Genomic DNA, 72,089 nt, shown 5'->3' with positions numbered 1-72,089 from the left:
TTGTTGTAGCTTTCGAATAAGTGCCCACACTTCTTCATCATTCTTCCATTCCTCCCTTGCTTCGTTTATCCAATCTGGTTGGATAATAGAAATGGCGCACAACAATGCTTCCACATCCTCATCCTTTCTTGAGAGTGCATCTGCCACCACATTTTGCTTCCCTTTTTTGTAGATGATTTCAAAGTCATAACCCAACATCTTTGTGACCCACTTTTGTTGCTCTTCAGAGGATAATCTTTGTTCTAAAAAGTATTTAAGGCTATCATGATCCATTTTTACCTTGAAGTGTCTTCCCATTAGGTAGGGTCGCCATTTCTTAAGTGCATGGAGTATTGCCAACATTTCCTTCTCATAAATAGCTTTGCTTAAAAACTTTCCCTTGATTGGACGACTTTCAAAAGCAATGGGTCTTTCATCTTGCATTAGAACAGCACCAATTCCATTTCCTGAAGCATCACATTCCACAATAAAGGTTTTTGTGAAGTCTGGTGTAGCTAAGACCGGTGCTTGGCACATTGCCTCTTTAAGATGTTCAAAGGCCTTTGTTGCTTCCTGAGTCCATGAAAATGCATCTTTCTTCAATAATGTTGTTAGAGGTGCTGCTATTCTCCCATAATTCTTAACAAACTTGCGATAATACCCTGTCAACCCAAGAAATCCTCGCAGATGCTTTATGGATGTGGGGATTTTCCATTCCTTAATGGCTTTAATTTTGCTAGGGTCTACCTTAACTCCTTCATGAGATACAATATGACCCAAATATTCCACCTCCTGGACTCCAAAGAAACATTTGGATCTTTTTGCATATAATTGTTTCTCCTCCAATAGTTGTAGCACCTTGTCAACATGTTCAACATGATCCTTCCAAGACTTGCTGTAGATTAGTATATCATCAAAAAATACTAACACAAATTTTCTAAGGAATGGTTTGAAAATTGAATTCATCAAACCTTGAAATGTTGAAGGTGCATTGGTAAGGCCAAAAGGCATGACCAAAAATTCATAATGACCCTCATGAGTTCTAAATGTCATTTTCGGAATGTCTTCAATCTTCATTCTGATTTGATGATATCCTGAACGAAGATCCAACTTGGTGAAGTAAATTGATCCATGCAATTCATCCAGTAATTCATCAATGACAGGAATGGGGAACTTATCTTTAATAGTGAGCTTGTTGAGCTCCCTATAATCCGGACACATGCGCCATGATCCATCCTTCTTGTGCACCAATACTACTGGAGCAGAGAAAGAACTTTGACTTGGTTGAATTATACCAGCCTCTAGCATTTCTGCAACCATACGTTCAATTTCACTTTTTTGGACATAGGGATATCTGTACGGCCTGATGTTTGGAGGAACACTTCCTGGAATCAGATGAATAGCATGATCATGATCACGCATAGGTGGGAGACCTTTGGGAGTCTCAAATACCTTGGAATGATTGTCCAGGACTTTTTGGAGATCTGGAGAAATAGATGATTCCGATGTGGAAACATCTAGCGAACATAATTGTGCAATTACACCTCTTTGCTCCTTTTTTAGAAGCTTTGTCATACCATTAGAGCTGATTATCTTTCCTGGTTTCCCTGCAATACCCCTTAATTCAACTTCCTTTCCTTCCGTAGAAAATTTGATGAAAAGTTCTTGAAAATTAAAAGCTATTGTACCCAAGGATTGTAGCCATTGGACTCCTAGTACAACATCAGCACCTCCCATTGGAATGGAAAGCATTGGGCTAGTCAATACATATTCTCCCATGGATAGCTTGATATTATGGCACCTTCCAGAGCAATTTATTGTTCCTCCATTTGCAATCATCACTTGACACTCTGGTGCTGGATATAGGAAGCAATTCAATTCTTTTGCTACCCTACAATGAATAAAATTGTGGGTGCTTCCTGAATCAATCAACACTATTACCTTTTTCTTCTTGATTTGTCCTTCTATCTTGATGGTTTGAGGAGTGGTAATTCCCGCCAATGCATTACAAGATATGGTCGGATTTATTTGTTCTTCATCTAGGCTTTGTTCCTGGAGTATATCTTCTTCTTTTGACCTTTCTTGCTCCTTTTCTTCTTCCTCTTCACAATCTATGTAGAATAATTTCTTCTCAGCACACTTATGACCTTTAGTGTATTTGCTATCACAACTGTAACAAAGCCCTTTTGCTTTTTTTTCTTCCAATTTTTGTGGTGTCAACCTTATAGGTTGTGGAAGACTAGGGGCAACAACACTTCCGTCTTTATAGTTGTGAGTGGTATGCTTCCTGGTTGCCATAATTTTGCTTTCCATTTTTCTTGCTAACCTGAATGCCTTCTCTAATGAATCAGGTTCCCAAAGGCGAACATCATGTTGGATATTATCCTTTAAAGACCCTATGAACACATCAATCCTATGCTCCTCTGGAATATCTTTTACCCTTATGTTCAATTTTTGGAACTCCTCAATGTGCTCCATTACTGAACCCTTTTGTTTGAGACTTATCAATTGGCTAAAAAAAGTGTTGCTTTTTGTATCTTCATAATGTGCTATCAATTCTTCTGTAAAAATTGCCCAAGTGATAAATTGTTTACGAAAGCAAAGCCATTGATACCATACAAACTGATTTGGTTCCAAATATACAGTTGCCATACGTACCTTTTGTGTGTTTTGCACATTATTGAGATCGAAGAACTGCTCCATCTGTAATATCCATGTGGCGGGATCCTTGCCATCAAACTTCCTCATATCGATTTTTGGAATATGGTGAGTCTTCAATCCAACATTAGCATCTATGGAATCATGATTAACATTTCTTTTGTTCTCATCATGAGTTTCCTTTAGTACCCTTTCACCCTTAGGGACCATTTCTTGTAGCAACTTATTCATATTTATCTTCAATTTGTCCATGTCTGTCTTCAAATCTATCTTCAAATCATCCATCTTAGCTTCCACGTCAATCATCTTAGCTTCTATGTCTTTCTTTAAACAGTCCATCTTAGCTTCTACACCTTTCTTTAAACCATCCATCTTAGCTTATACATCTTTCTTTAAACCATCCATCTTAGATTTTGTTCCTTTTTGTGCAAGGGACAATTGTTGCACTTGGTCTTGTAATTTTGATATATCATGTTGCATTTCTTCCTCTTCTTCATGAGTCATGCTAGAGCTTTTAGGTTCCTTACTAGGTGTTTGCATTTTCTTTCCTCGGGGCATCAGTTACCAATAATATTCTTTACTATGCCCTTTGAATTCCTTCAAAATAAATTTTCAAACCAAGCTTAAGCAAAAATTTAAGAAAATCTACACACCTTTTTTCACTTTGTAGGAGCTCGATATTGCCTCTGATGTATCTATGTACTTTCCAATCATCTACTTCTGAAGTTGTGAGTTGTAGTAGCCCTCTGTGTCCTCTTTCCAATGCCACAAGTCTGACCCAAATTGGATTCTCCAAGGAAGAGTTATGTGAAATCTCCCACAGTGACTTGCTTATAGACTAGTTCAGTAGAGTGAACTTGTACGACATACCATGAGTCACTATTTCGACCTTTGGATCTGAAACATGCATACAAGAAACTAAAATCCATCCTCTTTCTGTACCTTCTTACGAAATTTCAATCCGATCCCCAGAGAGAAAGTTATGATGATTTTCCCCAGGTCACCTGTTTTTAATGTAATTCAGGAGTCTGCAAAAAGACCAACTTCCTTAGATCATATCTCCGCAAATATCACGCGAAAAGCTCTAAAATTCGCACCCAAGGTTCAGCGTGATTTCCTTTCAAATGGGTGTTTTTTTGCGACTTCTGAAACGTCACAGAAAAAAGTTATAGCGAAAATGCCATGATGACCTGTTTGGAGCAGCGAAACCCTAGAATCCAAAGCTCTGATACCAAATGTTATGAAACAAGCTCAAGAAAAGATAGAAAAGATAGATCAATGCCTTAGAATTCAGCCTCTTCGAGGGGGCAACCTCCTTTACATTACATAAATGAACAATTCTTCAATAATTCAAATGACAAAACCTCCTTTCTATATATAGGAGTCTAAGGAGTCACAATATAATCCAGCCGACCTAACAATAATAATATAAAGCCACAAAAATAACAATAGAGGAATTCCATGGGGCACAGAAATAACAACATGGGGGTAATAGGGGCACAACAATATAAATAAGGGGTATAACTACAATAGTAATGGGGTAATCACTAGTATTATAGGGACCCAACAGTTTCCTTCACTAATGTAAATTCAAATAGATGTACCTTTCAATGGAGGTCGGCTCTCTGCTTTGCATAGGCTCAAACTGTGTATTTTTATATGCCAATATCGTCACAAAATATACATAAATATTCTTTTCTTCTTATGCCACTTACACAGGTCAATAAATTCTATCTTGATCAATGGTGACTATAACTTTGAAGATAAGTCGAATGTGCCTTTAAGAGATTCGATCTAGGTCTCTTTTGCTCAGAATTAGAATAGGAGGCTTAACTCCCTTTTCAAGATGAATGATGCTTGAATTTATGTCCTTTTGAAGTGTGTTTATACCCATAACAAGAGGAGATCTAGACTTGTTTCTTTATAAGACTGAAATTACTCCTTCTAGATTTCCAATTAGGCCATTATCCCAACTTTGATTTGAGACCAATGAGAGAATTGATCTGCACTTGCAATATGACAATATAAACAAGAAACATGCTCAAAATTTTGAAGTCTTGATGCATAGGTGTATATTATGGTTTTTGGAGTTCTTTCAACAAGACATAAGCTTAGAATGAGGTCATCAATACCATCGATCTTGGATCTCTTTTATGCATAAGTGTATCCTCTTTCAATAACGCTTTTGATTTCCTTTGAAAAGGAAAAAATGGAAAACCTTTTAGGGCTTCCAAAAGAGACTCATGCACAAGCCTTTCAACTTGAGACCATGATCACTCAAAAGTTGTCCAGAATGAAGGCTTGACAGAAAAATTTAGGATCTTTTCATATGTAGGTGAAATTTATATGTCTCGATCCGCTTGTAACAATATTAATGCTCAGAATGAAACTTAGTCTTGAATTTATTTGCATAGGTATAGAGAAAGGATCTTGATCCTCTTGAAATAAGAAAGGGTGACTTTCTTCTAGAATTTACAATAAAGGTTTATGCTCAGAATATTTTAATAATACTCATAACTTTTTGAGGAATATTTGACATATTTCCAAGATGATACATAATAAGCAGACATTATGATGTCTTTCCTTGACTACAGTAGCATGCAATTTTGAATACTTTAGATCTTGTAAAATTACCTTATACCTTTGCTTTTTTGGTTAAGATGCTTGGAATTTCTTGAACTCATCAAATAGCCTTTCGGTCCATCAAGATCAGAGTCCTTAAGCTCTTGGTCCTCTTGAGTAAGTATGAGGTTATTTCATAGAGATGAGGGCTAGTAGAATGATCCCAGAACTTCGCTTTCTTGTTTGATAGGTTCGATTCAAGGAGAGAAGGTATTCTCGTTGTTCATTCGTTAAGGAAAGTGCTTATATCCCTCCAAAAGTCCTTGTTCATTTCTTTGCATGCTATCGACCTTATCTTTGCAATTAGGGCTAGTAATTAAGCCCAGATTTTTGTTCTTCTTGCCTTCACAAATTCGGACTAGGGAATTCACTCTTCTTGAGATGAGATGGTGCCAATTTGATCTTATTTTTTGACCTCACCTAAAAACCTAGCTCTGCTATCATGTTGAGAAATCTAGGGTAGAGAGTTAGGCTAAATATTAACTTTATTTCTCTTTAATCTTTGGCACTTTCTTGAGATTTAGATCCTTCCATGCCTTTTGTTATAGATCAATGTGATGGGTCATCCATATATTTATATCCTAATACACTCATCGCAGATTCATAGGTTGATCCATCTTGGCTAGCATAGATAGGCCGATAGATCATCACTTTGGTCCATACAGATAGAGAGGTAGGTAGGGTGAGGCTATACACCAGGGAAATGCTATCCCACCTAGAATTGATAATCCTTGTTCACTAACCTAAAAAATAAGGAGGGTGTAGAATACCATATATTTGATAAATTAGTGAGATAAGTCAATTAACTCTGTTAGGAAAACCAAGATCCTATAATCAGATTCTTGTGTTAAACTAAGCCTTTACAAAATATGTTCTACTACTTTGTATACCTATCCCACTCCATCATACACTACCACATTCCTAATTTAGGTGTTAGCTACTCTTGCTTCAATTCCTAATCAAAACAATTTGTGATTATGATGACAATTTAAGTACATATGTGTGTAATGTCCATGGTCAGACATATAAATTTTCCTTCCCACATTTCCCGTCAATGATTATAACCTTGAATGGGCTAGCACTAGTCTATCTCATCATCTCAAAATGACTCGACAGATGAAAATTTACAATTTTTTTCATCATCACTTCACACTATCTCATAGATGACCCTTTCTACATAGTATATGCATGAATTTATGGAAGGCCATCCCCTCTACCTATCCTATGATTGATTGTGACAACAAGTGAATAAAGGAAAATTGACGAATATTTGTTGACAAGATCCCCTACTTATAAATTGTTATTTATTCACTTGTTCTCACAATCAATCATAGGCTATGTAGAGGGGATGACTTGCCAAAAATTCATGCATATAATCTGTAGAAGGGGTCATCTATGAGACAATGTGAAATGATGATGATAGATATGGTAAATTTTCATTTACAGGGTCATTTTTATATGATGATGACAACCCAGTGCTAGCCCATTCAAGGTTATAATCATTGATGGGTAATTTGGTGAGTACAATTGATACATCCGACCATGGAAATTACACTCATATGTACTTAAATTGTCATCACAATCACAAACTATTGTGAATTGAAAAATAATATATGTTAGAGTTTTGTTAAACTAATATAGATTAGAAAATGCAACCAATATATAGATTAGTTACAATAAATATAGTAGAAAATATTGGATGTGTGAGCATTGAACCTTCCCATTGCACTAACCAGTGCATATCCAGTTATGTTCTTAAGCCTGTTCAACTTAAAAAAAGACTAGAACAATTGTCTTCAAAACATTTTTAACAACTTCCTTGGTGATGATATCACCACACACCATTGATTTTCCATGCCCTTCAATCTAGTTCAAAGCTATGGTTTCTTGTTTGCATAGAAATTGCTAGAAACACTCATTAACATCCATGTCATGAAACTCATTTTTAAACTTATAATTTAATGATAATGTTAGTTTTAATATTAATATTGTTAATAGTTTTTTATGTATATGTTGTGAGATGTTTTTGGGTTATGGTTAATGTTTATGTGATGTTGCAAACTATCTTAACACAACCTTATAAGTTGTTTTTGAGTTATGGCCAATGTTTATGTGATGTTGCAAATTATATTATCACAACATGTGCCTAACCATTTGGTGATATTAAATATTCATGATTTACATATTGAGATTTGTTTTGAGATAGTGAAGCATACACAAAAAGGTTTGTTAATTTTAAATTGACCTTCTGGGTGTTGGGATTGTTTCCACGTTAATAATTCTTACATTGCAAATTAATAATTTCCCCTCTCCTAACTCTTTGATGGTATGAATCCATAAAGCATACATCAAAAATTTTGTTCAATTGAAGTTCATTATAGACTGTAGGTTTGTTTTAGCACATATGTATGTGATTTATGTGATATTATCCTCTCTCATTTTAATATTAGCATTGCAACACTTACACTTCTACTCACATTTATTAGGAACCTATGTGCTAATTATTGAAAGGTTAAAACAAGTCACTTTCCAAACTTTTAATTACAAAATGAAGAAAGTATTAGTGTGGTATATCATCTCTACACCTACCAACCATTAAAAAAAACTCTAAACATCCTATTTTACATAGAAAACTTCTCCTCATGGTATATTAATTAATGCATTCGTTAGGAAAACTATGAGTAATAGTACAAGAGAACATTATGCATGTAGACATAATGAACATTATATATATATATATATATATATATATTTTAAATTGCAGACATCCATTGGATATTCAACAAAATTTATAAGGCGTTGCATATTTGACGCTTATCGGTTGAATCAATCGTCAGATATTCAATGAATAACCAATAGATGGAAGCATTAGACATATGACACTCCCATCAGAGAAAATTACATTCATCGGATATTCGATGCCAAACCGCCGAAATGAAGCACTAGACATATGGAACTTCCGTCGGAAAAATATGATATCCTTCGAATATCTGATGCTTCATCGTTGGACATATGACACTCCATATCAATAGAAAGACACAAATTATGTAAAACTCCCGTCAATTATATGACACCACAATGTCGTTCCTTCCTGTTAATGTAAATAACATGTGTTAAATATTCGATGGAAAACTATCGCAATTTCTCATGTCTAGGTGACAGAACGAATCATAGATCCCATCGGATATTCAATGCATCTGTGGCTCTCTACAAATGTTTCTTGCATCGGATATCTGACGCATGTCATTGTCGCAAAGCTGAATTCAAAGTGTCAGATTTTTAGTGACGATTTCGACCACTTTTTATGTCGAATAATTGACGTATGTACTATCTAATATCTGATGTTTACTGAAGTGTCAACTAATCGACACAATGCCAACAATGAATTTCTCAGCTCCAATATGGCAGATAGCTGATGCCAATAAGTCGCATATCCGACAAATGGCCCCATTGGTACTAGTGCAAGAAATGGAAGAAGACATGTCAGAAAGATGTAACAACCCATAATTTAAATATACAACTAATTAGATCAATTATGCAATTTATAATCAACACACAACTATTCAACTAATTAGCATAGAATTTTGAAAGGCATGAGCAAAGACAACCTACCTGTAGCGATGATATTCCTTGTGATTTCAAAGTTGAATGTTATTTAATCCCACTAACTACAACAAAGTTTCGAGGAAGACTCTCCACCCAACCATAGGTTCAACTGCACATAATCTTTCTACAGATGGTCACCCGCGAGCCCTCAATCAATGTACTACTGCCAAGGAATCCTTTGTCTCAGAAAAATTTTCTCCCAAGAGAATGAATGAAGGATTGGATGAATCTCATCCTCCTCATCATCTATTAAATAGACCAAAAAATGGACAGGGTCCCGCATGCACACATTCCATGTGTCAACATGCCAACTTTTATTTCTTTATTTTAGGTTTTACTTAATTTAATTTTTCTCTTTCTTATTTTGTTCATTTTTACTTTTTGTTAACTTTACTTATTCTTACTATTTTATAGTTTACTTTTATATATATTTATTTAGAATTCTAGAATGAATGAAGGATTGGATGAATCTCATCCTCCTCATCGTCTATTAAATAGACCAAAAAATGGACAGGGTCCCGCATGCACACATTCCATGTGTCAACATGCCAACTTTTATTTCTTTATTTTAGGTTTTACTTAATTTAATTTTTCTCTTTCTTATTTTGTTCATTTTTACTTTTTGTTAACTTTACTTATTCTTACTATTTTATAGTTTACTTATATATATATTTATTTAGAACTCTAGTTTATTATTTATTATTTTATTTATTTATTATTATTATATTCTCTTCATTATTTATTATTTATTTACTTTTATTATCTTTTCTTTACTATTTACTATTTATTTACTATCATTATAATTTATTTATTGTTTATTATTTATTCACTTATATTTCAATATTATATTATGTTATATTATATTATTATTATTATTATTATTATTATTATTATTATTAGGGGGTATTACATACTCCCCCTCTTTAAGAAACTTCATCTCGAAGTTACGTTGAATCATTTAACATTTTATTTTATTTAGTTATTTAATACTTCATGTTTACCCCACTCTCTCTGCTGAACTAGTACAACCAACATGCATCAAAAGTTTCCACAACACCTGGGAAATCCCTAGGAATCTATGTCCTTTTTCCCAGTTTTAGAACCATGTAGAAGCCTCATTGGTCTATACCATAGCCTATGGCTGGCCCTAAGGCTCGTGCCAAGGTTTATACCTCATCTGCCCCAAGGCAGAGATCCGGTCCTAGTACTCAATGACTCCTAGCATCTCACAAGGTTGACCCACTCCCTCCACACTCACTAAGGTGCATAACCCCAAGAATCGAAGTCCTTACACCCCCACCAGAGTTTGATCCAAATCTAATATCAGGCGCTTGGCCTACAATATCAGGCAATTGGCCTCCTCAAGATGGTCCCATAGCCCCTCAAAAGCTATATAAGACAAAAGAACCACTGGCATTTGTAGTGTTGATTAAGTATGTCCCCAACCCATATGGTGTTTCATATTCTCCATCACAGGTATGGGTTCCCAGGAGATCATCAAATAATTAGCCATCTCAGCCCATTTGTGGATTTCTTGTCAAGCACCACAACTAGACATGCAACCAATGCATTAGTTATAGCATCATAATATCATAACAAATAATCCAATGGCCAAGTCTTGCATGTCTCCATGAGAACATAAAATCATTGTTAATCACAACATTTTGAATAATAACGAATTGCATGCTCATGCTTGTCATAAAATTTGCATACGATTAACACATAAATTACCCCCATAAGTTATAACATCAACATCAGTATATCAAAGATATATCATGACATCACATAATAAATGAACCACATGTTTATATACCTCATACCATAACATCATAATCCCTACGCATATCATATCCATCATGAGAATACAACATAATTATCATAACAAAATAAATAAATAAGAACCACATGTGCATCATTATTCTCTCATTGGAATTGTGTCCAATTACCACATGCCATCACACCATGAAACATCCTCACAACATTATACTTCAACATTTCCATGTTGACATAACAAATATTTGAAACCATAATCTCATACATAGTACCATAGTGTATGAATAAAATTTAAGTAATAAGACATGATTTAGTTGTTTCATAATTCAGATGGTACCATATGCATTCTCTTACCATTATCCCTTCTCCTTTATTGTTAATCATTCTTGATGCTAAGAGATTAAAGGAATATTCATAAGAAAATTCATCACTATTATGAATCATTTAGCAAAGATTCCAAACCATATTCTAACCAATTAAATCAATATCCCCATAAAATTATTTTTTGTTTATCTAGACCATCTTTACTCTATATTTACTATTTATCTTAAGAATATGTTTACTATTTATTATCCTCAAAACTAATCATCACTAATAACCCTTATAAGAATGTGTTCAAACTCAACAACTATATGTACTATTACACATACCCTTATAAAAAATCTAATTCCTTATTAATTTATATAATTTGATTTCTTTTCAACTTAATCAATAAATATATCAAAAATTTAATTATATCAAAAATTTATATATATATATATATATATATCTCCAAACAAATTCAATTTTATTAAAAATTTTCTATCGCTCTAATATAATATTTAGGATTAATGCAACCAATATTCTAAAACTTAATGTAATTTCTCTTTATTATTTTAATATCTATATATATATATATATTCAAACAAATTCAATTTTATTAAAAATTCTCTATCCCTATAATATAATATTTAGGATTAATGCAACCAATATTCTAAAACCTAACGTAATTTCTCTTTATTCTTTTAAAATTTTATTCTTATACTTTAACGAATTATATTAACATTAATAAAACATTAAAATACATTTATTTATTTATGTTGAATAATAACTTTATAACTCTAATTTCAATATTTGAAAATAATAATATTTTATAGTTTTTAAATAATTATGTAATATATTGTAAAAAATTTATTTTATTTAGTATTATATATTTTTCTTACTTCAATTCATACTATTTAAAATATACTCAATCAAAAATACTTATATTATATTCATATCATAAAATTATTAAATTATTAAATATTTTAAAACTATTTTTTTTGGAAATCGATACATCTTCTAACATTGTAATATTGAACCCTAAAGTTATATATTGCAATATCAATCCCTATATTGTAACATTAAAACCTGTAGCTTAACCCTCTTTTAATTGGAGTGATTTGTATACTAGACATCAATGATCTATAAAGCATTTGATCTTGGAATATTCGAGTGAATAAAAGGAAAGGTCTATTTATCTAACTCTTTTAAATATATCATAATGATATTTATGTAGCTTTCATACATATTTCATTATTTTTTTTAAGGGCACTCGAGGACGAGAAGAGGGACTGTGAAACATCATGGAAAAATATGGAAAGCAAGTTAATAAAATTTATTGTTTATCTTCTCGAAACATTTTATTTTAAGTTTAGAAATTTTTATTTATTATATTAATTGTATTTTTTTAAGGTGGGAAAATTTATTATAGTTTAGTTGTCAAACTAGTAATGAAGACAATTATTTCTGGCTGCAATTTGTGAATGTAGTTGATTCATCATTTTTATTCAAGGAAAACCACGCCACCTCAAATAACTTGTTGGTGGTCTATAAACGGGCATGATTTCACTCTTGCTAGATGCTTCGATGCTTTTGGTCTTGGGCTGTTAACCTGTTTCCTTACGTTAGAGGAAAATGAGCTCTTAGCCAAATAAACATAGTTTTAGGGCATGGTTTAGACCCACTTACACTAATTGTATTATAAAAAATATTCCTTTGATATTTATATTATAAAAGATATTCTTTTAATAATGGATGAAAAGTAAAAGGAAAATCGTTTTTCCATATTATATAACCACTTTAATGTATTAAAAATTTCTCCACTAAGAACGGCAGGTTGATTATTAATTATTTTTATTAATCTATTTTATATCTCTTATGATAACTACCTTCTAAGCATTCATTATATATATATATAACAACAACATGGTGAATCAGTAACTACCAGACCTAATCTAAGGAAGACCCAGGATCAATTCTCGTAGTTGCCACTATAACATCAAGAGTATATCCAACAACCTGCAAGCAAATATACTAATTTCTTATGATTTTGGCAAGAGCTGAGACTCCAGCTAGTGGGGAGTCTATTCCTTGAGCCGCACACCATAATAGGACTATACTCAATGTGATTTGAACCCTGACCTCGTGGGTTTCACCTCACGAACCCATCCATCTCACCAAACATCACTGTATAGCATTCGTTATATTATTAACATCCCAATTAAAAAAAAAACTATTAAGGGTTGAGCACTTCCCTTTAAGCGGAAACAAAACAAATGGGGCATTGCCGAGAATGGAATTACGGATGTCTCCTTCCTGAAGCAATACTTTTTTTAATATATATATATATATATATATATGTGGGAACCTAATCAAGTTTTTTTTGGTTATGAAAATAAGATTATAAATAACATAACTAATAATGTTATTGTCATGGATGAGTAGTTGTCAAAATTCGAAATTAGGTTGATTTTAATTTCAAAAAAACAAAATTATGGAAAAATCTAATTAAATAATTTTTCTCAGATTTTTACCAAGAGGTCACACAGAGTGGAAACCCACTCTGATACCATATGTAACAACTCACAATTTAAATATACAACTAATCAAATCAATTATCCTATTTATAATCAACACATAACTATTCAACTAATTGGCATAGAATTTTGAAAAGCATGAGCAAAGACAACTTACCTGTAGCGATGATATTCCTTACTTGTGGTTTCGAAGTTGAATGCTATTTGAATCCAGCTAACTGCAACAAAGTTTTGGGGATGACTCTCCACCCAATTGTAGGCTCAGCTGCACATAATATTTATACCACTGGCCACCCCCAAACCCTCAATCAACATACTACTGCGAGAGAATACTTTGTCTCATAACACTTTTCTCCCATGAGAATGGATAAAGAAATGGATGAATCTCATCCTCCTCATCATCCATTAAATAGACCAAAAAATGGAAAGAGATATGCATGCACACATTCCATGTGTTAACATGCCAACTTTTATTTCTTTATTTTAGGTTTTTCTTAATTTAATATTTCTCTTAATTTAACTCTTTCTTATTTTATTCATTTTTACTTTTTGTTAACTTATTCTTACTATTTTTATAGCTTATTTTTATATATATTTATTTAGAAATCCAGTTTATTATTTTTTATTTTATTTTATTTATTATCATTATATTCTCTTTATTATTTATTATTTATTTACTAATTTTTTTTAAAGAACGGGTAGCATTTTTCATTAATAAAGACAGAAATGAACCAGGCCTCTTACAATCATAGAGAATTCTGTCTCAGATTTGTGCAGCTACATAACCAAAGAGACTCTATTTCTACCTTTCTTATTCATATATATATACACACTTTACATCTTTCGGACTATATACTTTCCAAAAAACTCCACAGTACTTTACTCTCTGTCAAAACATAAAACTATAATTTTGTAAAACAACAACTAGTCACGACTTCCAAGCTCAAATTCCACCTGAGCCGCCTCAGATGGCATGCCCAATTATGTGCTCCTCCCTGCACCATGTTCGAGTTCTCAGCTCACAGTGTCATCGTTTCCCTCTGCCATTGGAGCAGAGCCATCACATAGCCAAAATACCTCCTTCATAACCCCCACAATATCCGACTCCACTCGCAGTTCAATATTATCAAATTTATGTTTCATATTCAATACACCCATATTTAGGTGTTCCATTGAATTTTGAATAAACTCCATGTCCTTCCCAAGATTAGACAGTTGAGAAAACAAAACGTCCATGTTTTTGCTAATCTCCTTAACAATATCCTTAACAACCTACTTGCATGAGCTGTCAACCAATTCCACAACACTCTTGTTGCACTCGAGCTCCTCTGTATTGTTCCCTCTTCCATTACTCGTAAAGCCATATTTTGTGCAATTATCCCCTGCACCGGAATAATGCTATAGTTGATCTGATTCAACAACCAACTATTATATATAATCACCTACTCCAGACTGAAATTCCTTCTCATCTTATCAAGCATAAATGCATTTCTTTTCTGCATCAAATCCAAGCCACCTTCTGCCCTCTCCATCACCGCCAATTTCCTATTAACTCGAACCATGATGTTACTAATATTTCTCTCACCTGAAGTCCCATTTATTAACCAAGGACAGAGAGCCCACTTGTCTTGTAACATGTCCAACTTACTCCCCCTCACCCACCTATACTTTAATTTCCATATACCACTGTCCTCTCCCGAGGAACTCCTTATATCCTCATAACATTATCATATTTAATTACCTACTGATCCTTGTTAATTCCCATGCTCCAGTTGTGATCCATATGGATTATGATTATTATTTTAATTAAGGGACATGACATGTACAACTATGTTGATCAATGAGTAAGGTTCCTTGCTCTAATTCCACTCTGTTGGCTTGGATATTCGCCAAATGGTTATTTTCTATTTTGACATGAAAATTTTTGTAATCTTCTAATTTTATGAGAAGATACATTATCCTTATGATCAATGGAGAGGTTTCTGAGTCAAGAAGGTGTTCATTCCTGGAAAGACTTATGCATTTTTGGATAACCACCATTGAATCACCTACAATGATCAATTTCCTGATGCCTTTAGAGATGCTGATCTTTAGGCCTTGCTAGAGTGAGAGCGCTTTGACTTGATTGTTCGAGGCTTTCCCAAGTCCCCAAGTGAACTTTATTTCATATTTTTCTTTGAGGTTAAAAAGCAGCCCTCTCGCTCCAGCCTCCCTGTCTATTATTGTTTTTTTTACTGTTTACTATTTATTTACTATTATTATCTTTTCTTTATTGTTATTATTTATTTATTTATATTTTAATATTATATTATTTATTATTATTTATTTTTTTATTATTAGGGGGTATTACAAAAGAAATGGTATGCTCATATTATTCTTGAGAATGGTCAAAGAGATGAATTCTTTAAAAATTTAGAACCAAGGAGACCAATATCGACTTAAAATGTACAAGACATAGCGATCAGAAAGGGTAGCTTTCATGGCTTACCCAAAATGTGTGAAATTTTCTAGCATCAAATGAACCATCTCATTCAAAGATATATACATTTACTGGAAAATTAAATAGGATTGTTATACAAATGCAACATGATATTTGTCTAATTAAGAAGAGAACAACAACAATTATGACAACAACAAAATGTTGGAGGACCAACATATGGTTTTAGAGAAAGATTAGAAAGGGCTCAAAATAATGATAATATTCCTCCAAAGGGCATCTAGAGCCCCATGATTTCAAAATCCTAGTGTTGTAGAAATGGATGATGAAGAAATGGATAAAGATAATCAATTCATTAATCCACTGAAAATGAAAAATGAAGAGAATCTAATGATTCTTGAATCTGTGGAGATGGGATATGATACAACAACAATCCTAGAAGAAGAATAATTGATTTTAGAGGAAGAACAATTCATAAATATGGAACAAGACAACGAACAATTCATAAATATGGAACAAGACAATGCAATTCAAACAAGGGCCCAATCGAATTAAATAAAAGGAAAGGGCCCAATTTATCAATCATTGACAAGTGTCCAAGGTGAAACATCTGATCCCTGGAATAATCCGCATTAAGAAAAAACATGACAGATCCTTCATAAAAGAAATAAATGGACCAACATCTATAAGATGAATTACGATATTGTTGATGATCTCAATAAATTACAGATTACTCTTCCATTTTTGAAGGTAGTGAATATTCCTCAACAAAGAGAAAATCTTCTCAAAGTATTAGAAAATAAATATATGATTGATATGAGAGTCAAAGCAACAAACATTTGTAATAAAAAACCACACACTCCTCCTCCTTTAAAGACATGAGGAAAAATTCCCTCTTTTTGTATATAGTTGGGGGCACTGAAGATTGTGTTGCATAATCATTTGCTAGATAATGGTGCTACCAATATTGTTATGCCTCTATACATTATGTGAGCAATTGGTATGGATTGTACCAAATATTATCAAACAAATAAAAAATATTAGTGTAATTGATTCAAGAAAAGTACCAACATATGGTGAAATCAAAGATTTTTGAGCATCAATAAGTTTTGTAACTCATATTACTATTGTTTTTATAACAATTGACATAGTCAGCTTACCTGCATCATATGGTTTGGTGTTGGAAGAAAATGGAGCTTCTTGTTAGGAAAGTATATAATGAACGATGACAAGTACATAATGCTCCCAAATAAAGAAGTTAGACTAACAAAGGCTCTCTGTGAATAAAAGAATCCATTTTTTATAGAAGAAATAAGTTGAATTAGTAATCAATTATATTCATGGTGGTCATGGAAATAATGTTGTTTTAAGTGATGTAAGTATTGTTACATATAGTAATTTCTATTTTAGAAAAGGGATTCCAAAATTTTAATTTAATTCTCAATGAATATTAGGTGAATGGTAGGGATTTAACCTCCATATAATATTCTTACTAGTAGTCACAAATCAAAGGTTCAAATTTATCTCAAAACTAGTGATTCCCTTTATGACAACCCCTCTTGTTAATCCCTCTTGTAAACATTGTTATGAATTGTAAACCCACTTAAATTATATAAGATGATAGGGTTGAGAGGGACATAGATTCAGAGTCTGTGGAGGTGAAGGAGAGGATTTATTGAAGGGTTAAGCTTGCATTTAAAAGATGAAGTAATTCCTAATTAAAAGACTACATGCATGCATTTAAGCTTGAGTATGGGAGACACAATTGACAAGGGAGACAACATGCACAGATAGCCAAGAATTAAAGCCTGTGCATGGGCCACTGTTGGAAAGGGGAGTGATTGCACAAACACTTAAAGGAAGCATATGGGCATTGAGAAAAAGGACGAGCCAACACCCACCACCATGGAAGGCCAAGCCCTTGTCAAACACACCATCAGATATTTTCTCGGGGGAAAACTGGAGAAAGAGGGTGCTAGCTAGAGTATGAGAGGAGGTTTAAAGAAGGAAAGAAGAAAAGGGGGGAGAAAGAACAATGCAAGAGGAAGAAAAATGGTTGAGAAGGGTTATAACGCATCATGGTGGAAAAGTGGCAGATAGAGAAAACACTCTATATTCCCATGTGAATGTGCATATGGATGGTGTGAATATCCCTTGAGCACTTCCCTTCACAGGTTCTAGATCTGGCTCAAGGGGTTCTATATGCAAGAAATATTGCAATGTAGATTAGCTTATGGTTGGGAGGATAATTAAAGTCCCAATGTCAGTTGTCAATCATCTAAATGCAAGATAAGTTGTATATTTTTTCTACTATATGTGCGAATATAGTGTGAATGCATATTGTCATTATTAAAAATATATATGCTAATGACAAGGAATTATTACTCCTTTGTATTTTGATGAAGAGTGCTTATTCCTATTTATTTTGATGAGGAAGGCCTGAACCATCATTCGACCTGAAGTGATTAGCTATTAATGTGCTTGTGGTAACAAGCATTATTGACATGAGGAGCTTAACCTTGAGTGCTCTTGTAGGAGAACTGCTAGTTGCTTTCTTGGTAGCCTACAACAACCAATATACACTTTTATGGTCATGCAGGTTGAAATTAGCGAGAAACATGATTCCTTGATTTGTTCCTTAATTCAAGGAGTCAAAGTTGAGTTCCTTTTTATGCATGATCTTGCTCCTGAAATTTAGGAGTTTCACTCAAAATTAGGAGTGCATGAGGAAATTAACTAATGTGTTTAAATTGAAAGTCAGTTCTTGATTTTCTTATCTGAGTTAGTTTGGAAACTAAAAGAACATTTAGATTTATCCTCCTAAATATTAGGAGGAACTAGTTAACAAGTTGTCTAAACTATTTTTAACTAGAAAAACAACACTTTGACTTTCCAAACATAGAACTCACTAATTTTAACCATTCACTTTAAAAGGATGAACGGAGGCACAAGTTTAATCGTTGTCTTGGTGAGAACGAGTTGGTGAGACCAAGCAATAGGAAGCACAAGTTTGTGTGTGGAGCTTATGTGAGGAAGAGTGTGCAAGAGAAGCTTGTGCGGAGATTAGTGGAGGGCAAGAATGATCAACATTCTTGCAAGGGTTTCAAGCCTAGTTCAAGGCAGGAAAACTAGGTTTTTTTCATATTGAAACGATTATATTTTGTAAGAGATCAATTCTTAGTTTTTCTATCAATAAAATTATCATCAAGTAGAGGGTTTTCACAGTTGGGTTCCCTAGTAAAAAAATTATGTTTTATTATGTGACTATGCTTTTATTTTTGTTCCTATTCCACTACAAAATTGAGAAGAGAAATTTTGTGTTTGTAAGAAAAGAAAGTATTTTTCAGATTGTTCATATCAGCATATCAGAATTTTGTGGAAATTCTACATTGTATCAGAGTACTTGGAAGAAATTTAAGGGTCATCATAAGGCTTGCATCTCGCAGAAGGAGGTATGATATTAGGTTGGTAATTGTGCTTCCAAGTTTTATGTTGATTGAATGCTAGGTGATGAGGGCTATTCATGGAGTATTGGATAATAGTTCTATAGAAATATATGTACAATGTGTTGAAGGCCTGTTAGTGGCTGTCTAGTTGCCCTAAGTGTTGTGGACAAGTGGCAGACTTGTCACAACAAGTGGGTTGTATTTTGATACCCTAAGGATTGAATTTTGGAGCAACCAAGAGTAATCAAGTGGGCTGGTTTTGCTGCCCTAGTTCACTGGTTTGGTGTTTGACAAATTAAAGATAAGAGAGATCATTGCAAAAGCTGTAGATCAATCAAGGAGTGATTGTATATGGGTAGATTTGAAAGCCCTAAGAAGAGTGAAATTAGCAACTGATATGTCACAAAGATAGGGAAGATATGGAAGGCTGAGCACCATTCACAAATGTAGTTGTGAATAATGACTTTCATATGCAGTATGCAACAACTTGAATACCTCAAATATAAAATGAATGAAAGGAGGCATGGGCTATTAGGAGGAAAATTGATGGAGCCTTAGTTCAGGGAAAATCCAGAAGACCCTTTGTGTATACTTCTTAATGGAGCTAGAAAGCTACTAGTGGGATGATCAGTGAGCCAAAGTTTAGTGACACAAAAGGAGCTGTGATCATTGATAGTGGCAGATTATGGCGCTGGAGATGCATGCCTTTGAAGGGAGTAACCTTGAGCAACATGGCAGGAAGTGCTAAAAATAGACAAGCAATGGACTTGCAGAGTATGGTGGGAAATAACATGTATTCAAAGTAATTTTTGCAGAAGAAAGTAAGGAAGTCTTCTAGTTTAGAGGGAGCAACTGCAATAGAAAAGAACTTGGTAGAGTTGAAGATAGATCCAAGTGGATGAGGTTCTTCTAGGATCACCTTCCTCTCTAAAAGGGAGTGTTGAAATTAGTAAGAAAAATGATTCCTTGATTTATGCTTTAATTCATGTAGTCAAAGTCAAGTTCATTTTTGTGCATGGTCAAGCTACTAAAATTTAGGAGTTTCCCTAAAAATTAGGAATGCTTGATGTAGTTAGTTGACACGTTGAAATTGAAAGTCAAGTTCTTGATTTTCTAGTGTGAGTTAGTTTGGAATCTGAAAGAACAAGTGGAGTTAGCCTCCTAAATTTTAGGAGGAACTAGTTAACAAGTTGTGTTAATTGTTGTTAACTAGAAAATCACCAATGAATTTCAAAACATATAACTCACTAATTTTAACCATTTGAATTATCTTTAAAAGGCAGAACAAAGACACAAGTTTAATCATTTTCTTGGTGAGCACGAGTTGGTGAGACCAAGCAATAGGAAGCACGAGTTTGTGCGTGGAGCTTGTGAGAAGAAGAGTGTGCAAGAGAAACTTGTGCACAAATTGGTAGAGGGCAACAAAACATACCTGCATACGAATTCTAAAAATAGAAAATAAACACTGGCGAGAGCATAAAACATAAAACATATATACACAGATAATTTCCCCTGGAACCCAAAACCAGGACTACCAGATTGATTTTTATCATTATATTCCTTTCAATGTTACAATACATATATATACATGCCAAAGCATCCATAAATCCCAATCCATTAAACTGAATTAGAACATAACCATAGTTCCCTTGACCAGATCTACAAAATACCATGGGCAGAAAACCATCATTCCCAAAACCATGTGTGAAAACCATGCACAAAACCATAGGTAGGTCCACCCACTTAATATAGGGTCCATTTGTTTTTTTCCCCGGGGCCTTGCCCTGAACACCATAGAGGGGGGCTGTCGCTTCCACTGTGACCCACCTGTTATGCCTGACTGATCCAAATGGAAAATGGAATCTACCCATGGTATTCATCAACCCATAGAATTTACCCATGGTATTCATCCACCCACGGAATTTACCCATGGTATTGTAAGTGGCATCCACCCATCGTATTCATTCACCCATGGTATTTTCCCATGGTATTGTATGTGATATCAACCCATGGTATTCATTCACCCATGGTATTTACCCACCCATGGAATTTACTTGTGGTATTGTGACCAAAAAAAGGCTATAAGTAACAAGTCAGATTCTGTAAAAGGACAGATTGTCTGCCATAATGTAGCCTTTCTAGTTATTATCTATTTTAATAAAAAAAGTTTCTTTGTGGTTTTATTTACTGTGTGTTCTCTCATTTTCTTTCTGGCATTGTAATGGCCTCCCCCCCAAGATCCATTTCTTTTAGTTCTTGGCCCCCCCCCCCCCCAAGATCCAGATTAGTCTTCCCCCCTTAGCACAAGGAACAACCATCCCCTGTGAGGTTTGATTCTAGGTCACCTTGCTAACGAGGTTCGTCCTCAACCGGTTGTGCTAGTGGGACTTGACATGCTAAAATATCCAAAGGTTAATCCCAGAGGACACAAACAAATTGATAAAAAAAATGAGAAAAAGAAAATTCATCCCACTTTGCCTAATAAAGTGCTATGTTGAGTTCGTAGCACATGCCTGAAGTTCTCCAAGATCTAAAATATTGAAATGGATCTTGGTGGGGAGGCCCCCAAGATTTGAAAAATTGAAATGGAAAAAGAAAAAGAGGAGAATACCCAATAAACAAAACCACAAAGAAACTTTTTTTATTAAAACATATAATAACTATAAAGGCTACATTGTGGCAGGCAATCTGCTCTTTTACAAAATGCAGCTTGTTACTTATAGCCTTCTCTGGTCACAATACCACATGTAAATTCCATGGGTGGGTAAATACCATAGGCGAATGAATAGCATGGGTGGGTAAATACCATAGGCGAATGAATGCCATGGGTTGATGTCACATACAATACCATGGGAAAATACCATGGGTGAATGAATACAATGGGTGGATGCCACTTACAATACAATGGGTAAATTCCATGGGTGGATGAATATCATGGTTGGATGAATACCATGGGTAGATGTCATTTTCCATTCGGATCACTGGCACAACGAATAGAGAAGACTATCGCCCCCCCTGTGACACCTCCTGCGCATGGGGCTAGTCTGAAAAGAATATAACACACACCCAACATGTTGTTTTTAGATTGAAACAACTGTATTATGTAAGAGATCAATTGCTTAGTTTTTCTATCAATAAAATTCTCATCAAGCAGAGGGTTTTCCTAGTTGGGTTCCCTAGTAAAAAAAAAAAAATTTGTTTTATTGCGTGATTGTGCTTTTATTTTTGTTCCTATTTCCTTACAAAATTGAGTAGAGAAATTCTGTGTTTGTAAGAAAAGAAAGTGTTTTTCGGATTGTTCTTATCAACATATCAGAATTTCGTGGAAATTATACAATGCGCCCAATGGATGTTATTATTTATATGAATATGAGTATCTAATGACTTGTTGACACTTGTAGTTATTGTCTTGAATATTGAAGGTCTAGACGACCTATCGCTGTGACCTTGGATGCTTAGTATTCCCTTAATAGTTGAATGGCTAGCAACATGATAGAGTGTATGAATGATTGCTAGTGATATATTAGCATTACTAAGTAAATGACATGTTGTTAATGGAAATGTTCTTATTATCTGTGTAATTCCATATGGATGATGTGGATAAAATGCATGAGCTATTAAGAGGGATAGGTCACTTGGCTATGTTGAGATAGGCCTTGTTCTCTCTGTGTGTGTGTATATATATATGTTGTGTAAGCTTAGGAGGGATAGCCTGGCTAAGTGTCAAGAGTGTCATTCATATATATATATATATAGATATATATATATATATATATATATATATATATATATATATATATATATATATATATATATATCTATTGAATGCCTCAAATCCTAAGTGACACAAGGCTTGAAGGGGGAATAATTTCCCATCACATAACAAGCTAGTCCTTGTTCTCTCCCTAGAGAGGACCATGCATTCATAATGGGAGCTTGAGATATGAGAGTAAGGCTGGGAAAGAGAGACACCAAATTTCCCATCACATAACATGCTAGTCCTCATTCTCTCCCTAGAGAGGGCCATGCATTCATAATAGGAGCTTGAGATATGAGAGTAGGGCCAGGAAAGAAAGACAACAAATTTCCCATTGGAGAAAAACAAGTCTTGGTCTCAGTCTCGACCTTCATGAGGTGGTTCCATAAGCATGGATGTGTGGAACAATAGGCCAAGGTGAGAGACATGGAGGTTGAAGGCCAACTCCATTCAAAATGTCTAATTCCTTATAACAGGGAAACCATGTTTCGCACAAGGGAACAAGACCCAATGGAACTCAAGGTTGTGGTCAATGTGGTAGGGTGACATAGTACCCAGGTGGCATGCAACATGGCATGTGCCAATGACTATATTTGAAGGTCAAGTTCCCTAAAAATGAGTGACATGTGGCACCCTTAGAGACTTGGGCCATGTGGATGTCATGACATCAACATGACATCACCCTATGCTAATGTCATCTCAAACCTCAGAAGGAGCTAGTGATTGTAGTGTAGCGAGGAGAGAAAGAGACAGAGGGTGAGACAAGAATTGTTTGATACTTGATGGGAATAAGTCTATTGCAGGACCTTGGGCATGATAATTCATGGAATTTTTTAGGTGTGATAGATGAGGCTAAGATATGGGAATCCTTCCCATCAGGTGATGTGAAAAGGAATTTGTCTCACCCCTGGTTGTTAGATGAAGTTTTAAGTGAGGCATACTGAGATTAGTTATAATGAGAAATGACCATGTGACAAACTAAGGGGATGGGAGTGTGGGTCCCAAACGAGGATGACCTGGAATGTGCCACATAGAGTGCGTTTGTTTATGAGAGGTTTCCACGTGGTAGTGAATTGCTCGGATGTGGCAAAGGGTTATTTGCCAAATCTTTAAATGAGCATAAATTTTGATTTGTAGATCAGATCAAGATAAAATTTACATCACTAGAATTCTCTTGCCGAGCTATATGTGATGATAGTATTAGTTTATATATTTGAAGATGCTGGAAGTTGAGGAATTTTGTGATGCCATTTCCATGACAAGACTATGGAGGTTAGTTTAAATGAAAGTAACACCTTCCACTGGGATATTTTAAGTTAGCATTGTGGAAGGGAGTATTACATAGTGGTATCAGAGCGAGGTTCAACATTGGACCTCTTGAGATAAATTTTGGACTCTAAGGTAATCTAATAGCATATTTAGAGTTTGTCCCAAGGTAAATATAGTTAATCTAGGTTCAATAGTTGGACTAGATGGGCTCAAAGGCAAAGGTTATGTGCTAGATGTTTGGGAGCATACGATTGTATGGATTGGTTATAGAGCATGTATGTTTGATGATTACTTGATTTAACAAGTGAGAGCTAGTTGTAGCACTCTGTTTCATGGCTATGTGTTGATTGCAGACTATGTATTGCATGCATATCCACTATGAATTTTATAATTTTGAAATTAAAGATGACTGATGCTGACATGTTAGATTGATTTCTAATTAGTCCTTTAAGATTGTAGATGTCACGATGCTAGTCTCTGTAAAAAGACCGATTTCAAATTAATGATGTTGATATTGGTGAAGAAGTTGATTTTCATTATGGTGGCTAGCCTTGGCAAAGAGGCTGTTTTAAAAAAAAAATTAAATAATGTTGATTCCTAAATCTTGTAGCTATAAGGTAGCATCCTTGGTATAACATGGCCAGGTGGCAACTGAAAACTCATGCATTGAAACTACTTAAAACTAGGTGTATATGACAGTGCACGAGAGAATTCATACATCAAGAGTGGAGTGGCTTGTGTGAGCTCTCAGGTACTTGAACTAGAAGTGTATAAAGCTGGAGGAGAGGGGGAGAGGAGGGGGAAATTCCCTCAAGTCCCTTTGATAAACCTTGAATGATCCATTCTTGGAGAAATTAGAGGGCCATTGCAAATTTTAAAGGCTATCACAAAACCTCAGAGAGGGCTCTATCTGATTATTTATGCATACATATGGTGGTGAAAATCCATTGAAAACACCAAAACTCATGGGATTGGGTTGATGTGGAAGAATTACATGTTTTGTGTTTTGTTGTTAACTTCTTATTCATCTTGTTGCTTTGATTATTGACTGTAAGCATGGCCATGCTACTCTGTTTGTGATTTTTTGTTGTTGTCATGAGGTTTTATGGTTATACATTTTGTTCTTGATTCTTTCCTTTCATGTTTTGGGGTATTGGAAAATTTTTCGGGTGAGTAAGGAAAATGATGAAGCTCCAGAGAAGATCTAAGTGGAACCCAACAGGAGATATGAGAACCAGTTGAAACTGATGCATGAATAAAAGGGAATTTGAAGGCACGAAGGGAGGGTGTGAAAACCAAGTGGGTTGGTTGGGTCCATGGGAGTTAATGGACAATGACTAGATAACCACTAGAATGGCACAAAAATGGAAGCATCTCAAGCCTTGATACTGCATGGATGAGATACCCTTGTATGCATTCTCTACATCATAATACAAGGAAGCAATAAAATATTTTATTTGGTCTTATAGGCCTTTGGTTGAAAATAGTCATGGTAGCAAGATAAGCTACTTTTCTTTAAAAAACCTTATGACCGTGTGGATGGCATGTAAAGAGAGACGATAATTTCCATAACTATGTGACACAATGAGGTTTGTTTAATCACTTCTAGGAAACATGGAACACCATTGGATAAGTGGGTAGGAAAGGCCATTTCTAGAAAGTATGTTGTAATGACGCTCCTAAGTGTTGCAGTGAGCATGAATAAAGGAAATATATGCAAGCCAAAAAAAATTGGCCATGTGTGAACAACAAAACAAGAAATGCAAAGTCTAATGAGCCATTGAATGTTGCAATAAAACTTATATTAGTTGGTGGTGATAATGATGGAAACAAGATAAAAGGTAAAAGGAAAATAATTTGGGTGAATAATTCCTTTGGGCTAAGTTGGAAAATTGTTGTTCCAAATGAGTGTAGGCTTTGCGTGTATATATGAGGTTCTCGTAACCTTGATTTTTTTGACATATGTTAATATGTATTATGTTCATGAACATGTTGATGATTAAATGAATGTATGCAATGCCATTTTATTTGACAGGTGGTTGTCAGGAATCATTCTTGTGGAAGGATGATTGGTTATGCTTATAAAATTTGATGAATATATAAATGACATGTTTGGGGTAACATAATGAGGTTATCCAATAAGATCACCTATTGTGTGAGAGTCCAATGAGCAAGTGGAACTCTTGATGTTAATTATTTTATTATCATGTGATTAGGACTTTCATGTGCCCGTTTTTATAGTATGTCTATGAAAAGTAAAAGTTGATGGTTTTTTCGGCATGTATATTAACTAAGAACCAGAACCCTTGGTTGAAGGATTGGGATTATACGCCACTGAGTGATGTGCCTTGGGCTTGAGAAAACACTCATTGCATTAGTGGAACTATGTGTTGAGGCCATATGAGAGTTCATTGAAGTAGGGATGCTTTGGTGATAGATATACCGAGAAACCCGTGGGGTTTTCGAGCTGAGATTCTCCAGGGATATCGCTGTGTTATCGAGGATGATAAAACCACTAGATACTATGTTGGTTGATAACTTATTGAGAGGTTGAGGCACCACAATGATAGTGGGATGATAACACCTGATGTAGCCTTGGGGGGGGGATGATAACATAGGTGTGAGCACCATTGAGAAGTTGTTGGCAAGTGCAATGTTATTCTTACAGAAGTAATGTAGCTGACAAACCTCCTTTTCTATTTATACATATATCTCTCCCTAAGACTAAATTGAGAATTTTTGTGCTCCTCATGAACCCCTATGTTGTTTTCTTGTTGGATTAAAATTCCATTATGGTGTAATAGAGGGGAGATATTAATAACACTCGAGAAATGGGATTTTTTTAATTATATGCACGCGAATGGTTGAGAAAACATGTAAAGGGATGGATTTGAAGGTGGAGTTGATTGAAGATGCTGTGGAGTGGAATAAACACACTGAGTGATATGAATTAGGGCTAACAAAACACTTAGTGATGGACATTTTATTTAATAGCCATATTGAGTATTTTGCCTTGGGGCTAAGAAAAAACTCAGTGTTGGTAACCACACTGAGTGGTTAATTTGGAGCTATGCTGAGTGTTGTGCCTTGGGGGTTGAGAAAACATTCAAATAATTGAGCTTTTAGATAAGTTAAAGATTGCATGGATCATTACTAATTTCTTTTCTTGGGGATAATAAACACTTGGTGAATTGAAGTAAAGATAAATAATGGATATCACATGGGGCTATGTTGAATGTTGTTCCTTAGGGGTCGAGAAAACATCCAAATGAGTTGAGCTTGAAGAAAAACTTAAATATTGTAGTGAGCTATGCTGAGAACTTCCCTTGGGGCAGAGAAACACTCAAATAGTTCAACTTAAATTTATGATTTGCAACAACTTGAATTTATGAGTTGATATTATTTTTTGTGATTTGAACTGAACTAAAACTACAGGGTTCACCTCATGAATAACATTGTTGATAGAAGTGTGATTTAATTTTTTTTGAGAATTTCCTTATGATAAATATCATGAAAATTTGGGTGCTTATGATGAAGGAATATCATGAGCATATGAGTCTGACTGTAAGTCAAATAGTAGTAGCTTGAAGATATCAAAGATCACAACAATGTATTGGAGATGAAGACTTCAAGAACAAGGCCATTGTGGTGGCACTAGAACTCGGTATTATCTAATGATTTTCCATGAAGTATGCCATGATGAGTGTAAGGCATAAAATTTCCTTTGTTATTAGGATTCTTATTGTGCAAGGAAGAGGAACAAGATCGCCCAAGGGACTTGGAAACATAAAAGGGGATGCTGGGATGTAACAATGCCACCCCACATTTACTCGCTTTTACAAGTCCTCTGGGTAAATGTGAAGCGGGGTGCCACTATGACATGAACTGACATCCTAGTTCTAGTTAAGGAAGTGGGGCCTACAACTAAGACTTACTAACCACAAAATGAAATCCTACAGGGGCTACAAATCACCCAGGAGTTGAAGAAACACCCCATGTGGTCAATCTCTGAGCTAGAACTTTGCTTCACTAACCTAGACTCCCAACCACACCCTTGACACTGTTTCCATGCAGTTATGAGGGTATAACCACACTCATAAGCCTAACTACCAGTGGTTATGACCTAAATTTATCAGTTCAATGCCTGTGATCTCTAGATCTAAGCCACTTTTCTAGGTTAACCTCTAGATTACTTCCCAGAATTGCTTGAGACTTTCTAGAATCATAAATGACATAATGACAATTCTAAACATACAAACCCAAATCAAAAACTTGACCTAGAAAGACCATAACATACTAGGCATTTCTTCAAACACATGGTAAATATGTAATCTATAGGTCATGAATGCATACATGAGTGTAAATCTCTATTCTTTAGCTGGAAATCACCGAGAAGGTCTAATTCCCTCTCAAGTAGCTACAACCACAATTGTTAGCCCATGCATTCATCAACCATTCATTAACTTATCAGAGCGTAATAGGAGCCATAGCCAGAGCACATGATAAACCATGCTTATAACCAACAAATAAATAGAATAATAACCATGACAGAACAACCATCAAAGCCACATAATAACAGGTACAATTTCTTATAAAACACAATAGGAAAAATAACTCTTATTACTTATGAAAAATCCAACCAAGTCAAGGACTTCTATGTACCACCTGACCATAGATTGAGCTGAACCAAATATTTCTTTTAGCTAATCACCCTCTTTCCATATTCCAAGCATGAATGTGGGATCTCGTGGGATAAAACAAGACATAAACAACCAAGGGAATCCAAAGGTTAAACCACCTGCACTCTCAAACTACCACAATCTTGCCAAAACCAGTCAAGAGATCACAAAACCAAAACAAGCTTGCATGCCTCATAATTCCTTCACCATCCCTTAAGGAATTTTCCTGTCTCCACCCACTTTTCAAGGGCTTCTTGAATAAAACCATCTCCACTTGAAACCCTTGGGAATTTTTCTGAGACCACCTCACCCAGTTCCAAAATCTTTCTACAACCCAAAGATAAACCAAGAAATGAATCCCAACACACCATGTCTCTTCAGGAAAGGGAAATGAAAGACTGAAATCATTGTCAAACCCAAAAAAACCCATTCCAATGACAACAAATGAACCAAATAAACCAATGCATGTACCGTGCATTCACACATCAGCTGGGAAATCACACATGCAACCTATTACCTACAAAATATTCCAACTAAAGCTACTGAGCCAACCTTCTCCTTGATTTATTTGCTTTCCCTTTCTTGCTCTTGCTTGTCCTTTTCCTTCCGTTGCTTGCTTTCTTTATTTTTCCTCTTAGTTCTCTCTCTCTCTCTCTCTCTCACACACACACACACACACTAATTCCAAAACAAAATTGACAAAAGGTTGTGAATTGATATGCAAAAGCTTTTTTTATCATTGAGGCCTCTATTTCCTTCATTTTCCTTAATTTTCTCTCTAATTTCCCTCTCATGAAAATCTATGTCTCTTCACCTTCCTTTTCTCCTACTTTCCTTTATTTTCATAAATAAATGCCAATTAATTCCTCTTTGCCTTTGCCAATTTCCTTAGCCACTAATAAACTAAAAGTGATACCCACTATAGTGTTTTTCCCAACGATCAACTTGGAATATGTGTCCCATGACCTTGGTCTTATTTTGCCTTTATTAACCTTTATTACATGAAATTTTAATCCTCGGCTATTACAAAATCCTCCCCCTTAGGGGAACACTACCCTCGGTGTTCAATGACACATATGATAGGAAAACCACTGAAAACAAAGAATACTTCCCATGGAGATTTATAACATAGATCGATGCAATATTTACAATAAACAACCGCTGAAAACCATGAACAACATGATAAACATGACGATAATACCACTCATTGGAGCTTTATAACACAACTCATTGCAATATCTACAACCATACACACATATCTATGTGAAGCAGAGTGCCATTATGACATGATATAACCTCTTAGTTCTAGTTAAGGAAGTGGGGCCTATAGTTGAGACTTACTAACCACAAGTTGACATCCTACATGGACGAAAAATCACCCAGGAGTTGAAGAAACACCCCAAGTGGCCAATATCTGAGCTAGAACTTTGCTTCACTAAGCTAGACTCTTGAGCACACCCTTGACATTACTTCCATGTGGTTATGAGGCTATAACCACACTCATAATCCTAACTACCAATGGTTATGACCTAAATTGCTGAGTTCAGTGCCTATGGTCTCGAGATCAGAGCCACTTTTCCAGGCCAGCCTCCAGATGACTTCCGAGAAGTACCTAAGACTTTCTAGAATCATAAATGACATAATGACAATTCTAAACATACAAACTTGAGATAGAAACTTGACTTGGACATACCAGAGCATGTTAGGATATTCCGACACATAGGAAATAGTTAAGTATAACTTGGTCTAGTGTAGAGTTAGGTAAAGTGTGTTTCTTTACTATTTACTTTTGTAACTTACAATCCGACAGTCACGATATGTAGTGATCCGACGATTCATTCTCTCCTCGGTATTACTGACACTTGATTCGTGGCTTAACACCCGATTGGTCCATGATCTCTATTTAAAGAGCATGGAGGGTCATTTGTAGGGTAACCGTTCATGAGAGAAGCTTAAGTAATTTTTCATTCTTTTATTAATAAATCGCCTGAAGTGACTGTGTTGGCTCGGTCCGTGGACTGTTTCACTCTTTGAGGGCTTTAACCACGTCAATACTGGTGTATTGATCTGTGATCTGTTTGTGAGCAATGTCCTTTGGTGTTCTGTCCAAGGAACTTACCCTGTAAATTCCTACATGGTATCAAAGCTATTTGAGGGCCGTATCCATTGGTGATCCAAATCTGAAGCCGGTAGAACTGCATCCGACTACCGTTTCCTAGATTTACTATTTCTGATTGCTTTCGAGCTGATAGGACTACTCTATTGTGTTAGGAGCATCTATTCCAGTGAGGAACCCCTTTCGTTTCACGCGAAAAGGTTTCCAGTAGCCCTAGCTACGTCATTTTTAGGATCCGTAGGTATAAAGTGTTTATTTTCAGTTTCTAGTTATTTTCTCTCTATTTATTTCGGTTTATTTATCTCTTTGTTTTTTAATTACTGGATCCACATCTTTCATTTATGTGTATGCTCTTTGCTTCGCAACTTTGTGCGATCTGGGAAAATCAGAAACAGAAGGGAAGTTTTTTTTCTCATGCGTCTGCTCTTTTTTGCCACGCCTTAGTGTGATCTCGGAAAATTAGAAACACTGAGGAAAATTGTTAGTTTCCGGGTAAATCTAACTTCAAACCATAAGGTTTTTTTTTTTTTTTGTATGTCCATTTTGGGGTTTGTCGTTTTTTTTTTATAGGCAAAAAAGAGCTTTCTCAAGTAAGCATGCACCCCAAAGCTTCGGTGACTTAAAAAACCCCCTTCCTCTTTTACAAAAATTACTAACCTTTTAAACTAGCTCTCTTGGTCCAAAGTTAGTTTATGAGAATAGAGGTCTTGAGTTCAAGTATTTCTCTTTGTTGAGCTAATTAGATTAAGTTTGGAAAGTGGGCAGATTTATTTATTTTTAAATATGACATTATCATTCATTTCTGCACATTCCCGCACTTCGTCGGCATCTTCAACAACTTTTCTTCAAAAAGCCATAACTTCTTCATCCGGAAGCCATTTTCAGAGCCGTTTTTTTTTAATCATCCTAATTTTTCGAGATATTTCCATTGGAACACTTAGTTTCAACATCTATAGTTTCATTTTCTATTAAAATGGAAAGTCCATACCAAGTTATTCTTGACAGCACCAGCTACTTCCAATGGTGGTCCTACATTATGGATTTACTTAGAAGTAAATGTCTTTACAGAATAGCCTCAGGCCAAGAAACCAAACCAAAAGATGAAGATAAGGTAGCCAAATGGGAAAATAGTCAAGATCAAGCACGTGGGTTGATAGGGATGTCTATTTCTCCAGACCTTAGATTCCATATCGTAGAACTTGATACTCCTAATGAAGCAATGAAACAAATCACTAAAGTTTTTGGAATTAAAAATGAACTTAGAGCCCATCAACTCAAAAATGAGTTTCTTACATTGGACCCCAATAATTTTTCTTCCATTGAAGATTTTTTGTCCAAGTTCAAGACCCTTATACTTCTCTTGGAAGGTGTTAAAGTTAAGAAAGAAGATGGTAACCTTATCTATTCCATTCTTACGTAGTTGGGACCAGCCTACTCTGTGTTTGTTTCTGCCTTCCATTCTACAAGAGAAGCCTTCATTTCTCAAGGACAAGACAACAAGTCCCCTTTCTTTGATGCCTTTTGTGATTCTTTAATAAGAGAACAAGAAAAACTCTTACACCTTGGTCTTCTTAATCTTGGAAACTCTTCTAAGAAAGCCTTAGCCACCCAGTAGCAACCAAATTCAAAGAATCCTAAGAATTGGTATCCTAAAAAAAGGGTCCTAAACCAAACAAGGGTCCTAAGCAATTTCAGTCTCAAAATGAAAAATCATTTCAACAAAATGATAAGGCAAATAAAAACAAAGGGAAGAAGACTGATAGACATTGCCACTTTTGTAATCGAGATGGCTGCTTAGAATCCAAATGCTTTAAGAATATGGAAGCCTTGGAAGCAGCAATGAAGAAGCATAACATCCATTTGGAGCACTCTTAAACTTCAACTTCATCTTCAAGAATAGAACTTTCTGCATGTGGTTGTCAAACATCTCGGTCTGGATATGCACTAAATGTATCTTCTTGTTTTAATTCTCATGAGTGGCTCATTGATTCTAGAGCTTCTTATCACATGGCCAAAAACAAAGCCATGTTTTCTTCTTTAAATGATTGTAACACCAAAAATATATATGTTGGTGATGATAGATCTATTAGTTTTATAGGGACTGGAACTGTTCATATAGACAATGGTCAATTTAATGATGTATTATGTGTTCCAACCTTATCCTGCTACCTTCTATCTGTATATCAGATAACTCATTCTAGTGAAGGTAAAATCGTTGAATTTTCACCTCACGATGTTGTAATTAAGGACCTAAGAGATCCTAGACAGATTTTAGCTACTGGCATTGTGGATGATTCTACAAGGTTATATAAGTTTAACAACTTTGGGTCATAAAATATTCCCTCAGTGTTTGTTGCTCATAATGATGAAGTGAGCAAACTTTGGCATGTGCGATTGGGTCACTTAAACTATCTCCCCCTTCAGAATCTATGTAAAGAAAATATGGTGACAGGTCTTCCAATGGTATCTTGCAGAGATGGTGTTTGTTCCGGATGTGTACTCGGAAAACATCATCGGGATAGTTTTGAAAAACATGCCTCTTGGCACCCCTCAGCCCCTTTACAACTTGTGCATAGTGATTTATGTGGTCCACTTCTAGTTGTTTCATTCTCCGGCTATAAGTATTTCTTAACTTTCATTGATGATTTCTCCAGACACACTTGGGTATACTTCTTAAAACTCAAGAGTGAAGTATTTAACATGTTATTGTCCTTTAGGGCCTTTGTTGAAAAACAATCTGGACATCAAATTCTTAAGCTAAGATCTAATAATGGAAAAGAATATGTTAACAACAAATTCATCAACTTTTGCACTAAGAATGGAATTCAAATGCAACATACTGTTCCATATACTCCACAACAAAATGGTGTAGATGAAAGGAAGAATTGCACCTTAAAGGAAATGGCTAATTGTATGCTTCAATCTAAAGGACTTAGTCTTAATTTTTGGGCAGAAGCAATTAACTGTGCAAATTACATAATAAATCACACTCCTACAAAGGTTTTAAAGAATATCACTCTAGAAGAAGCATGGAGTTTAATTAAACTAGATGTAAGTCACTTTTGTGTTTTTGGAAATGAAGCATGGGCCCATATTCCAGATGAGAAACATAAAGCTTTAGAACCTAAGAGTGAAAAAAGTATTTTTGTTGGATATTCTGAAGATGTTAAAGGATACAGACTTATTCCACTTAAGTCCAAAAATGTTATCATTAGAAGAGATGTAAATTTTTTTGAAAATATATCGGCCTACGAGCCTAGTTCGGCAGATGTGCCATCTGTCTCTATCCCTTCTACTTCTGAAAATATTTCTTCTTTAGATGATGACAACAAGGATAACAATCCTCCCCCACCTTCTCAGGATCCTCCTTTAGCTCCTCAGCTTCCAAAATGGGTTCGTGCTACTCGGGATGCAGCAGACGCTCTTGCTGCTGATCCTACAGATCAACGATGTACATGTTCTCAGTTCAATAGAGCCTCTTCTTTACTAGCTCAAGCTTTAGCTAATTATGATCCTAACACCTTTGCATAAACTTCAGGCCATCTAGATTGGGATGTAGCTATGAATGAAGAATATCGTTCATTATTGGAAAATGATACATGGGATCTTGTTCCTCTACCAAAGGGAGGAAAACTTGTTAGATGCAAATGGGTTTACAGAACCAAGTATGGACCAAATGGAAAAGTTGATAAACATAAATATCGTCTTGCTGCTAAGGGTTTTTCATAAGTAGAAGGCATTGACTATACTAAAACCTTCTCCCCTGTTGCCAAAATGAACTCTATCCACCTTGTTCTTTCCCTTGCTTCTTCTTTCAAATGGGAAGTCTATCAAATGGATGTTAAATCTTCCTTCTTGCATGAAGAAATCTATATGGAACAACCTACTTGCTTTATACAAACAGACTTGTTACACAGTGATTTGTCACTGACCTTATATTAGTCCCCGAGCGACATATCCACTGTGTCATATATCAAATAAATATGTCCATATCTTCCCACTTATTCAAGAAGATTAAACAAGTGCTCTCTAATACTGAAGATTGACCCTTTTACCTATGTTTCTGCATCATCGCAAGTAAACCCTAATCTTCCTACGACGATTCTTTGTGTTGAACTATACCATCACGACGTCATCGTAGTGGTACATGTGTTTCCTACGACGGTTGAAATTTAGGGCTCGGTGCAAATCCTTAAAATATTTCTTGCCAAAATTCCTCTGCATACATTGCTTCCTTGTGATGTCATCACTGAGCCCTAGTGTATGACTTGCGATGATCCAGATATGGCGAATTAGTTCAAACAGTTGACCTTCTGGGTGATTCTAGAACTAGTTGTTGGGTCAAGTTGGTTCACCTTTCCTCCTCTGGGTGGTGGTTCCACCTTTTGAGAAACCTCCCTTGAGGATAAGCTCCCTTGCCCTTGTTTTATGGAGGCTCCTCCTCTTGTAAAAGCTCACCCCATTTCTATGATCAACTAGTTCTTAGTTTTTTGGATTGAGCAAATTAACTAGCTTTGGTGTGAGTTTGATAGTTTGCAGTGCGAGTTGCTGATAGCTTAGAAATTGGTTGTGGATTGCCTTAGCTTTGTAATAGAGCTTGTGAGTGAGAGAGAGAGTTATCATCCATTTGGGAGACCCTTTTGAGAGTGAATGCTTGAAGAAACATATCGGCTGGACCCTTCGAGAAGGCTTGCAACGTCAAGGCTTGGTTGTAAGCTTTTCTTTTATTCATTTTAATACAATCAATGGTGATTTCCTATGTCTTGTGTAAAATATACTTGATAGCTTATGGTTCCTTGACTCTGTAAGTAAATAGATCATTGTTGTATTCTGTTACGTGTTCTATTGTTCTCTTGTGTTGTTTCAGGTAGAATTGCTCATTGAGGAGAAGGAAATGATAGCTGAAGTGGTGCAACGAAAGCTCCATCAAACACCGGTTTGAGGTAGGCTCTTTCAACAATGACTGTTTAAGGAAATTAGTTGTTGTTTTGTCTTGCTGTGACTAGACCCACTCTAGGGCTAGAGGGGTTGCCTCTATCCGTAGAGGGAACATTTCCTACATCACAAGTTGGCAACTCCACTGGGGAGTCCTTTGTAGGTTTTCTCTTGTTTTCTCTCGATTTCTTTTGATATAGTGTCTCTTGATTTTGGGGCTGAGCCATCAGTATTTTGGGTTACTTGAGTCAATCTGGGAGTCCCTCTTACTGTCTGAGAAATTAGTCTGGTGTCCTTCAGGTGTTTTTACTTTGTCTTTTCTCTTAATTGAGATCGTCGTTGTTTATATCTTAACAGTTGCGACGACATCGCACCTGTCCTCTTTAGTAAACCTGCACATCACAGATAACTCGTCGTACAGGTGTGATGATTCCTGAAATCGAACCATCATAGAAGACAGGTGTACATCTGCAATAACGTCGCCCAGTTGCTTGCTTTCTGCTTACGACGATTTGCCTTTCATCTCAGGTTGCTAGTTATAGCCATGCGACAATTCCTGTACAAGTTGTTTTTACAACTTTACCTCCTGAACCAACCAGTACTTCTTATCCCTTACTGTCTCTTGTCTCTCATCAACTTGTTTTGGATGTGTTTAGTTGAGGCACTTTCTCCTTGGTACCATTTAGTGAATATTGTGTTCTCAGATCATGTGACCTAGCTCTGTTAAAGGTTTTGTCAAGAAGTCGTTTGTTTGGGTTACCCGTCCATCCAAGATTCGTCCAAAACCATCTCATTAATTTGCTTGAGATTGTTTTACTGCTTGTTGTCTTTCTGATTGGTCTTTAGTGTTCGGTGATTGAACCAGTTTCTCATATTGATTTGATTTCCACACTGTCAAACATAGATTACATTTGTTTGGATTAGTTAGGTTTACACTTGCTTGTTTGTCATTAAAATTCCAAAAATAAAAAATATTGCATTTACACAGCATACGAAAGTGAAAGTACATTTTCATTACTGAATTTTCATGATTGAGAAATTAGGAAGCAAAGCTTTAATTCTTTCGCTAGTAGTTGTGAGATAAGTGTCTTGATGCATTGTGTTTCATAGCAGTTGCATTTTCTTGTCTTGGTTTGCGTTCGCTTGGAAATGAACTCTTTACCCTTCTTTAGGTAGTTGTTCATCGAAACAAATGGTGCTTTACTCATTGTAGCTGCATCCTAGGAATTGTTGGAATGCATTCGGTAGGGCCTGAAAACTGAAACTTAATCCAAGATTAACTCTTAAAATCAATTGAATGAACCTAACAACGCATTGGAACTTAACGCACATTATCTAGAGGTCTAGGCTATAGACGTGCTCCGGCTTCGTTAAACGTACTCACTATTGTTTTCGCTAAGGTTGGGTGATTCCTCCTTCTGTGATTCAATAGCTGCTAGTACAGACTTGTGCTCCCCGTACCATTGAGTATATATTGGGAGACCCCACTAGGTTAGCATCCTATCATCCATAGGAAGTCGAGTCTACCGCCTTATGAACCGTAATGCATCGAACACAACATTTGGGAAGATTGACTACTGTACAGAAAGTCCTTGGTCATTTCTCTTTCATTTGATCACCAAGGTGTATATGCAGTTTTATGGTTTGTCTGGTAAACCTCTTGTCTAGTACTCCAAAGTAGTCACTTTCATTCCTTTTCGACTCCTTAAAATAAAAGGATCATTTGAGCACTTGTCCTTTCAGGCTCATTAAATATTCGAAGGTGACTAGAGTCATATTTTGTCCTTTTTCTCGACTATTTAAATATGAAAAGGTCAAGTTTTGTTCATGTGTCATAAAATTTACTGCTCATGAACTATTCCTGGTTACAGTTAGATTCCTTGGTTATACTGTGAGTGCATTTTAAGTTTGTTTCTGATGGCAACATTCCCCGAGTCTACCAGCCAAAGTCTTCCCTCAGATGGGAATCCTGGTCCATTTCCTTTTTTGGAAATGTCGGTGCTCTGTATATGGCAACATTGTCCTTGCCTGGGTTAACCATCGGTTTGCCCGTTCAGTTGTTTTCAACCTCAGTGGTCCCGAGTGTCATGACTCTTGTTCCACTGTCTCCTTCATTTGAATCATGACACGATGATTCCAAGTTTGAGCCTGCTTCTTCTTCCCCTATTTTTTCATCTTCCTCTCCTCCTTCGCTTGGTGAAAGTTTCGCATCCAGTAACCAGGAGGCTAAGAAGAAGAAAAGGAAGATGATGAAGAAGAAGATAGATAAGCAAGCGGCCACCCGTGCCACTAATGCACCGAGTACATCTCAGGTCAGAACACCTTCTGTTCCTCTGCGGAAGGTTAAGTTTCCTTGTAAATTATGCAAGGGTGACCATCTTTTTCATGATTGTCTTGGTATTCCTAGGATCTTGGAGGTATGGTCTCACGATCTGGCTCGTCCTTCATTGCCCATTGATGCTCATGTCAATGTTCCATCCTCAACTGGAAATGGTAAGAAGAAAGGGAATATTCGATTCCCCTGTAGGCTATGGGAAGGCAATCATCTCCTTCACCTTTTTCCACTCTTGGATAAAGCTTCCACCGTTTTGGAAAGTCTTCTAACTTCTTCACCTCAAATTCCAATTGGTTATCACAGGCTCCCTTTAGACCCTCTCCCTGTTGGCAACGAGATTGACTTGGATCCATCTCTTTTCCATTCTGCTCTTCCTGAGCCTGGCTGTGTTATGCTTGTTTTTGACCAACCATTGGTCAGAAAGAGTGTTAACTTTGTTTCAATGCTTGTTGTTCACTCTATTTTAGATGAGCATCATGATCATACTGCTCATGTTCTTCTCATCTCGTCATATTCTCCTAAGTAAAAGAACGACCCTCCTGTCCCTGCTGATCAAGAGAGTCCTTCTTCGGTTCCTGTAGAGCATGGGGGCATTCATATGATACCCCCACCAAGTAGTTCAGTCATTTCCTTCGACTGGAGTCATTTGACTGCATTTCGCCTTCCATCCTACGTGCCTTTCTAGATTATAGTACACGCCTATAATAAGGCAGTACCTGGCGCTCTTTTGGATGAAGGAGTGTCTATTAGCCTCATGCCTTCCACTACTTGGTAAGCTTTGGGTTCCCCAAAACTTGTGTTGGTCACTCAGAATCTGTTGGCTTTCGATAAAGGAACTAGCCAACCTTTAGGGATCCTTCCGAAGTTCCCTGTTACTTTGGGAGGTAAAACCGTCTATATAGATGTCATGGTCATCCAAGGCGCATTGGATTTCAGTCTTCTTCTTGGCTGTGACTATATTTATGTCATGGGGGCACTTGTTTTGTCACTTTTCTGTGTGTTTTGTTTCCCACACGACGACCAAATTGTGACTATCAATCAATTATCGTTCTTTAGTCACCTGATGCCTCTTATGCCACCGTCATTCCCAATTGGCTCTTACTCACAAGCAATACCTTCCCTGCCACAGGTCAATTATGTGGCCACCCGTTCTGTCTCCGCATCTGCTGATGATCATGCATATGGGCTCGTACATCATGTACTAGGGGGCATTGGAACCCGATTTGTCGTTGGTGCCCAATGACGTATGTTCCTCCTGGAGCATAGTTCTTCCTTCCAGTGAAGACCTCTTAGGAGTCATGTTCTCCTATGGTCCATGAACAAGATCCAAGGATAGTTCTGATCTTGTGTCGACCTCATTTAAAAAATGAAACAAGGGTTATGAGGATAGTTCTTTTACTATGTCAACCTCATTAAAAAAATGAAACAACTCCCTTTTCCAAATAGTGTTAGGTCCCAATAATACTAGTGATTGCACCATTACTATTGTAGTTGTATCCCTTATTAATATTGTTGTGCCCCTATTGTGCCCATATTGTTATTACTGTGCCCCATAGAATCCCTCTATTGTTATTTTTGTGGCTTTATATTATTATTGTTAGGTCAGCTGGGTTATATTGTGACTCCTTAGACTCCTATATATAGAAAGGAGGTTTTGTCATTTGAATCATCCAAGAATTGTTCATTTATGTAATGTAAAGGAGGTTTCCCCCTCGAAGAGGCTGAATTCTAAGGCGTTGATCTATCTTTTCTATCTTTTTGTGAGCTGGTTTCATAACATTTGGTATTAGAGCTTTGGATTCTAGGGTTTCGTTGCTCCAAATAGGTCATCGTTGCATTTTCGCTATAACTTTTGTTCTGTGCCATTTCAGAAGGAAAAAAAAACCCATTTGAGATGAAATCGCACTAAACCTCAAGTCCAAATTTCAGAGCTTTTCGCACTATATTTGCGGAGATATGATCTGAGGAATTTGGTCCTTTTGCAGACTCCTGAATTACATTCCAAACAGGTGACTTGAGGAAAATCGTCATAACTTTCTCTTTGAGAATCAGACTAAAATTTTGTAAGAAGGTATAGAAAGAGGACAGACTGTAGTTTCTTGTATATATTTTTCAGAGCCAAAGGTCAAAACAGGGACACGTGGCACGTCGTACAAGTTCATTATACTGAACTAGTCTATAATCAGGTCACTATGGGAGATTTGGCTTCACTCTTCCTTGGAGAATCCAATTGGGATCAGACTGGTGGCATTGGAAAGAGGACACAGAGGGCTACTGCATGTTGCAGTTACAGAACTGGATGATTTGAAATTACAGAGATACATCAGAGGCAATATCGAGCTCCTACAAAGTGAAAAAAGGTGTGTAGATTTTTTTAAATTTTTTCTTAAGCTTGGTTTGAAAAATTATTTTGAAGGAATTCAAAGGGCATAGTAGAGCATCATTATCGGTAACTAATGCCCCAAGGAAAGAAAATGGAAACACCTAGTAAGCAACCTGAAAGCTCTAGCATGACTCATGAAGAAGAGGAAGAAATGCCACATGATATATCAAAATTACAAGACCAAGTGCAACAAATTTCACTCTCACAAAAGCTAACAGAAGCGAAGATAAATGGCGTGGAATCTAAGATAAAGGGTGTGGAAGCTAAGATTGATGATTTGAAGATATATTTGAAGACAGATTTGACAAATTTTCTACAAGAAATACTTACTAATGGTGAAAGGGTAGTAAAGGAAACTGATGATGCGAACAAAAGAAATGTTAATCATGATTTCATAGACTCTAATGTTGGATCGAAGACCCACCATATTCCAAAAATCGATATGAGGAAGTTTGATGGCAAGGATCCCGCAACATGGATATTGCAGATGGAGAAATTTTTCGATTTCAATAATGTGCAAAACACACAAAAGGTACGTATTGCAACTTTATATTTAGAACCAAATCAGTTTGTATGGTATCAATGGCTTTGCTCTCATAAACAAATTATCACTTGGACAATTTTTATGGAAGAATTGACAGCATATTATGAGGATACGAAAAGCAACACTTTTTTAGCCAATTGATAAGTCTCAAACAAAAGGGTTCAATAATGGAACACATTGAGGAGTTCCAAAAATTGAATATAAGGGTAAAAAATATTCCTGAGGAGCATAGGATTGATGTGTTCATAGGGACTTTAAAGGATAATATCCAACATGATGTTCGCCTTTGGGAACTTGATTCATTAGAGAAGGTATTCAGGTTAGAAAGAAAAGTGGAAAGCAAAATTATGGCAACCAGGAAGCATACCACTCACAACTATAAAGATGGAAGTGTTGTTGCCCCTAGTCTTCAATAACCTATAAGGTTGACACCACAACAATTGGAAGAAAAAAGAGCAAAAGGGCTTTGTTACATTTGTGATAGTAAATACACTAAAGGTCATAAGTGTGCTGAGAAGAAATTATTCTACATAGATTGTGAAGAGGAAGAAGAAAAGGAGCAAGAAAGGTCAAAAGAAGAGGATATACTCTAGGAACAAAGCCTAGATAAAGAAGAAATGAATCCGACCATATCTTGTAATGCATTGGATGGAATTACAACTCCTCAAACCATCAAGATAGAAGGACAAATCAAGAATAAAAAGGTAATAGTGTTGATTGATTCAGGAAGCACCCACAATTTTATTCATTGTAAGGTAGCAAAAGAATTGAATTGCTTCCTATATCCAATGCTAGAGTGTCAAGTGATGGTTGCAAATGGAGGAACAATAAATTGCTCTGGAAAGTGCCATAATATCAAGCTATCCATGGGAGAATATGTATTGACTAGCCCAATGCTTTCCATTCCAAGAGGTGCTGATGTTGTACTAGGAGTCCAATGGCTACAATCCTTGGGTACAATAGCTTTTAATTTTCAAGAACTTTTCATTAAATTTTTTGCGGAAGGAAAGGAAGTTGAATTAAGGGGTATTACAGGGAAACCGGGAAAGATAATCAGCTCTAACAATATGACAAAGCTTCTAAAAAAAGAACAAAGAGGTGTAATTGCACAATTATGTTCACTAGATGTTTCCACATCGAAATCATCTATTTCTCCAGATCTCCGAAAAGTCTTGGACAATCATTCCAAGGTATTTGAGACTCCCAAAGGTCTCCCACCTATTCGTGATCATGATCATGCTATTCATCTGATTCCAGGAAGTGTTCCTCCAAACATCAGGCCGTACAGATATCCCTATGCCCAAAAGAGTGAAATTGAACGTATGGTTGCAGAAATACTAGAGGATGGTATAATTCAACCTAGTCAAAGTTCTTTCTTTGCTCCAGTAGTATTGGTGCACAAGAAGGATGGATCATGGCACATGTGTCCAGATTATAGGGAGCTCAACAAGCTCACTATTAAAGATAAGTTTCCCATTTCAGTCATTGATGAATTATTGGATGAATTGCATGGATCAATTTACTTCACCAAGTTGGATCTTCGTTCAGGATATCATCAAATCAGAATGAAGACTGTAGACATTCTGAAAACAACATTTAGAACTCATGAGGGTCATTATGAATTTTTGGTCATGCCCTTTGGGCTTACCAATGCACCTTCTACATTTCAAGGTTTGATGAATTCCATTTTCAAACCCTTTCTTACAAAATTTGTGTTAGTATTTTTTGATGATATACTAATCTACAACAAGTCTTGGAAGGATCATGTTGAACATGTTGACAGGGTGCTACAACTATTGGAGGAGAAACAATTATATGAGAAAAGATCTAAATGTTTCTTTGGAGTACAAGAGCTGGAATATCTGGGTCATATTGTATCTCGTGAAGGAGTTAAGGTAGACCGTAGAAAAATTAAAGCCATTAAGGAATGGAGAATTCCCACATCCATAAAGCATCTGCGAGGATTTCTCAGATTGACAAGGTATTATCGCAAGTTTGTTAAGAATTATTGGAGAATAGCAGCACCTCTAACAACATTATTGAAGAAAGATTCCTTTTTATGGACTCCAGAAGCAACAAAGGCCTTCGAACATCTTAAAGAGCCAATGTGCCAAGCACCGGTCTGAGCTACACCGGACTTCACAAAAACCTTTATTGTGGAATGTGATGCTTCAGGAAATGGAATTAGTGCTGTTTTAATGCAAGATGAAAGACCCATTGCTTTTGAAAGTCGTCCAATCAAGGGAAAGTTTTTACACAAAGTTATTTATGAGAAGGAAATGTTGGCAATACTACATGCACTTAAGAAATGGCGACCCTACCTAATGGGAAGACACTTCAAGGTAAAAACGGATCATGATAGCCTTAAATACTTTTTAGAACAAAGATTATCCTCTGAAGAGCAACAAAAGTGGGTCACACAGATGTTGGGTTATGACTTCGAAATCATCTACAAAAAAGGGAAGCAAAATGTGGTGGCAGATGCACTCTCAAGAAAGGATGAGGATGTGGAAGTATTGTTGTGTGCCATTTCTATTATCCAACCAGATTGGATAAACGAAGCAAGGGAGGAATGGAAGAATGATGAAGAAGTGTGGGAACTTATTCGAAAGTTACAACAAGATTCCAGTACATTTGATACATTTCGCTGGCAAAATGATTCGTTATGGTGCAAAGAACGCTTATACCTATGTAAGAATTCCCAACTCAAACAAAAGATTCTTATGGAATTGCACACTTCTCCCTTAGGAGGGCACTCAGGATTTTTAAAGACTTACCACAGGGTTAAGAAGGAATTTTTTTGGGATGACCTTAAATCGGATATTCAAAAGTTTGTGGTGGAATGTTTGGTTTTCCAACAAAATAAAGTTGAAACAATTAAGACCCCGGGTCTATTACAACCTTTATCCATTCCAAGCCAATGTTGGGAGGAGGTTTCAATGGATTTTATCACAGGTTTGCCCAAGTTTTAGGGAAAGAGTGTCATCATGGTGGTAGTTGACATAATTACCAAGTATGCACACTTTTGTGCATTATCACATCCATTTAAAGCTAGTACAGTTTCTACTACATTTATGGAAACAATTCAAAAGCTACATGGAAACCCAAAGATTATTGTAAGTGACAGAGATCCCATTTTCACTGGAAATTTTTGGACAAAATTATTTTCTTGTCTTGGTACTCAGTTAGCTCATAGATCTTATCATCCTTAATCTAATGGGCAAACTGAGATAGTAAACAAATGTTTGGAAGGATATCTTCGTTGCTTTGTATCTGATAAATAGACACAATGGGTCAAATGGTTGCCTCTGACTGAATGGTGGTATAACACTTCCTTCCATACAACAACAAAAATGACCCCATTTATGGCACTTTATGGATATCAGCCACCATCCATCACATCATGTTTAAGAGAAAATTCTAAGGTTCAAGTAGTAGAACATCACATCAAACATCAACAACAAGTCCTCCAACTCTTAAAGGATAACCTGATGTTGGCACAGAATAGAATGAAACAACAGGCATATCAACATCGCAGTGAAAGAAGTTTTGATGTAGGTGATTGGGTATTCCTACGGCTACAACCATATAAACAAATGTCCCTCAAGCAAGCTAAGAAGGATAATAAATTATCACCAAAGTATTATGGTCCGTACAAGGTGTTGCAAAAGATTGGTACTATGGCATACAAATTGGAGCTTCCTGCAGCTTCTCGAGTGCACCCAGTTTTCCATGTTTCATGTTTAAAGAAGGTTATAGGCGACAAGCTCCCAGTTCAAATAATATTTCCAGAACTTGACAAGGAAGGAAAAATTATATTGGAATCGGAAGCAGTCACAGAAACAAGAACTCGACAGCTACGAAATCAATTAGTTTTGGAGTATCTCATCAAGTGGAAGAACTGATCCGCTGAAGATTCCACATGGGAGGATGAGATTTTTATACAGAAGCATCTAGAACTACTGAAGCGTTGAGGACAACACTTTTTTGAAGGAGAGGGGCATGTTAGGTCCCAATAATACTAGTGATTACACCGTTACTATTGTAGTTGTATCACTTATTAATATTGTTGTGCCCCTATTGTGCCCATATTGTTATTATTGTGCCCCATAGAATCCCTCTATTGTTATTTTTGTGGCTTTATATTAGTATTGTTAGGTCGGCTAGGTTATATTGTGACTCCTTAGACTCCTATATATAGAAAGAAGGTTTTTTCATTTGAATCATCCAAGAATTTTTCATTTATGTAATGTAAAGGAGGTTGCCCCCTTGAAGAGGCTGAATTCTAAGGCATTGATCTATATTTTCTATCTTTTTGTGAGCTGGTTTCATAACAAATAGAGTCTTTGATTAAGATCTCGTAAAATTTGAGTCGAGTCTTTCTAAGATTTCGAAAGTGAACCTTCATTCCATCCACCTCGTTGAATGCAATGAAGCTTGGGGGGCATGTACCTCGATTTGCGTCATTATGCTGGGGGTATGCGAGCTTATAACAAGCATAGTTTTTCATTTCAAGATTGTGTAAACATGAAAACGAATCCAAGCAGAGTTCTCCATGGTTCAAGCTTGTGTAAAAATGAACCCATACCCAATTTACATCTCGCAATTGCCATTTTTATCTGTTAAATTCTGCTAGATGAGCCTTGGTTGTTTCATTCCATCGCCACCATCTCTTTGGTCGATCATATGCTTTCACTTGGTTGTTTTTCCTTTCCTAAGGAAACACAACGATGAGTGGTTTTATTAGCCAGCCTCTTGACCATTACATGTTTTGAGTAGTTCCACCATTGTTGGAACCAGTTGCTACCCTTTATACCACTCATTCCTCTAGGACGAGTCACCTTTAAGCTATTTTATAACTCGTAAAAGATGAAAAGATTGCTGAGTATTTTTCATTTTTTGACTCGTTAAAGAGAATAAAAATGGAGGTCTGCTTTCAGCTCTTTTTTGACTATTTAAAAACGAAAATATGGTCGAGTTCTTGTCGTTTCAAGCTCGTTCTTGGTTACAGAACGTCATGTCTCCAGTAAGTTTTCTACTTTTTCAGACTGGAAACACTATTTACAAAAGGTACTCCTTGACCAAAATGGTCAAACGGTTCCCTTGAGTATCGTTTTCTACCTTTTCAGGCTTGAGAGACACCAACTTATGAAAAAGGTCCATCTGGAGTTTTCTTTTCCGCACCTTTTTCAAACTCTCTAAACATGAAAAAGACTCCGAGTTTTACTTATGTCAGACTCATTAAACCCTGACGACATTGGACTCATCGCCATGATGAGACCTGAGCTTCTCCTCCCTAGGGCTCGTTAAAATTTCACTAGGTTGGATTTGTCTGAAGGATGAACTTATATCGCAAGCATATGCTATCCCCTTCAAGCTTGTTTTTCAAAAATAATTGGGGTACTCGCCAGCAATGGTGGGGGAAAATTTGGAAATCTTCCATTGGTTACCTACGACAGCTAGTCGCTCTTGAACATCGACACTTTTGCTTCTCGCTGGGTTTGGGATATCCTCACATTGTCGTTAGCCTTCCGGGGTTTGGGTTTGTCATTTTTCCTCATTCCATTTGATCCTTTTTGTGTCTGTTAGACCTCCAATCCCTTGGTACCAAAATGCTGCCGTATTCCATAGTCGTGTCGTCGATATGTTCAAGAGTTTAATCCTTCTGCAGTTTGCACCCTTACCTCCTCCTCTGATTCTCTGTTTCATCCATCTACATCTTGGTCCTTTTCTCGTGTCATTGATGAGGGAAACATTATGGCCCTCCTGCGACATATCACTTTCTGTCCACATCAACTCATTATCCAGGAAGTTGATCTAGAGATCCCTTTCGGTACCTTGGAGCTTGCATGCCTCAATGGCAAGTACTTCGTGCTCGACGACAGGCTTGCATCATTAGTCTTCGATCGGGTGATTCTATGAGTGTTTGACTCCAGATCATTCTTCACACTTTGTGGATTGTACTCATAGTACCTTGAGAACCATTGACATTATTGGTGGTCTCTATCGTGCTTGTTAACGGTTTACATCATTGGCCGGTAATCAAGCGATTTTCTACCAAGCTCAACTTCAACACATCTATTCACACATTAGGAATAGTACTATGATCGGTCGGGTTTCAAGACCCCATACTAAGATTACATAAGTATGGGTTGCATGGATTGGTTCGTGATTGTATACATGACTCTTTGATTGGATGGCTGCGACCATACCTGAGTCTTTTTGGATGGCTGTGACCATACCTCTATCTTTATACATGGTCTTATTGACTGGGTGGCTGCGTCCATACCACAGACCAAGTTTCATATGTCTTCTAAATGGCTGTGCCCATGCCTAGTCTACATGTATTTCACTATCAGAGATATCAGTTGTACTTGTGCCTACAGGTTTTCATTGATGGTGTTCTGGTTCAGTTATGATTTCGTAAAGCATTTCACCCCTCCCACTCTCTCAGGCTTCATGCTTTAGGGGTCATCTGTTACACAGTAATTTGTCACTGACCTTATATCAGTCCCCGAGTGACATCTTTGCTGTGTCATATATCAAATAAATGTGTCCATATCTTCCCACTCATTCAAGAAGATTAAACAAGTGCTCTCTAATACTGAATATTGACCCTTTTACCTATTTTTCTACATTGTCGCAAGTAAACCCTACTCTTCCTGCGACAATTCTTTGTGTTGAACTATACCATCGTGACATCGTCATTGAGCCCTAGTGCATGACTTGTGATGATCCAGATATGGTGAATTAGTTCAAAAGTTGACCTTCTGGGTGATTCTAGAAATGGTTGTTGGGTCAAGTTGGTTCGCCTTTCCTCCTCTAGGATGGTGGTTCCACCTTTTGAGAAACCTCCCTTGAGGATAAGCTCCCTCTCCCTTGTTTTATGGAGGCTCCTCCTCTTATAAAAGCACGCCCCATTGCTATGATCAACTAGTTCTTAGTTTTTGGGATTGAGCAAATTAGCTAGCTTTGGTGTGAGTTTGATAGTTTGCAGTGTGAATTGCTGATAGTTTAGCAATTGGTTGCGGATTGCCTTAGCTTTGTAATAGAGCTTGTGAGTGAGAGAGAGAGTTATCATCCATTTGGGAGACCCTTTTGAGAGTGAATGCTTGAAGAAACATATCGGCTGGACCTTTCAAGAAGGCTTGCGACGTCAAGGCTTGGTTGTAAGCTTTGCTTTTATTCATTTTAATACAATCAATGGTGATTTCCTATGTCTTGTGTAAAATATACTTGATAGCTTATGGTTCCTTGAATCTGTAAGTAAATAGATCATTGTTGTATTTCATTACGTGTTTTGTTGTTCTCTTGTGTTGTTTCAAGTAGAATTTCTCATTGAGGAGAAGGAAACGATAACTGAAGTGGTGCAACGAAAGCTCCATTGAACACTGGTTTGAGGTAGGATCTTTCAACAATGACTATTTAAGGAAATTAGTTGTTGTTTTGTCTTGTTATGACTAGACCCACTCTAGGGCTAGAGGGGTTGTCTCTGTCCGCAGAGGGAACATTTCCTACATCACAAGACCCTAGCCTTGCATGTTGGCTTAAGAAATCCCTTTATGGTCTCAAGCAAGCCCCTCGAGCTTGGTATGCCAAAATAGATAGCTTTCTTTTAGAAACTGGATTTTCTAGGTGTCATTCTGACAATACTGTCTACACCTAGAAAGTGGGAAAGTCCCTTATCATTCTTTTTCTTTATGTTGATGATTTTATCCTTACTAGTAGTGATCCCAACCTTATAAACCTTGTGAAGTCCAGCCTTAAAAATAAGTTTGGAATGATAGAATTAGGACACTTGCATTATTTTCTTAGTCTTCAAGTCTTGCAATCCAAGGAAGGTATTTCCCTTTCCCAGTCCAAGTATGTCTGTGATCTTCTACGCCATTTTCACATGGAAGACTGTAAGCCAACCCCTTCTCCTTTTCAGTCTGGAGCCAAAATTTCAGTCACTTGTACTTCACCTAAAGTTGATGCTACCTTATACCATCAACTTGTAGGAAAACTTTTGTATTTGACCCATACTCATCCTGACCTTTCCTTTGTTGTTGGCCTTATTGCTTGGTTTAAGCAAAACCCACATGAAAGTCATTGGAAAGCAGCTAAAAGAATACTTTGTTATGTTCGAGGTATAGTTCAGTTTGGTATTCATTACAGTGCCGAAGCATCTCCTCTATTGGTTGGTTTCATTGGTTCTGATTGGGCTGGTGACCCTGATGATCAGAAGTTTACTGCATGCTATGTATTCACTCTTGGTTCAGGACCTATTACATGGGTTTGCAAGAATTGCAAGAAAGAAAGTGCCATTTCTATCTCTTCAGCAGAAGCAGAGTATCGTGGTGCCATAGAAGCTAGTAAGGAAGCCCTGTGGCTTTGTCAGATCCTATTAGAGTTTGGCTTTCAGCAACATCATCCGACTACACTTTGGTGTGATAATCAAAGTTCCATTCAACTATGCAAAGATCCAGTCCAACATAAGTGCAAAAAACACATTGAACTGCACATGCACTTCATCAGAAAGCTCATTCGTGACCATGTTCTTGAAGTGCAATATTGTTCAACAGATGATCAAGTTGTAGACATCTTTACAAAGGCTCTCACAGAGACGAAGTTTACTAAACTTCGATTTATGGTTGGAGTTCAGGAAGTTGTCACTAAGGGGGGATAGGCTCTAATGCCTCCTTCCTTCTCCTATTGTGTCATATTTGTACATCCTTCAATCCTATCCCAAGTTGTTCTTAAGGGGGGGTTGTTAGGATATTTCGACACATAGTAAATAGTTAAGTATAACTTGGTCTAGTGTAGAGTTAGGTAAAGTTTGTTTCTTTACTATGTACTTTTGTAACTTACAATCCGACGGTCACGATATGTAGTGATCTGATGGTTCATTCTCTCCTTGGTATTATCGACACTTGATCACACCCGATTGGTCCATGATCTCTATTTAAAGAGCATGGAGGGTCATTTTTAGGGTAACCGTTCATGAGAGAAGCTTATGTAAATTTTCATTCTTTTATTAATAAATTGCCTGAAGTGGCCGCATTGGCTCAGGCCATGGATTGTTTTCCTCTTTGAGAGTTTTAACCATGTCAAGAATACTGGTGTATTGATTTGTGATCTGTTTGTGAGCGGTGTCCTTTGGTGTTCTATCTGAGGAACTTACCCTGTAAATTCCTACAGAGCATACTAGGAATTTCATCAAACAAATGGTAAATATGTAATCTATAGGTCATGAATGCATATCTCAGTGTAAATCTCTATTCTTGAGCTGGAAATCACTGAGAAGGTCTAATTCCCTCTCAATTAGTTGCAATGACACTTGTTAGCCCATGCATTCATGAGTTATTCATTAACTTATCAAAGCATAATAGGAGCCATAGCCATAGCACATCATAAAACTATTGAAAATAGCAACAATAAATGATCAAAATAGAATCCATAAATTCCAGTTTAATTTTTCCTTGAATTAAACTGAGAATTAAAATCGAATTTTATTCTCATAGAAACTTGTAATAGCTAACTAAAGTGAGTTGACTTAGTTAACTTTGGAATGTTGAGTTGGAAGTCTTTTTGAAGTCATGAATATCTTCTCCCTATATTATAAGAGTCCAATATGAGTTAATTGTGGGTTGTAATTAGAAAACTCAGTTTACTGAGTTAAGTCTATTTAAATTAGTTCCAAATTGTTTGAGGAACTAATAGTGAGTTAACAGCCAATTGGGTCATTAATGAACTCAACTAGTGCTACTCTAGTTAACTGAAGATTCACTCATCACAAACTCATGCATATCGAATCATAGAAAGACCTAGTTGAGACTAGAGTGCAGGGAAAGTGTACTATTTGTTGTAGATTTTTCTGAGTTGTACAGATGGTGCATGCAACCAGGAACTGATCCTTGAAGGGATTTCATAGTTTTGGATGCACTGATTTCCCTTTAAGATGGTCTAATAATCCATAGGAATTGTGCAAGGAAATAGGGGCTTGAAGAGTTGGAGAATTGGCTAAGTGTTGGCCAAGAGTTTTCTTGTGAGCTAGAGGTTGATTTTACTAAGTGCTAGGATTGTTCTTGTGAGCACAATCATTGTATTATCATCTTGGATTTTTGATTAATGCAATACAGATAGTGGAGTTTTGAGCTGTGGCTTTCCCTAGATATTTATTGTGTTATGTGCCATTGATGTTCTTCCTCTTGTTGATTATTATTTGCTCGATCTTTATGTGCTTCCACTGTAAAGAGTAGAAGTAGATTCTTGTCTCCTATTTTAGTAGATTACATGAGCTTGTGAATCTACAAGAAATTCTACATGGTATTAGAGCTGAGAACAATATCCTAGAGGAGATTTAGAAGTTTTGAGTTTTGGGTTACAGGTGAAATTAAAATTTGCAATACATACTCCAAGATCGAAAAATGGCATTCTACGGTTTGCGACTCGAGTATGCCTTGGATGGCAGCTCAAATTATATAGCTTGGAAGGAAAAGATGGAGGCCATGTTGGAGGATAATGGCTTGAAGGAATTCATTGATCAAGACATTCCTAAGCCACCAACATCGGATGCTCAAAATCTGGACGAATAGAAGAAGTGTGCGGCAAGGGCGAGGCAGATACTCCTTGAGGGAGTTCGAGACCACATTGTCTCAAGTATCCATGGGAAGGAAACTCTGCATGTTATGTGGAAAGCATTGAAGGAAATTTTCCAGAATAGTATTGACCAAAGGAAGTTGGCACTGAAAGATACACTTTGAAAAATCAAGATGGAGGTGGGTGACTCAATTCCAAATTACTTGACCAAGTTCACTCAATGTCTTGATGAAATTAGAAGTGTTGGAATCACAGTTTCCAAGGATGATATGGTGAGTCTTGTTCTTATTGGACTCCAAAAGAGTTGGCATAGCTTTTAGGACTCACTGTGTCAATGGTCAGGAGAAGCTCCCAGATTGGGAACGACTATGGTCGGAATTGATGCAGGAGGAGATCGGGAGGAACACCAGAGATGGGACCTCTTCCAATGAAGTGGAAGAGGGTTTTTCCTTAGCGATTAAGGAAAATAAGGCCAAGGGAAATATGTCGCAAGGTGAGGAGGGCAGAAAGAAGATATACTTGATGAAAATCAAGTGTTTTCATTGTCATGAGCATGGGCACTACGCCAAGAACTGTCCACAGAAGAAAGAAAGCAATAAGGAGCTGACAATAGCGGTAGCAGGTGAAGCTTTAGCTTCAGAATTCAAACTTGATTTCACTCCCATTGCATGCATGGACGTCTTTACCATGGGAGGCATGTGGTATGTTGAGAACGGTGCCTCATCTCGTATGATGGGGAATAGAGATTTCTTTAGTGATTTTGAGGAGAAAGACCTCAAGTAGAGCATAGAGTTTGGAGATGATGAGAGGTATAGAACTACCAGGATTGGTACGGTTACCTTTCAGAGGGAGTCTGGTTCCCCTCTTAGGATCACAGATTTGATGTATGTTCCAGGACTAAAGAAGAATCTTGTTTTAGTCATGGTATTGGAAGACGTGGCTATTATGTGGTTTTTAGTAAGGGAAAGGTTTTCCTTAGACACATCACCACGGGATAGGTGAAATAGATCGGTGCACGGGTCAAGAACTTGTATGCTCTTGAGGTTCAAGATGCATGCAAAGCCTTGAGGAGCAAGGAAAAGGTTAGAGACTTGGTGGTTGAGAGGGAGAGTAAATTAGCTCTCAACATGTAGCCCCAGAAGAAGCCTCAAAAGCAGTCTCATAAAATTGTGGAGCAACCACAATTGGAGAAGCTCAGAGGAGACCGAGTGGAGAGTTCCACTCAAGTAGAGAAGAAGAAGTATCAGACAATTGTGGAGTAGCCACAATTGGAGAAGCCGAGAGGAGACCGAGTGGAGGCATCCACTCATGCAGAGACCTCTAGTAGGGGGAAATTTCGAGCCAAGTGGGCATAGGGATCACATGCAACCATACCTCAAGGTATGAGGTGGGGAGTTGTGAAGTGATAGTCCCAAGAGGGATGAAATTGGGTAGGATCCATTGAGAGGTTTTATCTGATGGATTAGACCTTGCTACGGGAGCCCAAAGGATATAGTAGCGGGAGGAATCAGTGGGATTGATGTAGTCAGAGATCAAAGTGATAGAGGCTAGAGCAGTCAGATATTGAAGAAGCACAAAGAAGGGTTGACAACAATGCAAAAAGGTAGAGTCAACAAAATCGTAGAGTTTTCAGTCGACATAAGCAATAAAAGTTAGAGACTTTGATGATAGAGGCATCGTTTTGATTTAGGTTGGATGTTTTTTTGTTTCCGAAGTTGCTGGAGCAACAACACTCGAGAGAAGTGTTGCATGCAAAACATTCCAAAGGTTTAGGATCGGGATCGAGTTGAATCGATTTCTTGTTGAGGGGGAGTGTTGAAAATAGCAACAAGAAATGATAAAAATAGAATCCAGAAATTCCAGTTTAATTTGTCCTTGAATTAAACTGAGAATTAAAATCAAATTTTATTCTCATAACAACTTCTAATAGCTAACTAGAGTGAGTTTCCTTAGTTAACTTAGGAATTTTGAGTTGGACGTCTTTTTGAAGTCATGTATATGTTCTCCCTATATTATAGGAGTCTAGTATGAGTTAATTGTGAGTTCTAACTAGACAACTTAGTTTACTGAGTTAAGTTCAGTTAAATTAGTTCCAAATTGTTTAAGGAACTAATAGTGAGTTAATAGTTAGTTGGGTCATTAATGAACTCAACTAGTGCTACTCTTGTTAATTTAAGATTCACTCATAAAAAATTCACGCATGTCGAATCAGAGAAAGACTCAGTTGAGAATAGAGTGCAGTGACAATGTACTATTTGTTGTAAGATTTTTTGAGTTGTATAGATGGTGCATGAAATTAGGAATTGATCCTTGAAGGGATTGCATAGTTTTGGATGCATTGTTTTCCCTTTAATATGGGCTAATCAACCATAGGAATTGTGCAAGGAAATAGGGGCTTGGAGAGCTAGATATTTGGCTAAGTGTTGGCCAAGAGTTTGCTTGTGAGCTGAAGATTGATTTTACTGAGTGCTGGGATTGTTCTTGTGAGAACAAGCATTGTATTATCATCTTGGATTTATGATTAATGCAATATATATAGTGGGGTTTTGAGCTATGGATTTCCCCAAATATTTATTGTGTTATGTGCCATTGATGTTCTCCCTCTTGTCAATAATTATTTTCTTGATATTTATGTGCTTCCGCTATAAAGAGTAGAAGTAGATTCTTGTCTCTTGTTTTAGTATATTACATGAGCTTGTGAATCTGCAGGAAATTCTACAAAACCATGCTTATAACCAACAAATAAATAAAACATTAACCATGACAGAACAACCATCAAAGCCACATAATAATAGGTGCAATTTCTCACAAAACACAATAGGAAAAACAACTCTTATTACTTATGCAAAAGCCAACCAAGTGAGGGACTTCCATGTACCACTTGACCATAGATTGAGATGAACCAAATCTTTATTTCAGCCAATCACCCTCGTGCCATATTCCAAGCATAAATGTGGGATCTAATGGGATAAACCAAAACATAAACAACCAAGGGAATCCAAAGTTTAAACCATATCCACCCTCAAACTACCGTGATCTTACCAAAATTGATCAAGAGATAACAAAAACAAAACAAGCTTATATGCCTCATAATTCCTTCACCATACCTTAAGGAATTTTCCTATAAACACCAACCTGTTGAGGGATTCCTGGAGAAAACCATCTCCACCCCCAACCCCTGGGATTTTTCCTAAGACCACCTCACCCATTCAAAAATATTCTGACAATCCAAATCTCAACCAAGAAATGAATCACGTCACACCACGCCTATCTAGGAAATGGAAAGGCAAGGTTGAAACCATTGTCAAACATGGAAAAACCCATGCGAATGACAACAAATGAAAAAAATAAACCTATGCATGTACCATGCATTCACACATCAGATAGGAAATCACACATGCAACTTGTTACTTGCAAAATATTCCTGTTGAAGATGCTGATCAAACCTTCTCCTTGCTTTCTCTCGCTTGTCCTTTTCCTTTGTTAAAATTGGCAACTAGGGAAAAACTTCATGTGGGTCATCTTATTCTTGGTTGATAATATTTTTATTAGATTCCTCTCGTCGAGAGGTGTAGGATTGATATAAATATCATCCAATTCCGATAAGTATTCATGGAGATATGAATTTATTTTGATTATGGAATTATTATCAAGCCGACCTACAACTCATGTAGGCTCAGAAGCCCAACAGTCGCATCTATTCACCCACCAACGTTGTGTATAAATATAAGAGGAATTTTCCTCATTTGGACTCACTCATCTCATCACATCTCTCTCTCTCTACTGCGCAAATATGAGTCTCTTCTCTACTGCGCTGAAATGGGTCTCTCTCTCTCACACATGTGAAGCCGGAAGCTGTTGAATTTGAAGCTGCAACTGTACAAGTAAAGATTGACTTGCGTGGCCTAGAAGATCTCCTCTTTGGAACTGCACTGTAGGTTCATCTGAACCTCCTTTGAAAGCCGCAACTTTTGGTGGTGGAATGAAGTCAATCCGACGAACGGTTTGCAAGATATCGACTGCCCTAGTTTGAAGCCGGAAACTGCTGAAACTGAAGCTGCAACTGCAGAAGCAAAGATTGACTTGCATGGCCTAGAATATCTCCTCATCTGAACTACGCTATAGGTTCATCTGAACCTCCTTTGAAAGCCACAACTTTTGGTGGTGGAATGAAGTCAATTTGACGAACGGTTTGCAAGATATCGACTGCCCTAGTTTGAAGCCGGAAACTGCTGAAACTGAAGCTGGAACTGCAGAAGCAAAGATTGACTTCCGTGAACTAGAAGATCTCCTCATCTGAACTACATTGTAGGTTCATCTGAACCTCCTTTGAAAGCCGCAACTTTTGGTGGTGGAGTGAAGTCAATCCGACAAACGGTTTGCAAGATATCAACTGCCCTAGTTTGAAGCCAGAAACTGCTGAAACTGAAGCTGCAACTGCAGAAGCAAAGATTGACTTGCGTGGCCTAGAAGATCTCCTCATCTGAACTACGCTGTAGGTTCATCTGAACCTCCTTTGAAAGCTGCAACTTTTGGTGGTGGAATGAAGTCAATTCGACGAACGGTTTGCAAGATATCGACTGCCCTAGTTTGAAGCCGGAAACTGCTGAAACTGAAGCTGCAACTGCAGAAGCAAAGATTGACTTGCGTGGCCTAGAAGATCTCCTCATCTGAACTGCGCTATAGGTTCATCTGAACCTCCTCTGGAAGTCGAAACTTTTGGTGGTGGAATGAAGTCAATCCGACGGTCGGTTTGTGAGATATGGTCTGCCCTAGTTTGATAATGAAGCTGCTAATGCTGATGCTACTGATCTAGGGTTTGCTACTGCTGATATGAATAAGATTTATTGTACTATTTCTCTCTGCTGAATTATTGAAGAAAAAAGAAGATTTGATCAAAGGGTTTCCCCACACATTGTGGGGTTTGTCCCTGGCTAGCCGCCACATCTTGTGTCTCTTGTCTTGGCTTGTTTTCTGTCGATCGTTTAATGTTCTATCTGCACTTTACTTTATGTACATGTGATTGCTAATCGGTGGAATATAATAAGAAAAAGAAGTAAACTGTTATAAGCATAGAACATACCATAACTTAACATGGTATCAGAGCTGAGGTGAAGACAAAGCCCGAGCAAGAGCAAGAGCAATCATTGAAGAGAAGATTGGCAAGGCTATCCTAAAAGAACTATGGGGTCCTCAACACTCTTTCCTACCGTAGACAAGCTCCGTGAGAAAGCTGACTATCACGGATGGAAGATGTCTATCGATCTAACCCTTGAAGATCAAGGAGTGCTAGACCATGTAAGAGGCAATATTGTTGAGCCTTCATCAAATGCATCTGCTGTTGCCTGGAACAAATGGAAAAATGGAGAAGTCAAAACAAAGAAGATCATCCGGGGCTCTATCGACAAGCGCTTGGTGGCCTACATCTCTGATCTAGACACCTCCAAAGAAATCTACGACAGACTGGTGAGTTTATTTAAAGTTAATGATGCAAATCAAGTTTTGTTTCTTAGAAATAAGTTGAGGGAAATCAAGAAGGGTAAAGATGAAAGTATGCAAGCATACTTCTTAAGAATCACCCAGATCAAGAACAATCTCCTATCTATTGGGGAAACCATTACTGACAGAGAAATGGCACTCACCTCTCGGAGGATTACCATCTGAATGGTATGTGTTCAGGACTACTCTTCTGAACAATAATGTAATTCCTAGTTTTGAGGAATTAATGGCTAGATGCATTCTAGAACAAACAAGGGTAGAAGAGCAGGAAATGCCCTTGCCTAAAGGTCCTCCTGCTGCTTTTTCTTCTCATGCTAAGAAAAGAAATAATTCTGGGTCTAAATCGAAAAGAAAGGCTGGATTTAAGGGTGGAAGAAAAGGACGATGTTTCATTTGCAATAAAGCAGGTCACTATGCAAGGGAATGCCCTGATAGAAAGGACTCTTACCGTGACGATGATCAAAATCCCTCTCATGGTAATCGAAGGAATGGAAAATTCAACATCAAAGGAAAAAGGAATGCGGGAAATCAAGGAAGAGGGCAACCATTCAAGAAGGCTAGAAATTCCAGTTATGAATCTAACACTGTTGACGATACGCAGGCTGAATATTATCTACCAGCTGCTCTATCTACCTCCGCTCCTTCAGACTCAATGGGAATTTGGCTCATTGATAGTGGTGCCTCAAGACACTTCACTGGTTACAAAGAAGTACTCTATAATCTGGTAGAGAAAGAAACTAACCTGGAAATTGTCCTTGGAGATGACATGAAATACCCAGTGAAAGGTGTAGGCAATGTTTCTCTTAAACTGAATCAAGGTAATACGATTCACTTATAAGATGTATTATATGTACCTGATCTCAAAAATAACCTGGTATCCATCTCGGCAATGGAAGACAAAGGCTATAAGGTAACCTTCAGCGATGGTAAGGTACGCATATGGAAAAATAATGTTAAATATGCTTTCACTCTTGGGTTTCGAGTTGATTCTTTATATCAAGTCGGTGGAAGTGTGCTAGGTGTCATGTCTTGTGACACAACGCTTCAGTCTGACTTTTGGCATCGGAGGTTTGCCCACCTTCATTACAAAGCTCTACCCGATGTAAGATAGATGGTAACAGGGATGCCTGAATTCCAAGTAGAGAAAGAAGGTGTATGTCTGGGATGTGCCGAAGGAAAGCTCAAAAGGGGACCATTCCCCTCAAGCCAAAGCAAGACCTCCGATATATTACAATTGGTTCACTCAGGCATACCTGAGGTTGGCATTAAGAGGGAGACTACTACACCACATACTCCTGAGCATAATGGTGTGGTGGGAAGGAAGAACCGCATGATGATGGAAGCTGTCCGGGCCATGCTACATGATCAAAGACTTCCGAAGTTTCTATGGGCTGGAACTACAATCACCGGCGTATATGTACAAAATCGATGCCCTCATCAAGCATTGGGTTCCAAGACACCTGAAGAAAAATTCACCGGTAAGAAACCTGATGTTTCTCATTTTAAAATTTTTGGAAGCCCTGTATACTTTCATGTGCCGAAAGAGAAAAGAAATAAATTGGGAGCATCTGGAAAGAAGGGAATTTTCGTGGGCTATTGTGAAAATACTAAAGGCTATAGAATCTATGTAGCTAGTCAAAGGGAAGTCATAATTAGTCATGATATGGCTCTCAACAAGGTGATCAATCTTCCGTCTTTGAGGAGCTCTCAAGAAGCCGACACCAGGGAACTGAAAGAAAAGGATGATGAATCAATGCCTGATGTAGAAGAACCCATGGATCTGATTGATCCTCCTCCATATGAGCCTTCCTCTTCTAGGAAGAGGCCTTCATGGCTTAAGGGGTTACTTGATGATGCTGAAGGACATGCTGCACCCCGAGGAATCTTTCGTGAAAGTAAGAAACCTAATAGGTATCAAGGATACTTGACCATCATGAGCACGATCATACAAAATGAGCCTTCGTCATTCTCAGATGCCATCAAGCATCAAGTATGGAAGGATGCTATGACCGAAGAATATGAGTCTATCATAAAGAATGATGTTTGGGAAGTAGTTCCCAGACCCCAGGACAAGACTGTTGTTACTTCAAAATGGCTTTACAAGATAAAGCATGCAGCAAATGGAAGTATGGAAAAGTATAAGGTTCATTTTGTTGCTCGTGGTTTATCCCAGAAGGAAGGTATAGACTATGATGAGATATTTGCACCTGTTACCAGATATACGACCATCCGCTCGATCATAGCCCTTGCCGCTTCACAAGGATGAAACGTACATCAGATGGATGTCAAGACTGCGTTCTTGCACGACTCGATCAAAGAAGAGGTCTATGTGGAGCAACCCGAAGGATTTAAGATTTATGGTCGAAAATCTCATGTATGCAGGTTGAAGAAAGCTCTCTATGGGCTGAAGCAAGCACCCCAAGCATGGTATGAGAGGATCGATAGCTACTTGATGAAGCTGGGATTCACTAGGAGTGGAGCCGATCCTAACCTTTACTTTAAGGTTGAAGATGACAAGCCTCTCATACTGATGCTGTATGTGGATGACCTCTTTCTAACAGGTGCAGACCTTCTCATTCACAAATGTAAGAGGGAGATGGCTTCTGAATTTGAAATGAAGGACCAAGGACTTGAAGTGTGGCAGAAGCCAAGGGAAATTTTCCTATCTCAAGGAAAATATGTGGTAAATATATTGGAAAGATTCGGCATGATGGACTGCAAGCTTGTGACTACCTCAAGGATCTTGACTTTTAGAAGTTTTATGGTAGTGATGTCAGACCAGTCTTGGGAAATGCCTCTGAGTTTCAAAAACTCATTCACATTGATGTTCTTGGTGAACCTCCGTCCAAACATATGTTTTGCAGTTAGCATTGTGAGCTCATATTTGGTTAAGCCTCACTGGATTGATGCCAGGAATCTTCTGAGATGTCTTCAGGACACAATCTCTCATGGATTAAGATACACTGCCAGAGATGTGAGACTACTTGGATATACTGATGTTGATTGGGCAGGCAGTGTGGTGGACCGTAAGAGCACTTCCGGGTGTTGTTTCTCATTGGGATCTGCTTCGATATCCTGGATAAGCAGGAAGCAGAAGTCGGTGGCTTTGAGCACCGCCAAAGCAGGATATATTGTTGCTAGCATAACCTCGTGTGAGGCAGTCTGGTTGCGAAAGCTCTTCAGTGAGCTATTTGGATTTACATTGGATACCACTGTGATTCTCTGTAACAACCAGAGGTAAGATTCGATTATTGAGGAATCCTGTATTCGTCAATTGCTCTAGCAGATAGACGTCATCTGGGATATGGTAAGTCGATGAGCAAGGAAGCTCCATCACATTAAGATGATGTACAGGTTGATACACCTTGTCAAAGCCCCGAGGAAAGATCTAATCTGTGATGTTCCCAAACGACTTGGAGTCGGCAAGAAACCCTTGTACAAGGGTCCTGCATGTTGCATACATTGAGCTCTGGGAGCTCTGAGGGCTTGCGGTTCCTACTGGAGCAACGTATGACCACAGGGTGACTCACCCTCCCCTGGTGGTGCACACTGGAACAAGATGATTCACTCTCTTGTGGGACAAGATGATTCGCTCTCTTGTGGAACAGGATGATTCGCTCTCCTATGTAGCAGGATGATTAGTTCTCCTGTGAGGCTTGGATTGATGTGTTCTCCATGGCAGCCTGGATTGATGTGTTCTCCATGGCAGCCTGGATTGATGTGTTCTCCATGGAAATTGTAGCAGGATTGATGTGTTCTCCTGTGAGGCCTGGATTGATGTGTTCTCCATGGAAATTGTAGCAGGATTGATGTGTTCTCCTGTGAGAACAGGATTGATTAGTTCTCCTGTCAAGGCATTCTACCCATGCAGTCTGGGACTCATGGGAAGTACCTCTCATCTGATCAATGAGCAGGGAAATGAAGTTAGGGACCATAGTAGTACCGATGGACGCATCGTTGTAACTACCGTACTCCCTACACTAGGATGACCTCCATTGATCTGGGATCAATGATACTGATCTGGGACCAGTGGTAGGAGTTGTACCATACTATGACGCTGACTTCGGGTCGGTTGAGACTGGTCTGGGATCAGTGGTACATACTTTGAGACTGACTTTGAGTCAGTGGAGGATGATATTGGTCTGGGACCATTGGAGTTGTACTCACTATGACGCTGACTTTGGGTTGGTTGAGACTGGTCTGGGACCAGTGGTACATAGAACAGAACAATGCAAGAGCATAGCAGAACAGAACAAAATAGTACAGTGCAGGGAAGAACAAGACAAAGCAGAACAGGCAAAATAGAGCAGAGCAGGGCAAGGGTCAGGCTGTACAAGGCAGTGCATTTGATGGATGAATAGTAACGACCGATAGACAGATTGCAGATGAAGTTCTCCATGGTTGAGAGGGAGTGTTAAAATTGGAAACCAGGGTAAAACTTCATGTGGGTCATCTTATTCATGGCTGATAACATTTTTATTAGATTCCTCTCGTCGAGAGGTGTAGGATTGATATAAAGATCATCCAATTCCGATAAGTATTCATGGAGATATGAATTTATTTTGATTATGGAATTATTATCAAGCCGACCTACAACTCATGTAGGCTCAGAAGCCCAACAGTCGCATCTATTCACCCACCAACGTTGTGTATAAATATAAGAGGACTTTTCCTCATTTGGACTCACTCATCTCATCACATCTCTCTCTCTCTCTACTGCGCAGATATAAGTCTCTTCTCTACTGCGCTGAAATGGGTCTCTCTCTCTCACACATGTGAAGTCGGAAGCTGTTGAATTTGAAGCTGCAACTGCAGAAGTAAAGATTGACTTGTGTGGCATAGAAGATCTCCTCTTTGGAACTGCGCTGTAGGTTCATCTGAACCTCCTTTGAAAGCCGCAACTTTTGGTGGTGGAATGAAGTCAATCCGACGAACGGTTTGCAAGATATCGACTGCCCTAGTTTGAAGCCGGAAACTGCTGAACTGAAGCTACAACTGCAGAAGCAAAGATTGACTTGCGTGGCCTAGAAGATCTGCTCATCTAAAATACGCTGTAGGTTCATCTGAACCTCCTTTGAAAGCCGCAACTTTTGGTGGTGGAATGAAGTCAGTCTGACGAACGGTTTGCAAGATATCGACTGCCCTAGTTTGAAGCCGGAAACTGCTGAAACTGAAGCTGCAACTGCAGAAGCAAAGATTGACTTGCGTGGCCTAGAAGATCTCCTCATCTGAACTGTGCTGTAGGTTCATCTGAACCTCCTTTGAAAGCCGCAACTTTTGGTGGTGGAATGAAGTCAATCCGACAAACGGTTTGCAAGATATCGACTGCCCTAGTTTGAAGCCGAAAACTGCTGAAACTGAAGCTGCAACTGCAGAAGCAAAGATTGACTTGCGTGGCCTAGAAGATCTCCTCATCTGAACTGCGCTGTAGGTTCATCTGAACCTCCTTTGAAAGCCACAACTTTTGGTGGTGGAATGAAGTCAATCCGACAAACGGTTTGCAAGATATCGACTGCCCTAGTTTGAAGCCGGAAACTGCTGAAACTGAAGCTGCAACTGCAGAAGCAAAGATTGACTTGCGTGGCCTAGAAGATCTCCTCATCTGAACTGCGATGTAGGTTCATCTGAACCTCCTCTGGAAGCCGAAACTTTTGGTGGTGGAATGAAGTCAATCCGATGGTTGGTTTGTGAGATATGGTCTGCCCTAGTTTGATAATGAAGCCGCTAATGCTGATGCTACTGATCTAGGGTTTGCTACTGCTGATATGAATCAGATTTATTGTACTATTTCTCTCTGCTGAATTATTGAAGATAAAAGAAGATTTGATCAAAGGGTTTCCCCACACATTGTGGGGTTTGTCCCTGGCTAGCCGCCACATCTTGTGTCTCTTGTCTTGGCTTGTTTTCTGTTGATCGTTTAATGTTCTATCTGCACTTTACTTTATGTACATGTGATTGCTAATCGGTGGAATATAATAAGAAAAAGAAGTAAACTGTTATAAGCATAGAACATACCATAACTTAACATCCTTCCTTTTCATTATTTATTACTTTCTCCTCTTGGTTCCCTCTCTCTCTCTTTATCACCAATTCCAAAAAAAAACTGACAAAAGGTTTTGAATTGATCCTCAGAAGCCTTTCTATCATTGAGGCCTCTATTTTCTTTATTTTCCTTCTAACTTCCCTCTCATGCAAACATGTGTCTTTTCACCTTCCTTTTCTCATATTTTCCTTTATTTTCATAAATAAATGTTGATTAATGCCTCTTTTCCTTTTCCAATTTCCTTAGCCATTAATAAAGTAAAAGTGATTCCCAATATAGTGCTTTTCCCAACATTCAACTTGGAAAACGTATCCCATGAGATTGGTCTTATTTTTCCTTTATTAACCTTTATTACATGAAATTTAATCATGGGATGTTACAAACCCCTCCCCCTCAGGGGAACACCATCCTCAGTGTTCAATGTGACCTATGACTAGCAAACCACTCAAAAAAATACTTCCCATGGAGCCTTATAACATAGATCGATGCAGTATTTACAATAAAAAATTACTAAAAACCATGACCAACATGAAAAACATGACAATCATATCGCTCATTGGAGCTTTATAACACAACTCATTGTGGTATCTACAATCATACACATATCTACATACATATACCAAAATTCATTTTCTTGAACCAACAAATAGTGAAGGATGCAAATCCCACATCTGATCAACCACCTCCCATGTAGCTTCATCAGGCCAAAAGTGATTCCATTGCACTTTAATTTGCTCGATTTACTGGTTCCAGAGCATGAGATGTTTCTGCTGTAATATGCATTATGGTTATGGCTGGAATTATCACTCTGGCTCCCCTTGCAAAACATATTAGTCAATCACATGATCAACATCTCGGACATACTTCTTAAGCAATGGAACATGGAAAATATCATGGAATTTCACTATTCAAGGTAGTGCAAGTCTGTAGGCAACTCATGCTTCTCATGGTACCAACTCAATTGAATAGTCCACTTTCCTATGATGTGGTAAATCTGAAATATCTACTAGAAATACATCCTAAAACTAGTGAAAAACTAGATGCCTCTTCAATACTTCAACATCCTCAACTCACTGGAAACATGCACTTGAAATAACACACACCCTTTCCTACAACTGCAATTTTCCTGCATAGCTGTAACCATTCTTGCTGATGCAGGCTTCTTCTTACCTTGAAAGATTCTCTTCTCTCCGTCATCATCCAAGCACTCAATAGCCTTCTTGTAACAATCTACCTTAGTCCTGTGTAGGTAAAACCAATCCATACGCAAAAGTATATTGTATGAACCCAAAGGAATCACATTCATATGCACTGATGTAGGCATACCATTCAACTCAAATGCATAAGATCTCACCCAATGATGAACTCTTTCGTTAGTACCTATAGGCAATTGCACCAACCAAGACTATACATGCATTTCTTTACTCAAGCCACACTTATCCACCAGGTCAGGATTAACATAACTATAATTATATCTAGGATCAATAAAAAAGGAAACAACTTAACCACATAACTTACCTTCCATATCAATAATGGCTTCCTGGATATCTGCTTGCTTGTTATCAAATGTTGCATAAATCCGAGTTCTCTGACCAACATCCCAACTGCCTATGCCTCTTGAGCACTGTATATTTGAGGTTTTCCACCCTCATACAATGAAAAATCCTTCTTGCGATGATCCTTGGTGCAAATCCAACACTGCAACGGTTCCATGCCACTACCTTTATTCTTCCGCTCTCTAGGTTGAGATCCATGTACTCCCTTCTCAAATGCATTAAACTTTTTGTAAGGAGCCACAATTTCTTTCTCACCTGCATCCTGAGGCCTTTCCCTCTTTGGAGGCCATTTTACTTTGGTCTTGTCATTACCTTTCAAATCACGCTTAGGCTCAATATTTCATTTTGATTGCTCATAACAGTGCTTCAAATTCATAGTGACTTCCTCCAGTGATTGAGGTTCATCATACTCAACCCGATCCTTGAATGCTAATGGTAGTCCACTGATGAATCTCTGAACCTTTGTCTTCTCGTTCTTAAGATATGACACATACCTCAAGAACTACAGAAACTTAGTCGTATATTCTTGAATCTATCATAGATCCCATCTTCATTACATATAACTCCTTAGCCTTACTATCATAGTATCTCTCTGACAAGTATTTATTCCTGAAGAGTCTCTTGAGTTCATGCCAACTCAATTCCTCTATCCTGATGCCTTTGAAATGCTTCACATATTCCCACCAAATGTCAACCTTCCCTTTGAGACTGAGAATGACTATCTTGGCCTTCATGTTCTCTGAGTAATCATGCATCTCTAAGAAATTCTTCATCCCAAGAAACCATGCTTCCACATCTTCTGGTTTCTTCATCTCTCCATCAAATGTAGGATGCTTTGATTTCTTGAACTCATCTGGCAAGTATCCCCTCTCACTCCTCCTATAAGGATGATACTGATGATAACCATGCTGCCTATCTGAACCATAACTATAGTAGAGCACATAACCACTACCTCTCTTGTTAGATGTATCCATACATCTACGACCTATGATTGTGTCATCCCTGTTTGACCTGTGCCCTCCATGATACCTTCTACCATATGACCCATTAGTCCTTTCCTCCTATCCATAACTAATCTATGGTTTCCCTTGTCTCTGCAAATCTGAAAAACTCTAAAGGATCACTACATTGAACTCTTCTTTCTTTTCCTGTTCCTTGACAAGTATTTTCTCTGACTAAATGAGCATATCATTATCTTCTTTGCAACTCCTGATTTCTACCTTTAAACTTCTCAAGGTGTCTGCTATGTCAAGAGAGTACTCATCTATATGTTGCTCATATGATCTATAAGGAGAATCATGTGAATTGTAATCCACCATTCTGTGTGTCATATTTGACCTTCTTCTTCTTGCAAAGATACCACGTCAAATAACAAAATATAAACATAATTGACATACCTCAGTGAAGTTCAGGGGAGGCTATCTTGTTTGCACAATCAATCCAGATTAGCATGATACATATATATACATGTTCATATCGACATATTGAAATCATTCGTGATAACATTAACTACATACAATGAACTGACGCATGACAACCATAACCATGACAATGCATGCATAGTAACATGCATCTAGCCCATATAGTCCAAGTGTTTGAACCTAGAAGCCCGCCACCCCACATTTACCCTATTTCACAAGTCCTTTGGGTAAATGTGAAGCAAAGTGCCATTATGACATGAACCAACCTCCTAGTTCTACTTAAGTAAGTGGTGCCAAAAAATGAGACTTACAAACCACAAATTAAAATCCTACAGGGACTACAAATCACACAAGAGCTGAAGGAACACCCCTGGTGGTTAATCCCTGAGCTGGAAATTTTCTTTACTGACCTAGACTCCAAAATTCACCCTTGAGATTGATTTCATGTGGTTATGAGGCTATAACCACACTTATAAACCTAATTGTATGCAATTATGACCTAAATTTAACAGTTCAGTGCCTATGGTCCCGAGATCTGAACCACTTTTCTAGGCCATCCTCTAGACCACTACCCATAATTGCCTAATACTTTCCATAATCATAAATGACAAAATGGCAATGCTAAACATACAAAATTGAGTCAGAAACTTGACTTAGGCAGACCATAACATACTAGGAATTTCGTCAAACACATGGTAAACATGTAAGCTATAGGTCATGAAGGCATATCTGAGTGTAAATCTCTGTTCTTTAGTTGGAAATCATGAAGAAGGTCTAATGCCCTTTGAAGTAGCTACATCCACACTTGTTAGCCCATGCATTCATCAACCATTCATTAACTTATCAAATCATAATAGGAGCCATAGCTAGAGCGCATCATAAACCATGCTTATAACCAAAAAATAACTTTAATATTAACCATTACAGAGCAACCATCAAAGTCACATAATAATAGCTACAATTTCTCATAAAACACAATAGGAAAAATAACTCTTATTACTTATGCAAAAGGCAACCAAGTCAAGGACTTCCACATACTACCCAACCATAGATTGAGTTGAACCAAATATTTATTTCAACCAATCACCCCCATGCCATATTCTAAGGATGATTTTGGCATCTCATGGTATAAACCAAGACATAAAAAACGAAGGGAATCTATAGGTTAAACCATCTCCACCCTAAAACTTTTGCGATCTCGCCAAAACCGGTCAAGAGATCACAAAACCAAATCAAAATTGGATTCCTTGACTTCCTTCACAATTCCCTAAGGAATTTACCTGTCTTCACCCACATTTCGAGGGCTTCCTGGAGAAAGCCATCTCCACCCCCAACCCTTGGGAATTTTCCTGAGACCACCTCACTCAGTTCCAAAATCTTCTAGCAATTCAAAGATTAACCTATAAATGAATCCCATCACACCATGGTTATCCATGAAATGGCAAGGCAAGGTAGAAACCACTATAAAACCCAATAAAATCCATGCCAATGATAGAAAATGAACCAAATGAACAATGCATGTACCACAAATTCACACATCAGCTAGAAAATCATACATGCAAACTGTTACCTGCAAAAGCTTCTTGTTGAAGCTGTCGATCCAACCTTATCCTTGCTTCCTTTGCTTTTCCTTGCTTCCTCTTGTTTGTCTTTTTCCTTCCTTTGATTTCTTTATTTCTTTCATCTCTTGGTGTTCTCTTTCTCTTCCTCACTAATTACAAAAAAAAACATGACAAAATGTTTTGAACTGATCTTTATAAGCCTTTTTATCATTGATGCCTCTATTTTATTCATTTTCCTTCTAATTTGCCTCTAATATAAATCTATGTCTCTTCACCTTCCTTTTCCTCTATTATCCTTTATTTTCATAAATAAATGCCAATTAATGCATCTTTGCCTTTTCCAATTTCCTTAGCCATCAATAAATCAAAAGTTATGCCCCAATAGTGCTTTTCCCAACTTAAAAAAATTTGGAATACGTGTTCCATGAACTTGGCCTTATGTTTCCTTTCTTAACCTTTATTACATGAACTTTTAACCCAGGGTTGTTAAATGGGACATGAACGTTTTTGTTTTTTTTTGTTTTAACAAGTCATAAGCATGTTGATTGGGATCAGGGTTACATTGGATGTGTCTTAAGAATAATGAGCCGATACTATTAAGAGACAATGTTCTAAGCACAGTGGATAATAACACTGGACATTGGAGGTGAAAAACACTCCAAGGGACAAGTTATTAAGGTGGAAAAAGGCACAACAAGAAGCATAACGAACTATAAATAACCACTAAGAAAATGGCTAGTTAATGGGGTGTCATTTCATTAAATTTGTTGGGAAAGCAACTGTGAAATTAAAGGTAATAATTGTAATTGTAATAAGTTGTGTTTATAAAGCTCACTAGTAAAAGGTTTGTGTTCAAGAACAAAACTCCAAAGACAATGTTCCTCTGGGAGGGTGGGGTTTGTGACAACCCTTCTTGTTAACCCCTCTTGTAAACATTGTTATGGATTATAAACCCACTTAAATTATATTCAATTATATAGGATGGATGGGTTGAGAGGGACACAGATTCAAAGTTTGTGGAGCTGAAGGGGAGGATTTCTTTGAAGGGACAAGCATGCATTTAAACCCAATTGAAGTGCCTCCTAATTAAAAGACTACATGCATGCATTTAAGCCTGTGTATGGGGGATGAAACTAACAAGGGAGACAACATGCACAGACAACCATGCATTAAAGCCTGTGTATGGGACGTTGTTCTAAAGGGGAGTGATTGCATAGTAACTTAAAGGAAATGTATGGGCCCTAAGAAAAAGGATGATCTGGCACCCACCTCCATGGAAGACCAAGCCTTGTGTTGGGCACCAAATCGGCCTATATTGTTCGTGCATTTCTGCTCCTCTTTTCATCCCTTTTGTATTCATTCACATATATTTACTATGTAAAACTATGAGGTAATTCCCCTTTCTTCGTCTCTTGGGATATTTAATTAATGAAGTAGAGTCATGAGGGTTTTTCCTATGTGAACCACTAAAACATGTTATGACCGCAGATTCTGGAGCGCAGGTGTTGACCTCATTGAATATTGCAGTAGTTCCGTGATTCACAGCAGTTGATCAACCATGATGAAACATCATAACTGATTTGCAGCTGTTCTCAACCCATTTTGGATCATTTTTGTTCTTGCTCTTTTGGCACTGGTGCTGTGTTGAACTGATGTATATATTTGGGCATATATTTGCCAGGTTTTGGGGAGAGAAGTTACTCCCCTTTGTACTATATAAAATACGGGTCATTCTTGTACGAGGGGTTAGCCAGACCCTGAATTATATTGTAACAACATTGTTTAGATTAATAAAATACAACCCTTTTTGATGTTCTATCTTTCGTTGTGAGTAACGCAGCCCTGATCAGAGAGTTGGGCCTGCTCTTCTGATCAGGTGCTGCATGTTTTCTTGTTATGTGTGTGTTGTTCATTGCTGTGTTTATTTATTGATTGTTGTTACAGATTCTTTAGATCACTATGAATACCTTTTTAGGTTCTGCAGTTGAGTTTCCATTTCTGTTACAACAATGTTTTGATTTGGTAATCATGAACCCTTGGTCAATGACATATTGTAACCTTGCCCCTACATATACCTTGCGTGTTTCCTTGAAAAGAATATGCACCTGGATTGATACATTAATGTAGGAAAAGGGGTGAATAATTTTTTCATACCTGGACACCAACATTTTGGCGTTGTTGCCGAGGAGGTTAACAAGGTGCAAGACATGATCCGTATCAACCAGAGGGTCAATCTCTCATCTTGGGGAGAGAATGATCTTTCTCACTCAGCTCCAGGTCCTAAGCGTAGGTATTTCTTTTCTTTTGTTATTTTATTGTTTTCCTATTTTATTAGGGCCGATCTCTTGCCCTGGGGAGGGAGGAGTCCTTTGACACCCTGCTCCAGGCCTTGAGCTTAGATTTCTCTAGCATTTTTGTTGTTTTGGTTTTGAGAAACCCAATCTCTCACCCTGGGGAGGGAGGGGTCCTTTGACGCCCTACTTCAGGTCTTGAAGTGTTAGGTTTTCTCGTGTGTGTGTTATTTTTCTTGTTTGGTTTCTTGTCCTGGGGAGGGAGGAGTCCTTTGACACCCTGCTCTAGGCCCTGAACCCTAGGTTCCTGTTTTTTTTTGTTAGATGTTCTCTTTTCAACGTGATCTATTGTCTTGGGGAGGGAATGGTCTTTTGACACCCTACTCTAGGTCTTGAGCACTATGATTTGGTATCAAAATCTTTCGTCACACCAACTTGTATGAACAAAGAGCCAAATAAAAGGGGTAGAGGGAGATCCCCAAAGAAGGGAGGATAATATTTGGGAAGGAATACTTATATCCAGCAAATCATTGCAAAAGCTGAATCAGAGGTGTCTTCCCATGCAACCGTGAGGCTAGGTGCATGAAAAATATCTGAAGGACAATCTGTAGATCAACCAATGCTGTCCACAACACCCCCTGCTGATTCGATACAACAGGCCCTTCCAACAGCCAAAGAGACAAGCAACAATACGCTTGATAAAGGGGTACTGTTGCTTGTAACAGAAGAAGAAGTTGCAAGTAAAACATCTGAGGAAACAATCCATCCCAGTAGGGAAGAAGAAGTTGTAGAGAGGATATCTGAAGGGTCAAGCCACTGTGACAGGGAGGAAGAAATTGTAGAGACACTTCTATCACCAAAGGATAGAGGGAGCGCTGTTAAGGCAACTCAAACCCCTGTGATAAGAGCCCTTCCTACGAAGCCTGCTGAAATCCCCAGTGAGTATTGGAGGATATTCATGGCACCTACAACCTCTACTATTGACTTCCCAATTAGGGATCTTGGGACTGGCACACCAACAAAGCCCATTCCTTTAACAACTTTACCTAGTTTCCATGGGCTTACTTCAGAAGACCCCGACACGTTTTTGTTTGAATTTGACATTGTGTGTCAAGGATATGATTATATAACGGATGCTGAGAAATTGAAAATCTTCCCAACTACGCTAAAAGGGACAGCCCTATAGTGGTTTATGGGTCTTGGGGGAAGGTATATCACCACATGGGAGGAGATGAGAACCGCTTTCTTGGAGAAGTACCAGGACTACTATAAATCATAGGAAATTAAGGAAAAAATTTTCAAATTTACACAGAAAGAGGATGAAAATATGGAAGACTATGTGGAACACTTTAAATACACATTGCAAAGAATAGGTCACTCTGACTTGGATAAGGACATTTTGAAAATTATCCTTCTCCAGGCCTTCTGAGAGGACTCTTTGGAATTGTTAAATATAGTCGGAAAGGGAGATATATCAAAGGAGAACTTTGACACCATCTGCGAGTTGTGCATCTAGTGCTCAAGGGGAGTTGCAAGGAATAAACAAGGGATCCGATCAACAAAAGTATCTAGTGGAGGTGTTACAAAAGCAGAAATTGGAAATATGTTGGACAACCTGAGGACTGATATCCTGAGTACCTTGTCTGAACAAATAGACATGTTGCAAGTAAAACAGAAACAACTAGAATTGGAAATAACTATGGCTGTATTTTGCCCAACATGCAGGAAGAAACACCCACAGAGGGAATGTCCATTAAACT

Source organism: Pinus tabuliformis, chromosome 3_2, assembly GCF_031772625.1.
Source record: "Pinus tabuliformis cultivar Carrire ecotype Pingquan chromosome 3_2, CPIR1, whole genome shotgun sequence".
In the NCBI taxonomy this organism is placed as follows: domain Eukaryota; kingdom Viridiplantae; phylum Streptophyta; class Pinopsida; order Pinales; family Pinaceae; genus Pinus; species Pinus tabuliformis.
Note: the sequence above shows the minus strand (reverse complement) of the source record.